General features: G+C 43.5%; 1 protein-coding gene and 1 long non-coding RNA gene across 2 annotated transcripts; one reads left to right on the forward strand and one right to left on the reverse strand.

Annotated features, from left to right (window-relative positions):
• Positions 1 to 29,747: 29,747 nt before the first annotated feature.
• On the reverse strand, positions 29,748 to 37,790 carry LOC144329003 (uncharacterized). Its single transcript, XR_013394408.1, has 2 exons — positions 37,287 to 37,790; positions 29,748 to 36,690 (listed from the first exon to the last, which is right to left on the reverse strand). It is a non-coding gene; the product is annotated as an uncharacterized LOC144329003 (long non-coding RNA).
• Positions 37,791 to 37,993: 203 nt separating this feature from the next.
• On the forward strand, positions 37,994 to 56,399 carry MTPN (myotrophin). The gene is made up of 4 exons (XM_077935081.1): positions 37,994 to 38,219; positions 47,097 to 47,210; positions 48,400 to 48,483; positions 53,347 to 56,399. The coding sequence occupies exons 1-4, from the start codon at positions 38,148 to 38,150 to the stop codon at positions 53,431 to 53,433; spliced, it is 357 nt and encodes a 118-aa protein (XP_077791207.1). The 5' UTR covers positions 37,994 to 38,147; the 3' UTR covers positions 53,434 to 56,399.
• Positions 56,400 to 72,089: the final 15,690 nt, after the last annotated feature.

The raw sequence follows: 72,089 nt of genomic DNA on the forward strand, positions 1-72,089 counted from the left end.
CACGGCAAGCGCGTGATTAGGCTTGCTTAGCTCCCCAGCAGTCATTCTGCTCTGAACACAATTGTCAATTTTACTCCAATGACCATGTTATTGCACTAGAGGAGTTATTAAGCCTTTTAGTAGCCTTGCCACTTTTTATTCCTATCCTGGCAAAAGCTTGTGTGTTATTGGCAGCAGCGTCACAGGTAGAATTTCGACAGGTAATGTTTTGTTGAAGCTTGGGGGAAATCATCTGCCAAGAATGAGAGCTAAAACCACTCAGTTTTAGGCTTCAATCTTATGCATGGAAGTGCTTAAGTGTGCATAAAAATGCATGTATTGTTAAAATAACATACACAAATTTATTACATTGGGGAAATCGGTTTGTAAAAATGTGTATATTAAGAAATAGTGCACAAAAATAAATGCATATTAGGAGAATTTATCACTAAAACACTGAAATTCTCATGAGTACTTTGAAAAAAAAGGACTTAAGGCTAGAAGAATGAGAAACACGGAGCGATGGAAATGGACAGATCTAAATACTATATTGCGCTTCAGATATGGCAAGTAAATGTCCCAAAGCTGAAATGGAAGAGAATCCTGGGTCCCTGTGAACTCAATGAAGTGTTAGCCAAATTTGGATTACCTAGACTCTGGAATTAATGGCATCAAACCAGCTAGTCTTAATGTTTTCAGGATCAGTTAATGTTCATCCTCCCCCAAAAACGATAGTAAAATACCCCTGTTTTGCTTGCAGAGCTAGTATTCAGGATGGTTTAACAACCAATGCCTCTTCCCAGGGAAATTGAGGAATTGTAACTCTATGAGGGGGATAGGGTTCTCCTAAAAACTCTTAGCACCTTAACAAACTACATTTCCCAGGATTCTTTGGGGGAAGCCATGACTGTTCAAAGTGGTGTAATAGTGCTTCAAATGTATAGCACAGATGAGGCCTTTATTGGGAAATGAGCTGTGGGTTGTTGTCTCTCCAAGATGTCACCCTTCTCATTATAGGTGCTTACAGACTGTTGCTGTTTTCAGGTGGGACTCAACTGCATGCCACATATTTAAGCTTGTGTGAGTGCAGTGGCCTGCGTCTCCAAGAGATCAGACTTTTTGTGATAAGGAAAGTGATGGGGAAATGTGTGAGATAACACTAGCTATGATGCAAAGTCATCTAATCTCCTTGCAAACAAATCATGATGAATGCTCAACACACAGGCCACCTAGAAGTCACCTATATTCCTAGTGATGCTGTGCATTCTTGCTCCTTTTCATTTCTCTCCCCACCTCCATTCTTTTCCTCATCCTCTAAAACAACACAATGATATTTAAATTGAAATCCCCAGCTACAATGGATTTTGTTGATTAGAAATGGAATCCTTCCGATGCAGTACCTTAATCTTCTTTGAAAATACACCTGGTGCTCTGTGCAGCTGTAAAACGGCAACATACGCACACAAAAGCAACAGAAACCTAATGTAGAACTCCTTCAAGCACAGCACTAAGGATTTTATGCTATAACACGCTACATTTGAACAGGAAAGTACAAATGTGTGATTTAAATAAATTACTTTGCTTCTTCCTCCTGGAGATTTGGGCTTTTATTTCTCTCCACTTAAATAAGAGAGAATCAAACACCAAAATAATTCTTACGGGCATGTAAACAAAGGCTGTGCACGCACCCTTTAAAGCACATCCACCCATGTCAAAGAATTGTGGGAACTGTAGGTCTCACAGAGCTACAATGTCTAGCACCCCCTAACAAACTACAGCTCTCAAGATTCTTTGCTGGTGGTGCTGAAATGTGATTTAAAGGTATGGTATGTGCACTGCACAGCCAGAAGGAAAGTAATGTGCAATGCGCAATATTGTGATGTGCAACGATTTCTAGATGCTTAAACCCAAAATACTGAAATCTTTAATAATCACAGCGAGAGAACAAAGAACACATCTCCAAGAAATAGTGGTGCTCCCATTAAGAGACACTCCCCCCTCCACTCCTATTAATCTATGTCACTCCTACATCTTGTAATCTGAGTTTGTAGCCTCTGTGCTTTCTGTTCTGACACTTTCTGAGCTCTCTGTGACTTTGGGGAAGGGGGGTGGGTGCTATCCAGAGACTATGAATCTGTTAACTCTCTCTTTTCTAGTGTTTCTTCTGCCAGCTGTTCGCCATCCAGTATTTCCCAGCTTCTGCCTTCTGAACTATGCCCCTCTGCAAACCACTGTTCCAAATCTATGCTGTCCTCCTGCTCCTGGGAAGATTCAGGTAAACTCCGGCTGCATTCACACAGCAGTGCATTCTTGTTTTCCCAATGGTTCCGAAATTATTAATTTCCCAATTATATTTGAATTGTCACTTCCATGCTTCCACTGTCAAATAAAGCACAAGAAAGGTGGGGAAATGGAATAAACTATTGTGCAAATGGCACCTCACTGAAGGAGCGGGGTCCATGGAATGGGGTCTTCTCAAGAGACTTCCAAAGCGTAGCACCAGCATGGAATACCATTTTAGCAAGTACAGTGGTACCTCAGGTTACAAACACCTCGGGTTACAGACTCCGCTAACCCGGAAGTAGTACCTCGAGTTAAGAACTTTACCTCAGGATGAGAACGGAAATCGCGCCGTGGCGGCAGTGGGAGACCCCATTAGCTAAAGTGATACTTCAGGTTAAGAACAGTTTCAGGTTAAGAATGGACCTCCAGAACGAATTAAGTTCATAACCACAAGTACCACTGTACAGAAAGGAAATGGCTGGGGGGGGGGTGGGTACTCCTTGGTGTCATTACAAAATGCTGCTTCATCTCAGGCTTGGTTCCAAGGCCACCTCTTTGCCCATTTTGAGAGGAACAGCATGAGAGGCAGAGTGGATCCATCGCCCCAAGCAGCAAAGGCTCCTGCTCTTCACATCTGCTCAATTCCTGGGGGACAACCAAGCAGGCAGGCTCTCTGAACCTCTGTTGTTCAGCCTTCCCCTGCTGTGTGTTCATGTTACACAAAGGAGAGCTTTTGTCTTCCATTCCTTTTGAGAAAGGGAGGCAGAGACAAAGGTAGCATTGAGTAGAATGCCACCTTTGTTTTGTTTTTTGGCCCAGAATGCTTGTGCATTATTTAAACAGTCCACAAAATGGGGACACAAGGCAAAAAAAGACTGCACAGAAAAAAATGTCTTATACTGTCTTTTATTAAAAAAAAAAGTTTCAGATCACTAAAAGTTTGAACAAATTCTTTCTTTTTAAGGAATGGGTGCGTTTTCTCATGTGCTAAGGCTGCACTTATTGATTATGCTGTTTATATTTATGTTGTGGAAATGAAGTAAGAACATTTCTGAAAAAAAGAAAGACGACAACATTGGTGCTGTCATGGAGCAACAGGGGATGTGCATGAATAGTACTTGTTAAGGAAAGGAAAGCAACAATTAGGGAATGATCAGGGCCGGATTTAGGTTTGATGAGGCCCTAAGCTACTGAAGGTAATGGGGCCCTTTATATGTCCAGCTGTCCTTTGTCAACAACAAATTGCTGCTGTTTTTTTGGGTTGAATATATGCTATATGGTAATTTATGGACCTAATAGGTATCTAAAGCCATCTGCATATGCAGAATGTAGGCACCCTATATATAGAAATGAGCAAACCAGTGATATTTTAGGGAGCAGGCTAGCAGGCGGGGCCCATTACTTACGTCATAGGAGCCTACACAACACAAAACACTGTTGCTGTATGTAGGTTTTATTTTATTTGTTCTTTATCTTATATTTTGGAAGTGTACATCCAGTTTTTTTCCTTTAATTTTTTTGGAGGCCCCCCAAGAGAGTGGGGCCCTAAGCTATAGCTTGTTTAGCTTATATGTAAATAGGGCACAAGGAACGAAGTTGGGTTGTATCCAACAAAGTAATTCTGCTTATGGAAGGACCTCCACTCATGCAATGGACTTTCTTCTCCCCTCCCTCTGTGTGCCCAAGCAACTAAAATGGCTCTGAGGTTTCTTTAGCATGTTCTCACTAAAGGAGAGCACGTGTTGCAGATGGGGCCAGGCAAAGCACCCCGTAGTTGCCAGGCAGGATAGATTGAAGGGGCCTGGCTTGGATTGGTGGTTGGTGTTGCTGGGGTAAATTTGATGTTGCCAATTTGGGGGTGGGAATAGAAGTTATTTAAACAAGGTTCACAGCAAGCTGCTTTCTCTTTCCCTGTGGGAACCGGATCACCCGCCCGCCCTCCCTTTTGAGCTTGTGCTTTGACCTTGCTATGCCTGTCATGGGCTCGTCCGCCTTGGTGCGGGGGCCTGGTAGGAATTTTTCCATTTGGCTGATTAGTGTGTGCCATTTGGTTTTTGCCTACTGCGTAGCAAATCGTCACAACTTGTAATGTTGGCGGTTAGGCATTGGTTTAAATTGGTTGGTGGAGGGGTATGGATTGGCTGTGCCTGCCCCTCCAATGCTGCTGCTGCACGGGAATTCTGTTAAAGGAATTCAGGGGCTTACCATCCTCTCGTCCAAACCCCTGGAATCGGGTGCGGGCCACGTAAGCTCCTGGGAGCATGCGGGGAGAAGCTGAGGGTCTGTGGCGCAGCTCCAGTTATCCCTAATCTTGTTCCTCCACACTGGCTCTCGCTGGAATCCGGGAGTCAGTGCTGTCCCCCAAGGCGGGGGGGACAGATAGTCATAACCAATGCCTAAGCAACCACTCACAATTTGTATGTTTAATAAAGTTGTGGCCAAAATTATGCCAAAAACCTTAATCAATCAACTGATGCAGGAGATGGGAGCAACTTCTCCCTTTTTCTTTTTAAAAGGCTATGTGAATATTTGTGCTGTAAAGTGCAGAAGTGCTCCCCCTGTGACCAACAATTTGTGGGTGGGTGTTTCTCAAGTCTAATCTTTCTCTTTTTAAAAAAGTCATTTAATTGCTCATTTTTGATTCAGTGGGTATACATCTTTTAAAAGGAAAAGACAACAAAGCAAAACAAAGGCACACCACTGACAAAGGTATACAAAAGGGGGGAAATAGCGTAAAGATAAATTTTACAATACTGAATATATAAGTAAAACATATTTTTAAAAAACCCAGTGGAAGAGCTTTAACATCTAATTTTAAGGAAAAGAGTAAGGGGAGGAAGACAAACAAGGTAAGTCAAGGATGAGAAAAACAAAGAGAAAATACTAACTAAAGCTACTTCCAGATGAGTTAGGGTCTACTCTAAGCTATTATTTAATGATATATTTATAAAAGTATTTCTCTGCTGCCATATCATAAAATATCTGCCTAATGTACAATAGTTAAAAACTATGCAAATAGTAATTAAAGTGGTTAGCTAACTAATCCGAATTTTTTATTTAAAAAACCCTTCAAGAGCTCCGTGAAAGTCAGGCTATACCTTTCACTGTATTTTGATTTGAGTATATATATTCACAATGACCCATTTTCTTAGAGTATTTCTCCTCTCGAGGAATTTACAGCATGGCAATCCATTTTCGGCACTGTCGTGGCCTGAAATGCCATTTAAAGTGAAATCTGGGAATTTGGGTATTAAATATTCAGTAATTGCCAGTGCTTGCTGGAAGAAACTAAAGGTCAACTCTTTGTTGAAAGCAGACAATCACCCCAGTTAACGTAATGTAATGACATGTCGCACTCTCATTCACCACGGCTCCGGAAAACAGTGTAGCCTGTGAGCAAAACATAGAGGAGAGCAATGATAATCACTACTGTTCATTATTCACGAAGGCCTATAGGTGTAAACAGTTTACTGCTGGCAATTCAGGAAATGACAACGCCAGCTCCCAGAGAGGGACAAAAATTTTGCTCAGTCCGCCTTTTCATGCGAAACTGCCCAGTTTGCACCTCCTGAAACAATACACAAACCAAAACACAGCTATCCTTTGAAATTTGCACTTCTGGAAACTTTGCAGTGTCGTTGCCACACCCCACAAAATTGGCAAAAATGCATATACAGTATTAGAGAAATGTATGCACTATATGAATGAATGTATATATTAATGGAAATAACATACAAATACAGTATGCATTATGTTACGGAAAAATTACTTGCAAGAATGTATTTCAGGAGAAATGCACACTAAAAAGCTGACAAAATTTTAGGAGGGCTTTTCCTAAAATATCACATATCAAACTGATGTGGAAATGTAGTGATTTGCATTATGTAAAAACTGTTGTCCCGTTCAGATTCCTGCAAAGTAAGCATGGTTGGGTTCAAAACTGCATCTGTCTCTTTGGGGGGGGGGGGGTGAAGTGCACACTGTTCATTGGAATGACAGGAAACTAAGCCATGTTTGTGTAGTTTTAACCTATTCTGCTTCTTCTGTAGTGCCACTTGATTAAGCCACAATATTGATTTGCTTGTACACCGTCTTTGTAGCTCTTTAACCTCCTGACTTGCTGACACACAGTTGAACTTCCACACAATCCCCATGCTAATGGCAAACACTATTGGCCTGGAAATCCTTCTGCCTGATCCCAGATATTTGCAGCTGCTGAGGGGGGAGGGGCGAGGTTGTTAGGGGATCCCCTCAGAGAGCTAGAATTTCCAACGCCCTTAACTAATTACAGTTCCCAATATTCTTTGCGGGAAGCCATGACTGTTAAATGGGGGTAAGAGTATTTTAAGTGTACTGAGCCTCTTGGGCTTGCCAATCGGAAGGTTGGCAGTTCGAATCCCCACAACGGGGTAAGCTCCCGTTGCTCGGTCCCAGCTCCTGCCAACCTAGCAGTTCAAAAGCACACCAGTGCAAGTAGATAAAAAGGTACCACTGTGGTGGGAAGGTGAATGGTTTCTTTCATGCACTCTGGTTTCTGTCATGGTGTCCCGTTGCACCAGAAGCAGTTTACTTATGCTGGCCACATGACTCGGAAAGCTGTGGACAAATGCCGGCTCCCTTGGCCTGAAAGCGAGATGAACACCGCAACCCCATAGTCGCCTTTAACTAGACTTAATCGTCCAGGGGTTCTTTACCTTTACCTAAATTAACTCAAGGGGCTGTTGAAAGGATAAAATACAATAGCCACTAATAGAGGAAGGAAAGGATGGGAAACTGAGTAAGGCTAAAGAGGTATGACTCATCAAATCAGTTACCCAGAAAGCTGGTGGGTTCACCTTTGCTGGAGCTCTGAAAGCAAAGGTTGAATTCACATCAGCTGGGAATGCTCTGGATTTCCTCCTACATGTCCCACCAGACTCCCACCAATTCTGCGATTCTGTGAATCAAAGCAAGAAATCAAATCACCGCATGGCGCTCGAGACCAATGGGGCTTTGTTTGGGTGAACCCTGAAGATGAGGACAGACAGTTACCATGAGAAAGCAAAATTCACAACTGCAGGATCTGATGCAACCAGGAACTGCTGCAAGTAAAAACCAAGCACCAGAACCCTTTTGGCAAAGAGATCCAGAAGACTCTCCGGCCGACAGATCCATCCCCAGCTGAATGTGTTAATGGGATAGATAAAAATGACAGTCTATTTAATAAGCTATGGTTCAGTACCTTGCTTCCAAAATAATCTTCCTGTTTTCCTTTCTCCCCTTTTGCCCTTTTCTTGTTTCCACCTCTAATTGGAGATGTCTCCCTTCAGTGCAGCAGCTTCATCATTCTATCTCCAAGGATTAGCTGACAGGGAGGGGGAGAAATATAATAGGAATTTGCTAGCACTGCCCTGAAATAACATTTCATACCCAGCTTCAGATAAGCCAGCGTCTTCCTGTTCTCCCTGTTCAATAGCTTTCCTTTTTACAGGGCTGCTGCTGCTAGAGTTTAACATTTGTCCAGCTAAAATAAAAAAGGGAGAAGGTTTTCAAAGTCTCTGCAAACTCAGCATGTCCACCCAGTTGCTCTTTATGCTCCATGGATATGATTCTAAGGGCTGCCATCCTAACCCCATGTACCTTGGAGTAAGGCCCATTGAATTTAATAGGACATAAAAATTTAAGAACATAAAGAGAGCCTGCTGGGTTAGGCCAATGGCCCATCTAGTCCAGCATCTTCTCACAGTGCCCACCCAGATGGCTTTGGCAAACCGTCAGGCAGGACCTGAGCACAATAGCATCCTCTCCTCCTGTTTTTCCAGTAACTGGTACTCAGAAGCATCACTGCCTCAGACCACGGAGGCAGAACATAGCCATTGTGGTTAGTAGCTATTGACAGCCTTCTCCTCCATGAATTTGTCTATTCCTCTTTTATACCATCTTGGTTGGTGGCCATTGCTGCCTCCCATGGGAGCAAGTTCCATAGTTTAGCTAAGCACTGTGTGAAGAAATGCTTTCTTTTATCTGTCTGGAACCTTCCAACATTCAGCTTGAATGTCCCCGAATTCTCACAGAATTGTAGTGTTTGAAGGAACCCTGAGGATCATCTCATTCAACCTTCTGCAATGCATAAATATGCAGCTGTCCCATACGGGGATCAAACCTGCAACCTTGGTGTTACCAGTGCTGCATTCTAACCAACTGAGCTGTTATGAGAGGGAGAAAAGCTTTTCTATTAAGAAGACAACAACAAGAATCCGCCGACAGCATACAAATCAATCTGGCTAACCTGATTCAAATACACACACACACACACACAATCAAATCTCACTACAGCCAACCAAAGACAACCAACCACACCCTAGGCCACCCCTGCAACCTCTCTCACCGCCAAGGAAATACAACAAGTGAATAGTAAGAGAACCCACATAAGTGATGCTGACACAAAACCCCACACATACACTGAGTAGAAGAACTGAAGCATAACCACCCGACCCCACCCCACCCCACTCACCATGCCCCCCTCCTCCTTTCCCCATTTTCTTCCTAACCTAACACTGTATGTAACACTAATGTCTCACAACAAATGAAACTGATCTGTAGAAACAACTTGAAAAAAGAGACAACGCACATATTTTGTAAAGAAATCTTTAATAAAAATATTTTTTAAAAAAATATTTTATTTAAAATTTATATATTTTTAAAAAAGCTTTTCTATTCATTTTCTCCATGCCCTGCAAATTTTACAAGCTTTTATCATGTCACCTCTTACTTGTCTTTTGTCAAAACTAAAAGCGACCAAACTGCTTTTGAATACACATGGTTAGAAAGGCAACGTTACCATTTTCTGTGTCTGTCCAAAGGTTGTCCTTGCGGCAACTTCCTGGCTCATGGCAGACTCAGTTCACTGTAGATGAGGAGCCTCTCTTGCCACCTCTGCCTGATAAGAGTTTAAAGCTTAGGTTAATTGCAGATGCAAGATAGCATATCATTATACCTGTAAATGAAGGGAGAGCTAACAGTTACTCGCCATTCTCTTCCCACATGCTCAGCTGCCCTCTCGATCTTTGTCTTGAAAGTCATTTGAAAGTCAAATGAGCTTTGAGACAAAATGGGAAATGAATACCAGGACTGGCATCAGGAGTTGGCACTGTTGGACAGCGGCGACAAGAGATGAGCATCAACTTGGATGGCTTTGAAAGAGACAAATTCATGGAGAATAAGGCTATCGCAGGGGAGGGGGTGAGAGCTATTGCACTCAGGTGCTGCTTGTGGGCTTCTGGTTGGCCACTGGACCAGGTGGTCTTCTGGCCTGATCCAATCGGGCTCTTTTCTTTTTATCCTAAGGCCCCAGTGCCTTAGGAGGGTCTGCCAGAACTGATCCCTGCCAAGCTGCAACTGCCCCAATCAGCAGTGGTACAGGTTGGGTCCTGGTTCAAGTACCTGTGCTATGTCTCCACCTCCTCAACTCCCATCCATTCTACATGCAGTCCTCTCCTGTCCACAATCAGCGGGCAGACAGCAATTGCTGTTCCATCTTCGCTCGTTCAGATACCAGTCCAAAGAGCAGCAACTCCTGCCTTCTCTCTCCCTCTGGGCAATGTGAATTGGGCTTCACAGGCCTCCTCATCCTCACTGTCAGGCCTAAAAGGTGAGGACAAGCAAGGGAAAAGAAGTGTTGGCTGCCTCTGGACACCAACACTCACTCTCTGTCATGGACGGTCAAAGTCCTGGCGGAGGACATCGGGACTGAGGGCAAGATGGCGGGGTGGGAGCAGGAACGGGAGTCAGGAAGCCAGGAGTCTGGAAGCGAAGGGTCCGAGGGTCATAGAGCCGGGAGTCAAGGAATCAAGGGTCCGAGGGTCAAGAAGCAAGGGGTCAAGAAGCCAAATGCAGCAAGGCAGGAAGCATATTGCTGTGGCAAACAGCCAAAGGGAAATGCTGACCTTATATCCCTTCCTGGCTCTTGCCACCAGGTGCTGTGAGTTACCAATCGGCCTCACCTGTGCAGCCGCGCCTTGCCTCTTCAGAACAAACTTAGGAAAGCCCCAGTCCTGCAAAGCCCTACCAGTCACAGGGCCTGGCTCCTGCAAGCACACCTGACACTCTCAAGCATTAGAATGGGGGTGAGGCAGAACAGGAGCCCTCCTGAGGGCACGTCACAGTTCCTCCCAAACCTGAAACTGGGACTGGTGGATATTGAAGCACAAGGCCCCCCCCAAAAAACTATTGACATTGGGGGGGGCAGAGTTTGAAACTCTCATGGCACCAAAAATGTACTCATTTCACAGAAGGAAACCCAGCAACACTGAGTTAGATGGTCAAAGAGCATACGGCAGCTTCCGTTGATTCATAGAATTGCAGAATTGGAAAGGAGCCTGAGGATCATCTAGTCCAACCCCTTCCAACACAACTACCGTAAATCTCAATTAAAGCATCCATGACAGGTGGCCATCCAACCTCTGCTTTAAAACCTCCAAGGAAGGAGAGTCCACAACATCCTGTGGGAGTATTTTCCACTGTCAAACAGCTCTTACGGTCAGAAAGTTATTCCTGAGGTTGAGTCAGAATCTCCTTTCTTGTAACTTGAAGCCATTGGTTCCAGTCCTACCCTCTGAAGCAGGAGAAAGCAATCTTGCTGCATCTTCCATGTGACAGCCCATCAGATATTTGAAGATGGAGATCCTATCTCCTCTCAGTCTCCTCTTTTCCAGGATAAACAGACCCAGCCTTCAACCACTCCTCATAAGGCTTGGTTCCACACATTCATATCTATCTTAAGCATATCCCCATTCTTGCTGTCCAAGCAAGCAGAGATTGCATGTATAGACAGACATCCACCTAGATACAAGCTAAGAGCTTAACCCACTGAGGTTGCAATTGCTAACCAGTTTCAAGGATTCAGCATAGCCCCAGTTGCTAAATCAGAAATTGGGGTTTTGTAGCCCTCCAGGTGTCATTGGACTCCAACTGTCCCATCAGCCCCAGCCAGTGGTCAGGGATGATGGGAGTTGTGGTCCACCAACATCCTGAGGGCCACCAGTTCCCCAACCTTGGTGTGCATCTTTGAGGATGATGGGAGCTGTAGTCCAAGAATTTCTGAGGACCCAAGATTGAAGAACACTGGTGTAGAGACCTTGTTTTGTGCAGAAGTCTCTCTCTCTCTCTCTCTCTCTCTCTCTCTCTCTCTCTTTAGGGGATTATACTCTTGCACACCATCTCTAAACAAGGGTAGGGGGGAGGAAAGAGTGAATAATGATTCAGCAATCGTTTTCCCCTTCTGCCTCAAAGGATCTAATTCTCTCCCCCTGCCTCCCTGAAGCATAGCTTTAAGAAGCTCCAAAATAACATTACAGCAGAATAATATACAGAAGCAACTTACAGAAGCTTATGTGAAACCAGATAACCTTTCAAATCCATTTATCAAAGCAGCTGCATTTTTTTTATATCAAGGCAAGTGACAAGATAATAAATATTGATCAAAGGAAGTTAGTCTGTATCTATAACATTATATTACATTTAGAGTGAAAAAACACCACAAAAATACCAGAATACATTTATAGGAAATGGACAGGGTATATTAATATTATTATTTAGAAGCTACAGTTTGGGTAGAAATTTGCACTTGTTTGACTGTGCATTGGACATTATACAGCCATTACAGTCCAATCCCATGCATTTTTATTCCCAGAAAAGTTCATCATAATATTTATAAAGCACCGAAAACTGCTAGATTAAACATTAAGAACGGGCCTTTTTCACAGGCTTACAGTCTAATTATAAGTTAAGTGAGGTCCCAGCCTTCAAATTTGCAAGTTTGCTGTCTGATTACTGGGAATGGGTTTGCTTTGAATGGTTCTTATCACTAAGGTTTTTGCCTTAAAGCAATGCCTGACTCCAGCCTGGGACTTGACAAAATGATGTTAATGTCTCTCGATGGCTGTAGATGGTCCCCTGAATAAGCAATTCACCTGCAGGGCTGCTTTTGGAAAGGAATGCTTAGCAGACTGTGTATAAGAAGGAGCAGATGGCAGTTTTGCTTTAGCTTTGCTGAGGCATGGCTTTCCCGCAGTTAGAGATGGGAGCTCCACACATCACTTAGCATAGCACTATATGATCCAACAATACCCTTCTTCTTGGCTAAAATTCTTCTGAAATGCTTTCTCACAAGTAAGTCCCATTGCCAATTGTTGTTGTTGTTTAGTCATTTAGTCGTGTCCGACTCTTCATGACCCCATGGACCAGAGCACGCCAGGCACTTCTGTCTTCCACTGCCTCCTGCAGTTTGGTCAAACTCATGCTGGTAGCTTGGAGAACACTATCCAACCATCTCGTCCTCTGTCGTCCCCTTCTCCTTGTGCCCTCCATCTTTCTCAACATCAGGGTCTTTTCCAGGGAGTCTTCTCTTCTCACGAGGTGGCCAAAGTATTGGAGCCTAAGCTTCAGGATCTGTCCTTCCAGTGAGCACTCAGGGCTGATTTCCTTCAGAATGGATAGGTTTGGTCTTCTTGCAGTCCATGGGACTCTCAAGAGTCTCCTCTAGCACCATAATTCAAAAGCATCAATTCTTCGGCGATCAGCCTTCTTTATGTTCCAGCTCTCACTTCCATACAACATTGCCAATGGTGTCCTGCAAACTCCCATTTTGCACAGTTTCTCCTACCCTTTTGCAGGGGCAGAGGAGGGTGAGGGTGGTCTGACCCGGGTGTCACCACTGAGGGGGTAACAAAATACTGGACGGCACTAACCACGGGGCCTGCAGCGCGCCCGAGCTGGGAGTGACACAGTGGCTTGAGCACCCACAGGCTCTGCGCTGCCCCAAACGGTCTGCCCGCCTCCTCCCCCTCAGCTGTAGGGCGGCTGAGTGGGAGGAGGCAAGCAGACTCCTCAGAGGCCCTGCGGAGTCTTGCCCTGGCTCTCCCCGCCCCGTGGGCTGCTGGCCCCGCCCCTGGGCACAGGGCATGCGTGCCATCCCAGGCACCCAATTGGCTTGCTCCGCCGCTGCCCTTTGGTGATCATTGTTTCCCAGTCTATACTTGTTTGTAGCTATTTTGTTAACTTCAACAAGGTTTCTTTTTCCACATTCACCAAGTGATCACAACCAGTTTGGGTTACGCAGTAACTATGAGGGTTTGTCTACATGATGATGTCAGGGAAGGCAAACCAATCACATTGCCCTCTCTGTGAAGCCCTGCTTTGGCCATGGCAGAATGCACACTGAAATAGATCTTTGGATAGACATTTGAATGTGCATTCAAGCACACATCCCATATGAAAAAGTCTGCATTCAGCTGGAGATCCTTCCAGCTTATCATTCATTATACCCATTCTTTTAATTTTTCTTGAGTTGGTTAGATGTTAGATAACAACAAAATAACATTTAAATGTGATTTCTTTTTCTTTGCATGGAGACAAGGTAGGACAGTTCATAAAAACAGCATGTGAAGTTACTTCTGTAGCTGACAATTTCAGCATCCCCCCCTTTTTTTTGTTTCCAGCGAAATTGATTTAATGTTTCCTTGTTTTCCTGTTACACCCCACAGATCTGAGCACAGACAAACTCATTTGTTTGAAATGTCCCAGTATTTAAGGCTTTCAAAATTTATTTTTTAGTTGGGGGGAGAGAGAGAAAGAAATCATGGTAAGCTATCATTTATTTGATATCCTATTTCCACAGCATTTGCCTCACATTACATCATCAAATCCCATAACCTTGTAATAAGTCAGTGGAGCTGTCTTGTGCCTTTACAAATCGATGATGTCAACATGAAATAGTTGGGGTAATTGTGTAAGCTTATCCCGTATCTCCAATATTGCTATAAAACATAGATTAAAAATTAAACAGATGAAAAAGTTTTATGTCCGCAGTCAAAGTACCATGATAATACTACAAATGGTACTGTAATTCAACTTTGTTCTCTAGTACACCATGAAATATTGCGGGTAATATTTAGCCATTGGACACGGATGAGATCTACAACAAAATGTTATAGGCTACTCACCTCTAAATAGGTTACCAGCCAATCAGCAATGCCCTCCATCCAGTTTTTTTAATTTTTATCTTCCAACTCACAGTGAATGGTCCAACACTAACAAGCATACTCAGTCTTCATTGTGCTGATTTTTGATTATTCAATTAGGTCTGGAGGTAGATTTTTATGAACTGCAAACCTTGAAGGCCTCCTTTCCTTGTGGATACCTGCCTCTTGTTTCTCAGTTAATGCTCACCACCTGAGTTCACTATTAGTAGAAGTGATAACAGGAAAGAAAAGAGGGTATGTAAAGCTACGTCTATCAATGGCAGCCACTGGGCTCCCAGTTCCATGATTAGTGTGTGAACTCCCTTTCCATGCCATCTTCCTGGCGAGCTACTAAGATATATTAAACACAGCTGTTCAACAAAGGTAAGCTGGCAATCGGGCACATGAAGAAAGAATTTGGTGTTAATGCAAGGGGCAGGGCCTTTCCAGTGGTGGTGCCAATGCTGTGGAACTCCCTTGCCAAGGAAGCCCACCTGGCCCCATCCCTAAACTCATTCTGTTGTCAAATCAAGTTTTGTCTTATGGGTAGTGGTGGCTGTTTCCACTGCTGCTATCATTTTCTATTGGTTGGCTGCTATTTTGTAAACAGCGCTGAGGTTTTATTACAATCAATTTGTGTGTAAATTTTGTGAAATATATAAAATATTTGTTTTATTTTGCTTTTGTACTTTCTCTGTACTGTAATTCATATGCAGTCTCTCCTTATTTGAAACAAACGAATTCTGCTCCCTTTCTGTTTGGGTTCTGTTTCAAATGTATTTTATTTCATTTTCAGCTGCATTGATTTAAAAGCTTAAATTTTAAAATCTTATTTATTTAAATAAATGAATTATTATATGGTTAACAAGATACAAAAGCACCATATTATATGGTTATCAAGATACAAAAAAGAAGAAGAAGAAATCAGTTAAAGCTCCCTATTCAAATGGGGGATATTTAAAATAACTGCTGAAATTTAAGATGTTTTCACAAGGTGCTGGAAATTCAATTTAAATCAGGGGGTGGGGAGAGGTCTGTCTGATCTCATGGGGGGGGCAGAGTACCCCAGCATTGGGCCCACAATATGGAATGCATGGCTCCTGATGATTACAATCAATATATCCAAGCCACTGATTGATTGATTGATTGATTGATTGATTGATTGATTGAAGTAGGCAATATTTTTTAATAAACGAATTGCCAAAAACACAAGGATCAAAACCAAACACACCTTCAACTAGGACAAAAGAAGGAAACTAGTTAGGGAGACATTTGGACAATTAGAAGACAGAAAAGTGTAAGGATTTCTAAAGGATTAAAAAGGTTTCAGGAAGGCTGAATGAATTCTTTGCATCTGTCTTCACTGCAGAAGACATTAGACAGATACCGCTGCCTGAACCAATCTTCTCAGGAGGAACAATCTGACAAAGCGAGTCAAGTAGAAGTGATAAGAGATGACGTCCCAGGGTTTATTGACAAATTAAAAATTAACAAGTCACCAACTCTGGATGGCATCCACCCAAGACGACTCATATGTGAAATTGCTTCTTCTCAGAAAAGATGCAGCTTGTCACTAAAACCAGCTTCTGTGCTGGAGGATTGGAAAGTAGCCAATGCGATGCTGATCTCTTAACGTGATGCTGATTTCTTTATATGGGTATTCAGGGAAGTGTGGCGTCAAGAATGTAGGGGGTCACTTAGCTTAACATCAGTTACGTTTAAATCAGTGGACATTATCATTATTAAATTCATCAAACGTAGAAGAACAAGCTGTGCTGAGGAATGCTCAGCATGGCTTCCACAAATTCTGGCTTATGGGCTTCATTGGATGTGTCAACAGATATGTGGATAAGGATGTTTTGATAGATGAGGAGTAGGGAGTCTTTGGCCCTTCAGATATTGCTGGACTACAACTCCCATCAATCCTAGCAAGCATGGCCAGTAGCCAGGGATGAGAGGAGTTCTGGCTCAGCAACATCTGGAAGGCCAAAGGTTTCCCATATCTGTGGTAGATAATATATACTTAAGAATTCCCAACAAAGTCCCTCACCTGAGTGGGTAAACACAGCAATTTAAACTTGGTGCCTGCATAAAGTTAGCAATCGTGGAGCAAGAAGAAAAGTAATAATAATAATAATAATAATAATAATAATAATAATAATAATACCCAACCCATCTGACTGCATTCCCCAACCACTCTGGGTGGCTTACAGCATATATAAAACATAATAAAACATCAAACATTAAAAACTTCAAAATACACGGCTGCCTTCAGATGTCTTCTAAAAATTATGTAGTTCTTTATCTCCTTGACATCTGAAGGGAAGGTGCTCCACTACCAAGAAGGCGTTCTGCCTGGATTAGAAACTAGATACAGGAAGCAGAGTGTAGGATATTTGGACAATTTTCACAATGAGGAGAAGGGATTTCCATTTTTATATATTGGGACCAGAGATGAAGCAACCTATTGATTTGCTTGTACACTGTCCTTGTAGCTCTTTAACCTCCTGACTTGCTGACACACGGTTGATCTTCCACACAATCCCCATGCTAATGACAAACACTATTGACCTGAAAATCCTTCTGCCTGATCCCAGATATTTGCAGCTGCTGAGCGGCGAGTTTGTTAGGGGATCCCCTCAGAGAGCTAGAATTTCAAACGCCCTTAACCAATTACAGTTCCCAAGATTCTTTGGGGGGGAGCCATGACTGTTAAATGGGGGGGGTAAGAGTATTTTAAGTGTACTGAGCCTCTTGGGCTTGCCAATCGGAAGGTTAGCGGTTCGAATCCCCACAACGGGGTAAGCTCCCATTGCTCGGTCCCAGCTCCTGCCAACCTAGCAGTTCGAAAGCATGTTAAAGTGAAAGTAGATAAATAGGTACCGCTCCAGCGGGAATGTAAACGGCATTTCTGTGCGCTGCTCTGGTTTCATCAGAAGCGGCTTAGTCATGCTGGCCACATGACCCGAAAAAACTGTCTGCGGACAAATGTCGGCTCCCTCGGCCAGTAAAGCGAGATGAGTGCTGCAACCCTGAATCGTTCATGACTGGACTTAACTGTCAGGGGTCCTTTACCTTTACCTTTACCTTTACAGGAAACAAGAGACTCACACTTAAAATGCTTTGCCTGTGCTGGTGTTATTGATGTCTTGGCTACAGAGCATTTGTGATGCACGGTGTGAAATCTAAGCTAGCAATTGAAAATATCAAAGATCAAAACCATATACAAAATACTGCACAGGAATTGTAGAACCTGTCAAATCCAAAGGGCTTTATGCAAATAGCTCTTCCTTAAAAGCCTTGGCATTTCCCACACTCATCTGAAATGCTCGGCCATTCTTCTGTTGTGAAAGCATGCCTTCCAGCCACAATTCATGAAATCACGAAGGAAAAGCACTCTGAAATATAAAATTCAGCAAGGCAGTTTTGTGTCGGAGTAATTAATGTGGTACCTTCCAGATGTCGTTGGACTACAGTGCCAATCATCTCTGACCATTGGCCATGCTGGCTTGGCCTGATGGAAATTGGAGTTCAGCAACCTGCAGAGGGCACTGCATTGATTATCCCATTACAGAATCATGAGAGAAGCAAGAAATAAAGATTCTTGAGATCTAACCTTTATTTATGCAGGTTAACAGCATTTGGGAAAATATTTATTCACCCTAATTTCTCATTTCACCTCACCATGAGCTGAGTCTGTGAGTTCAAGGTATAGTTTTGAACTTCTACATCTCCCTCTCCGGAAGAGCGAAGGATATTGAACATCATTGTCTAGCTTCTGGCAATCATTCATTGAGAAACATCATATTATTCCTACTCGTAGCTCAAATTCATTCCATACCTGCCTCCCAAAAGCAGGTACATTCTCCAGTAAGCTGAAAGTATTTTAAACGTATCCCAATAGACAAAAGGAGATGTGCTTACAAAGTAGTCAATGTTTTTCCTAGAAGGAATACTGATAAAGGGATTAGTATCCAGAAACTATGGACGCTTAGCAATTTGGTACTCAAATTGTGGAAGCTCATAAATATAAGCAGCAGATTTTGGGGAAAGCAAGAGTGTTCAGATTTGCACTCAGGCAATGGACCTTGCACCAGCTACTTATTAACTGACTATGAAGAGTTACCTGGGAAACCGAGACAGCAATAATAATAGCAATCCTCATTTAAGGGCCTGTGGCACAGCTTCCTCAAGAGCTAGGCCATTAATTTGGCAAGACATCGCCTGATCTACCAAGATCTAATTCACAGTTTTGTTCGTTTCGTAGCACATTGTGGTTTCTAATGAGAAGACTGTATTTTAACACTTATTTCTATTGGCAAGTCTGAAAGCATAGTTCCTTTTCTCCAAGGCTATGCTCCCGAGCAACCTATTTTTGGCAGACAGCTCAAACTTGACGAGCAGGAAAATTGAAATGTACCCATGCTTAGTCTGTGGGCAAGGATGGAGAGCCTGTGGCTCTCCAAAAATTACACTGTCTCCTATGACTGACCAAGCTGACCAAGGGTGTCATGACCCTTGAGTCCAGCATGGAGTCAGAGGCTGAAGAGCCACCAGCTTAGGGAGTCAGACCAGGTTCAGACCTCTAAGCCTGCTGCTGAAGTTCAGAAGACCCCTGGGCCTGCCAGTTGACAGATAAGCCACAGGACAACCTCCTATAGAACCAAACTATAGGAGTCCTCATAACCCTCACAGAAGTTTCCCTCTGACTCTGAAGAACCTAGGGCTTTCCACATCATCTCACCAGTTCAGTGGTGCAGGGCAGGAGGCCACAGAGTGTAGGAGACATGTAGGGCTTCATCCCAGGGAGTCAGCCCTTTAAAGATCTAATTGTTCCATAAGAGTGTAAAACCTGGAGAGGATGTGTGGGGAGTTGAGGCTTTAAAAGGTCCAGTCTGCTTTCAAGTTCTGTCAGAGGCAGTTGCTTCCTCGAGGCTTTGCAACTCCTGGCCTGCCTTGCCCTGTAAGATCTGACATCAGACAATAAATCAGAGCTTACAGGGATGGAAGTCCAGCATCGCGAGAGCCACTAGTTCCCCATCCCTAATCATATAGATGACACACAAAATAGAAGTAGACTCCCCCCAACCAGAACAATTTATTGATCTTATCAAATCTCTTGGCTTCCTTTGAAAATTCTTCTTCTCCAAGAGGCATATTATCTTAGTTTCTTTCCCATTTCAGTTTAGGTGAAACCTGCTGGCAAACCTAGGAATGCATGAAATCTATTAAAACATTTTAATATTTATGAAATGTTCATTTCATAATCATAAAAAATGAGGGGTGCATTCAAATATATCAGGTGTTTTGCCAGAAGAAGGGACCTCACATTCATTTTTACTTTTGAATGGCAACTCTAGTTTCATTTAAATCTAAATAAAAGCTTCATTTATTTGTCTCAACAGTTTGTATGCCACTTAAAGTTGTCACAGAGAGGCTTTACAATCAATCCTTCTTCACGGTGAACTCTGGGAATTGTAGCCCTGTGAGGAGAACAGGGGTCTCCAAATAACTCTTTGCATCCTTAACAAACTAGAGTTCCCAGGATTCTTTTGTGGAAGCCATTGAAAGTGGTATCACAGTACTTTAAATGTATGGAGTTATTGTGACCATGGCTGGAATTCTTTCAAGCAGAGGAACCCATTTGGCCAATGGGTTGGATCTTTACCTTCCCTGCAGGTTGTGTGATAGATGGCTGGGCCATCCAACTGTTAATTCCCCCAATGCCACAATGACATCAGGTGACTGCCAAGTGTGAGACTTCCTGATAGTCAGAAGGGTTATGACGCCAAGACTAGTCAGAAGTGCAAGATGGTAAGGTCCAAGGCCAGGCCAGTTGCAGGTAGTTCCAAGGGTAGAACGGGTGGTACAGGGGTATACTGTGTGTATGACATCTGTATGGTTGTTGCAGTTACACTGATGACTGCAACACAGTGCGTGAATTGGGGGAGGATGTTGGAGATTCATTCCCTGTGTCTGCAGTCTTGGGATTGTTGCCTATCACATGACGGTGTATGTTTTCATTCCACAGTGTGGGAAGTGATGGAGACAGGATGTTTGTGTTACTGTGTTCTGTGAAATGGGATTGTTGTCCTTTGTTCTCTCTCTTTGCTGTCTGATGAGAAAGAGAAAGGAGCTAAGTCAGAATGCTCCGAGTGTTTTATATGTAAATAAACGCAGATTAGCCAAAATGCTGAGTTGCTGAGGTCTGTTACACAAACTGGAACACTCTGCGGACCCCTGAGTGTGCTGATGTCTGTTGGCATCAGCCGCTGTGATGTTCGGGCAAAAGAAAGCTTTTGAAGCTCCCGAACTATCGACTGGGAGGGAGAGAACATGCCAGTTGGGCATGTGTCTCTGCCAGGGTCCTACATGAGAGTAGGATGATCCTAACACTGCCTAGTGCTGTTCACAGAAGCCCCAGTGATCAGCTGTCAGGGCTTGCAAAGGCTTTCTTTGTTGTGATTGCTGCGATGCCAGCAGTGGCGTAGCGTGGGGGGTGCAGGGGGGCCGGCCGCACCGGGCACAACATCTGGGGTTAGGGCAAATCCATGGGTTAGGGGGCGAAAATCCACAGGTTAGGGGGCGCAAATCCACGGGTTAGGGGGCGCAAATTACTTGCCTTGCCCCGGGTGCTGACAACCCACGCTACGCCGCTGGATGCCAGCCAGGATGGGGCAGGAGCAGCAGCATCTGTCAGATGGAGAATAGGAGGGTTCCAAGATGTCATCAGGTGTAGCGCAGGTGGGTGTGGCTTGGCCAAAATGAAAGACTAGGTGGGCTAAGTAGGTTTAGAGGCCAGAGGTTCCCCATTGCTGCTCTTTAGGACCCAATCCAGCCCAATCCAGAAAAACCTAATGAAGACTATGTTTTCAATGTACATTTACTCCACTAAAAATGATGGCGGCACATAAACAGAAAAACAAAACAAGCATAGTGCCCTTGCACACAGGATCAGATCATTTACCCCACCTTTTCCCTAAAACTGCTCAAGACCTCTTAAAATGCAAATGAACATGAAAATGCCAGTTTGTTGGTTTGTTTTAAATCAGCTAATAACAAAGAATACAAGCAATGAAAGGTTATGTCCATTTACAAACTCACATGCCAGCAAAGGAAATAAAATCTAGCCAAATGTCTGTTGAAGGAGGAAGGCTTACATTTCCCTCCTTTGTAAAAAGGGGATATTGGATGGAGGCTTTGAAAGGTTATAGTTTGAGAAGCCATAGAGATCAGACTTTGGATTTGAGGGTTGTTCCCAATTAATGTTGCTACATTGCCCCTGCATTGCATTTAATTTTTCCAGATCAAATTTACACAAATGGGTAACAGTTATGCAGAATGATAATTTTAAGGCCATTCCGTGGTTTACTTCAAACTGCCAGCAGAGGTCAGATGAGATGGCTTCAGCGAGAAGCATTACATGGTGAACCCATCTTGCAAAGGAAGGGAATAATTAGAAGAAAAATCTTACATATTGCTCAGTTGTGAACTACGGCATCTTGCATAAAAACACCTTTTCTTTTCTTTTTTACTAACACAAAAGCATGTTATTGAGGCCTGCTATAGCATTTAATGACAAATCACACTATATCAGGTAGTGAAAAATGACTGCTGAGCAAAATTGTGGTTGCAAAGAGATTTGTCTATGTAAAACAATAGAGATTCTGGCTCTGCATTTTTCTTTCTTTCCAAAATAGCACACATTGTTAAATACCTTTCAGGGGAAATTTAGGCATTAATCTAAATGAGGTAACTAGAAAGAAAATGGAAAGTTGCAGATAGCTCTTGAACATACTTTTGTTGACCAGGTTTCATTTATTTACTATGCTGCTTAGTATAATAAAAATCTATGGGGTTCACATAATAAAAATGTTACATGTAACAAAACTTCATAAAAACTAAGATGCATCCGCACAGCACAAATAAAACTGAGTCATGTGAAAAATTAAGAATCCAGGGAACCTTGGGTAAACAGATACCGGTACATTATCCAGTGCTGGATTTTGGGTGGTGTTTTTCCACACAGGGGGGTCGAGCAATGCAAACAGAAAATAATGATGATGATGATGATGTCTATTTTTATACAGGTACCTGCTGAAAAGATCCATACAAATGGAAACTGCACCAATAGGAATCATTGTGAAAATAAATAATATTGGGGAGAGGGGTGTGTGTGCCAAATTTTGTCCTCACTCAGGGCAGTGTATTACCAAAGTCCTGCATTAGCAATAGGTGTTTAAAGGTCAATTACACAAGGGAGGGAGATCCAGAGGGTGGGTGATATCACTGAGAAGTCCTACTTCCGTATTTTCAACTAGGTAAAGATTTGCTGGCCATGGAATGACCATGCAGGGTCTCCTCTGAAGATCTTAAAGATCAGCTTTGTCTGAGGTGGTCAGCTAGCTTTCCTAGTCCCAAGTTGTTTAGATGTCTTAAATCTTAACAACAAAACTTGAAGTTGACTTAGTAGCTATAATAGCATGACAAGCATTAAGGGGGGAAACCATAACAGAATTGGAAGGAACCCCAAGAAGAGTTTGGATTTGATATCCCGCTTTATCACTACCCGAAGGAGTCTCAAAGCGGCTAACATTCCCTTCCTCCCCCACAACAAATACTGTGTGAGGTGAGTGGGGCTGAGAGACTTCAAAGAAGTGTGACTGGCCCAAGGTCACCCATCAGCTGCATGTGGAAGAGCAGAGATGTGAACCCGGTTCACCAGATTACGAGTCTACCGCTCTTAACCACTACACCATCTGGCCCAACCCTTGCAATGCAGTGGTTTGGGCCCTACCTTCTGGAGCAGAAGAAAACAAGCTTGCTTGTGACAGCCCTTTAGATATTTGAAGATGGCTATCATACTGCCTCTCAGTCTTCTCCAGGCTAAACATACCCAACGCCCTCATAAGGCTTGGTTTCCAGACCATTGATCGTCTTGGTTGCCCTCCACAGCACACGTTCCAGCTTGTCAACATCCTTCTTTAACAGTGGTACCCAGAACGGGACACTGTATTCCAGGTGTGGCCTGACTAAGGCTTGCCAGCATTCTGCTTTTTATTGCAAGCAATTTCAGAGTGGGTTACAAGTTCAAAGATAAATATGCCCACATAAAACAACAATGCCAGTAGTAGAGAGGTGGCAGCACTTAATCTGATATTAAACTCCAGCAAAGACCTGGGCAAAAAGCCAGGTCTTTAGTTGATGCAGAAAGCTCAACAGCATCAACACCACTCGAAATTCAGAGGGGATGATGTTCCAGAGCTGGGAGACTCAAAAGGCTCTCTTCCATGTTACCATTAAGCAAACCTCAGAAAACAGTGGGGCCATAGTTAGAAAGGTATATCCTGTTTTTCTTTGAAAAATAAACTCAAAGTGGTTCACACCATAAAAATTCATACATTAAAAAACCCAAGAAATCTGCAGACAGTGACTCTAAGAGCGGTTTAGAGCAATGTGAGCATGCAAGCAAAACAGAAAAAGTCTATAACTCAAACTGAATGCTAGAAATTGAAACAAAAAGTTTGAAAAAGTTTTAACAGGTCTTTTTTCTTTTGCTCATCTAAGAGAAAGAGACAGTAAAACTGAAAAGCTTCTTCATCTTATTTTTGCAGAGGGATCTCAAACAATTCAGTGTGTTCTCCACCTGGCACCCTAGGGTGAAGGGCTTTTTATTTTTGGATAAAGATGCTCCTTCTCCAAATCCCAAATCAGTGATGTCAACACTACACTCAAACTTCTAAAAACAGTAAGAAATGACCTTCAAAAAACAGTAGAAAAAGTAAAAATCCTAAAAACAATCCTAAAACTTTTAATTTCAGGGTCACCAGGTACAGATCTTTCCATCAGCAAATGCCTGGGTAGAAATGAATGTTTTCAAATTTCCCCTAAACGACAATAGTGAGGTAGACTGAGACACTTCACGAGGTTGGGCATTTTACAGATTGGGGACCAATACTGAGAAAGCCCCGTCACAGGTTTCTGCCAACTGGGCAACCCCTAGTGACAGTGCCACCAAGAGCCTCCCCTGCTGGTCGAAAGCCTGAGATAGTTGATATTGGGGAAGGTGCTTGTGGTGATCACACAGGGTCCCCGGTCTATTGATCCCTGTGCCACTACTATGATCACTTCCCCACTGCCACCAACCCGTTTCTCTCGGGTACACACTGAGTCCAGACAGTTGTTAACATTAAAACAAATAATCAGTTTATTTTATAAGCATGAACAAGTTTAAGGTTTCAGATAATTTTTCTTGCCAGTTTCTTATCCTTAGCTTCTATACCGGCCTATACCTTCCTAATACTTCTAACTGATTATCCCAACTGTCTATCTGCCTCCTCCTAACAGTTACACTCACTCTCTCACATCAAAACTCGACAAACCCACAGACTTATCCTCCCTCTTCCTTCTCCAACTTCCAACTGACTTCCCAACAACTCCAACTCTAACTCCTCCCCTTGGGTGCCCACTGGCCAATCACTTCACACTCATTTAACCCTTTCCTTATGACCCACCTAGGAGGGCAAATGCCACAGTGCTCTTTGTGGTACTTCAGTCCCAGGCCATTTAGGGCCTTGTTTGCTAATACTAGTACAGCACCTTGGCACCTGCAGGTTCACCATGGAAGTCTGGAGGATACATATGATCACACAGGGATCCCACTCACATGGGAGTGCTTAAATACCCCTCAAGGGGTGGGGGCAGTGGAACCGCTCTGCTCTACCTTAGACATGAGGATACATTATATGTGAAAGGGTTTTGCATATTAAGCAAGAGAGATATAAATATCAATCTTTCAAAGCTTTATTTAAATAAATAAAGTAATCCAGGTATGTTTTATGAGATGTGTATGAAATTTCAGTTTTCTATCAGTCACAGAACCATCCTCTTCACTTTTATTCCCTCTCCCACTTTAATGAGCGGCAAGGTGGGTGTCCTACTTCTTCTCTAGTTAGGAGCTGCCCACTTTCTTGAGCAGTAGGAAAATTTAGGAACAGCCTCTCTTCAGTTTCCTTTGTGAGGTTGGAGAACCACAGCTGTATCGCTAAGGAAGGACAAATATGTCAGTTTCAGTTTCTCCACACTTCTGCAGAAAGTTGTAGGGGTTTTGGGTGTTGCTATTTAAAGTTCATCAGTACAGTATTCTACTGTGAATTTCTTCAACAGGCACATCGTTGTACACAGGCTTGATTGAGTTACATATTTCTGCAAGTGGTTTCCCCTCGTTTAAATGCATATTTGCCATTTGCACCAACATATGCATTTTTGTGCACTCATGTCCCTGATATATGCATTCTTATACACACTGCTTGGGCTGTGCAACTGCACCACTAAATATGGGGGAAGTACAAATTGCAAGAATAGCTGTGCTTTTTTCACATATTGGTTTGAGCAGTGTGGATTGGGTAGTTTTCCATTAAAATGCAAACAAAATCGTATTTCTCCCCCATCTCCTTGCATGTGTGTGTGTGTGTGTGTGAGAGAGAGAGAGAGAGAGAGAGAGAGTGCGCGCACAGAGAGAGAGAGAGAGAGAGAGAGAGAGAGAGAGAGAGAATGGGAAAGCAGGCCAATATGTAGGCACTGCTCATCTTAAGAGGAACATTAGGTTTCCCCCAGAGGAAAGTGTTCCCTTAGATGCCCTCAGTCAGCTGCAAAAACTTCTCTCTCCTTCACATTTCCCCCAACCCAGGAGGTAAGACGTAAAACTATCTATGGGCCACCAGCCAGCAATGCTTATTGAGCAAGCATCTCCTAGTCATCTGTACCCTTTGAAAGAAAACATCTTTAGCTGTTAGCTAAACAAGGCCAGAGAAGAGGTCACCTCTTCACTTGACACAACACACACACACCCCTTTCACAGAATCAGCTCATGCACGCAGACAAATGGTTGACCAGAGTTAACACCTTCCAATGAAACAAACCGGAAAGGGGTAAAGATGATTGGCACATTCCTTGCAGAGATTGAGGCAGGTGTCAAACCCTGGCGACAAGTGAAATTTGACATTTACCTTTGTCTCTGCTGAGAAACTGTATTGAGTTTGACACAGCACTGCAGTTTCCAGTGGGAAAGGTACCTCGTGGCAAGCACAACGCTAAGTACATGCTCAGAAACTGGGCATCTGACAATTGGTGTGCTCTTAAGAACTTATTAAAATCAAGAGCAAATCATTCTCGACTCAGAGCAGCATCTGTCTCCAATATTTTGAGAGCAACTCTTTAAAAATTAACTGGGATGAGCGCCAGCGTGTTCGAGAAAGGCAAAAGACAGAAGACATGCAGTGAGACATATTGGTTAAAGGATATGCAGTAAGATATGTATATGAACACAAAATATTCAACGGGAGGTTAACACAAGAGGACGTCTGGATGACTTCTGTAGCCTTCAGGGCTGATCTACGTTTTCAACAGCACCAGTCTTAAAACATCTCTGCTGCAGCACTAGGAGATGGGGACTTGTAGGGATAATGCAGTGGGCCTTTCCCCTTGCAAAGCCCTAGTTTTGTCCCTCAAAATAACCCAGGTAGACCTCAAGCAGAGCTCAGCTGGAACAGGAAGTCCTTTATACTCTTTCTTGTCCAGGACATAACTGTACAGTACTTTATTCAGAAGTTGCCACCTGCAATGCAACTGTCCACCACATGGTGGGGTCGCTTGCAGAGCCAGTAGCTCCTTACACACTGCCTCATGCTATCAAAAACATGATCTAGAATGGGTTGTAGATGTACCTAGCCCCGGACCAGCTAAGAAATGTATCCACCTGGGACATCAGAATTATTTTTCAATGTAAGCACAGCATAAAGTCCTAGAAGTGTGGGGGTTATCAAGGGACAGCTGAAAGCCATTAAAAAACAGCAATAAAAGAAACTTATCAGAATGGTGACATTCACTTCAAAGGATGTAAACACTGAAGCAATGCATGAAGTAGCATTAGCTATTTTCTTGCAGCAACGAATTCTTTAAATACTTTCCTCCCCTAGAATGAATATGGATTCCTCCCCCTTGTCACCATGCTGAGCAATCAATATCCCTGGCTCTGCTGAGAAATTAAAACATGGCATGAATAAATCATTACAGGCATGGGAAAGTAGCATTGGATACCAATTTGCTTGGCAGGAGGAGGAAGGAGATAGCAATGATTAACAGTAAGAAGGTATCATGCACCCTGATCAAAAGAGACATTCCCCTATTTGACAATTTTCAAGGCTTAGAAAAAAAGTTAAGAAAGATAAATGACCTGATCAGGGACTCCCTTTTGGCTTTATAAGCTGACAGGACGCAAAAAGAGGCACTGTATTCTTTCAAGCACCGCAGCAAGGCAAAACCTTGTCCTTGCCCCAACCGTGCAGGGATGAGAAACGCTTAATAGGTTCCTTTCCGTGCCTTCCGGGAGGCACACGGAGGATAAGGCTATCAATGGCTGCTAGCCATGCTGGCTATGCTCTGAAACCCATGGAGTGGGGAGTGCTCTTGTGCTTGTGGGTTTCCTACCGGCATCTGGTTGGCCACTGTGAGAACAGGATGGTGGACTAGATGGGCCATTGGCCTGATCCAGCAGGCTCTTCTGGGTGGGGCAGAGGGAGAAATGTGAATTCTACCTTTCTGCAGTAGTCGTACCTTGGTTCTCGAACGGCTCAGTTGCCAAACAAATCAGCTCCCGAACACCGCAAACCCAGAAATAAGTGTTTTGGTTTGAGGAAGTTTTTCAAAAGCCGAACGTTCAGTGCGGGTTCCGCTTGAGTGCAGGAAGCTCCTGCAGCCAATCGGAAGCCACACCTTGGTTTTTCGGGACTCCCAAACGGATTAAGTTCGAGAACCAAGGTACCACTGTAGCTTGCAAATCTGATTTAGGATGTTAGCTGAACTCTAACCTGTACTAAGCCAAACCATTGCTTAGTTCCTGGCAGTGTGTGGCAGGAGGAGGAAAGGGACAAGTGTCCACAGTTTGAGTGTCATGCACCAACATGCGTGCTCTTTAAACCATAGGTAAAGGTAAAGGTACCCCTGCCCGTACGGGCCAGTCTTGACAGACTCTGGGGTTATGCGCCCATCTCACTCAAGAGGCCAGGGGCCAGCGCTGTCCGGAGACACTTCCGGGTCACGTGGCCAGCGTGACAAGCTGCATCTGGCAAGCCAGCGCAGCACACGGAACGCCGTTTACCTTCCCGCTGGTAAGTGGTCCCTATTTCTCTACTTGCACCCAGGGGTGCTTTCGAACTGCTAGGTTGGCAGGTGCTGGGACTGAGCAGCGGGAGCGCACCCCGCCGCAGGGATTCGAACCGCCGACCTTTCGATCGGCAAGCCCTAGGCGCTGAGGCTTTTACCCACAGCGCCACCCGTGTCCCTGTTAAGCTTTAATGATGGTCTAAAGCAGCGGTTCTCAACCTGTGGGTCCCCAGATGTTGTTGGTCTACAACTCCCATCATCCCTGAGCTCTGGCCTTGCTAGCTAGGGGTGATGGGAGTTGTAGTTCAACAAAATCTGGGGACCCACAGGTTGAGAAAGGCTGGTTTAAAGTGATGTGCAATTGGGGCCAGCCTATAGCGGCCAACTCAAGGCTAAAGCCGTTTTGTTTGACATGGCAGATGCTGTAGCTGTGCTTCCTTTTCTTGCCAGTCTACCTCTTTTAAATTCCTTTTTACCCATCACATCATGCACGAGCAAAGCCAGCTTTGCTGACAAACCAACACCCGACAAGGAGCCACAGACAACCCTTGCTTCCTAATGAAGGAACGAACCACAGGTTTGCAAACACAAGCTTCTGCACTTTGTATTTTCAAGTTATCTCAGGAGTCCTTGGAGTTGTTATTGCTGCTGCTGCTTGTCACTTCTAGGACAATGTTGTGGTGGTGGTTCCTCTTCACATTCCCTCCAGGCTCCTGCAAGCAGCCCAGATTCTCTGACTACCTTTCCGCAATTAAGCTAGTAGCGGGGGGTGGGGGGTGTTTGGGAATTGCTTATCTCATTCCGTTGCAAAGTGACTTATCTCCCCAGCACAACTATTCAATAACTGCTTCACCATGTAGTCTGCTAAAATCACACACAATGAACATGTATATTTTTTCTTTCATTCACTCTGGACGCCCAGGCACTTTGTTCTACAGAAACGATAGATTGTGAAGAAGTCACCCAGGATCATTTGTTGGATGCTCTCAACCAGGAACTTTGCATGGAAGATGTATAGAACTCCCAGCATCCATCTCCGTGTAGTCTTGGGATCTAACAGTGGTGGGTTCTATTGACTAAGGATTCAGTATAAGACAGGGTATAAGACATTGCTGAACTCCATGTCCCATCAGCCCTCATTGCCAGACATGCTGGCTGAAACCAGTTGCTCTTGGGCCAGAACCATATGGCCTTGTCAGATAATACACTGTACTAGTTTGGATTTCAGAATGCTGGACTGATGTCACAAATGTGGAACTTGCCTGTGTGCTTGTTTCTGCACAACCTTTACATTCTGGAAAATCACTGCAAAGACAATGGTCATCTGACTCCAGTGGCAATGCTTTTTATTATTATTTGAAAAATATTTACTGTGTAGTTAGTCCATTGAGCTCTTCAATCCTTTTCAAGAATCTGCAGGGTCTATAAGATTATACAGAGACCTACCCTTATGATTTCAGTGAAGATGAGCCTTAACTGTTGTTTCCATACAGAAAAGGCAAGCTCCTCATCAGGATAAATTGCAGTCCCGGGGAGACTGGCGAGCTAAACTGCTGCAGCAGCAAATCTCATAAGTGAAAGGAGGGCAGCTATGCAACTGACCAGCAGCCGAAGTCATTAGCAATCACAGTAAGGCACCTCTTCACATTGCCGCCCCACATGAATTCACATTATTTGGGAGGCACAGCGGGTGTAATTAAGGCTGCGATATCTGGCTGCAGCATAGCAAGGCTTTCGCAGGGAAAGAGCAGAGCAATGCAACACTCCCCCCATCTGGATCCGAGTCGAGCTTCTCATCAGACACAATGCAGGAAGCTGCACAAAGCATATTAGGGAAACCAAGATGCACACACTGGGGGTGGAGTGAGATGTACCCTGCTTTGAAACATGGGGGAGGAAAACACAGCCCATGCCACACATATATGTATAAATAGCTGTCACTGAAAGGATTGCACCGGCTCGGGCTCTGCATTCAGGGGAAGCAACGAGTTGCCGCATTAATTATCAAGTAATTTAGAAGCTGCTCAAATAAGGAATAGAGCAAAAACATACCCCAAAAAGAGATAAAAATAACAAGGCTAACATATGAAGCAATGCAAAGCCGCTGATTAAAACCTACCACCTGCCACCTAGAGTGGCACCTGGTATTGAGGGGGACCAGAATAGAAGCCTCGTGCTCAGTGTAATAAATGTCACAGCAACGCGCTTGCTCCCACCGCCTGTCTGGGTTATGTAAGACCTGTGGCACATGTGAACTGAAGCAGTTTCTGAATATATATATGAGAGAATATGGAGGTTTGGGTGAAAACATCACCCTGAAATTTAAAAAAAACAACTGTGCTAGATTAAACAAAACACGGCAATCTAACAAGAGTCCAATGCTGAAATGAAATACGTTATCAATGCAGAAATGGAGACAGCCACTCTGCACATGTGGAGAGTATAGGAGCTGGGCTTTCCTCAGGGGCAGCAGCAAAGGAACACAGGAAGCTGCCTTATGCCAGGTCAAGCTATTTGCGTGTTTGGCCCAATATTGCCTACACTAGTAGTGGGGAAACTATTTCAGCCTGAGGGCCACATTTTTTCCTGGATGACCTTCCAGGGGCCACACACCAGTAGTGGACAGGGCCAGAAGCAAAAGTGGCAGAGCAACTTTTGTACCTTTGTGCAACGCTACATTCCAGCCAAGTCATATTTGAGAGAGGGAAACACACACAAAAACACACAAGCACTTGAGGAAGATATGGTGAGATTTACACTTTCAGCATCAAGAAAGTCAGAGAACGAGAGGAAAAGCAATCAAGCATGGGCTAGATTCTTCTCTCCTTTTCTTTCATAGTGTTCCTACTTCAAACTAGTAGTTTAAATGTTGTTTTTGCAAGCCTAGTTGTTTTTTTGCAAGCCTATTTGCATTTCTAACGGAAAACTAAAGGTTGCAATTCAGCAGGCTGAAGAGCTTTTGTTAACCTTCCACCTGTTGTACATCTCAAACCTGTACAGTCAGAGGAAGCACTGAGTTCAATGGAGCTTACTCCCCAATACTTGATGAACAAAAGCACAGACAATGAATCTAATTAAACTGGGTATAATGCTGTATACTGCTGCTCTGTTTATGTGTGTTTTAATGGATCAGCGCATCTGCCTGAATTTTTGGACTTTTGGGCATGGTTAAGGACTTTAGGGGCTACAATGATGAGTTCTTGTACTTCAAAATTTACTCCATGATTACAGTATTCAATACAAAGGTACTATCTTCTTTTTCTCCCAGCATGAGCTCTAGAAAATGTGTTCCACAAATTGGCAGCATGATTCATTCTTAACCAAAGAAAAGCTGGTTATAAAGGGCACTGGTTGGCTATTCCATTACATCATCTACAATCCCCAAGAGCATCTTTTTAAAACGTTTGTGGGTTTGTTCTTTACTAAGATGAAGGATGAAAGTATAAATGAATAAATCTTCACGTGCCTGACTGAAGCAAGTGGTGCGGGTTAAACCCAGTGGCTGAACCATTGTACTGGCACATATGCTTCTTATGCAAATTTTGCAGAGGGTCTCATGCAAGGGTGAAGAATCCGCTGTGACCGCTCCTTAAATATTGCATCTGTCTTCACTAGTACAAAAAAGGATTAGAAAAAGTCATGGCGGATAGGTCTATCAAGGGCTATTAGTCATGACAGTTAAGTGTGACAAATGGATTAATGAAACAAAACAAAGATGACGAAGGAGGGACAAGAAAGAGGGTTTATAAATTTATGAACTGTGTGGAGAGAGAAACGGCTTCTCTCTCTCTCTCTCTCTCTCTCTCACACACACACACACACACACACAATAGAAGTCAGTGAAAGTAATCAGCAGTAGTTTCTGGACAGAAAAGAAAATTCTTCACAAAATGTACAATAACCTTACAGGACGTATTACAAGATGTAGGGATGACACAGATGTGCAGTTAAACAACTGTAGACTCCTGCTTGTATCCAGCTACCTACTACTCAGAGGTAGACCCATTGAAGTTAATGCATCTACGTTAGCCATGTGAATTAACTTCAATATGTCTACTCTTGACTAATATTGCATACAACCCTCTAAATATAATGGGGGGAGAGCAAATGTGTATTACTTCAAAATGTGGTAAGTCAACCCTGCTGCATTTCCCTGCTCCAAAGACCTGCCATTAACAGCCTTCCTAACGATTTGGATTACAAGTTTCATCATCCCTGACCATGGGTCATAGTGACTAGGGCTGATGAGGGATGCAGTCCAACAACATCTGGCAGGCATCAGGTTGGGGAAGGTTGCTATATGGGAATATTTTAAAGACAATCCTTCTATGGGATTTTATTTTTTTTAATGAAAGCATGTAAGTACAGCCCAACGAAAGATGCAAATAACAATGCATCCAAGTTATTTAGTTGTGAATTTACATGATTTTTAGGGGTTGGATCCAAAACTGAGCTCACTTCCATTCCTTAATGGCACTGGGCCCGATGAAACTTCCTACCCACCTTCTGCCCTGGCTACGATCTCTGGCCAAGTTGCAGATGTGGAAGTCACCCCTGTACTCCATAAAGCCCCGCTGGGCTGGGTGGATGGCAGTCATGATTGCTCCCTTCTTTATTTGGAAGATTTTTTTACCTTGCTTTTTAGCTCAAAAAAATTCCAGAGCAGCTTACAAAAATCAGAAGTGAAACAGATTCAGATATCTTGTACAGTTTTTGACAGATCCTACTCAGAAGAAAAACATCTGCTACTTCCTGTCTCAATTCTTCTGCAAGTGGACAAGCCCCGTTTGCTCACTGGCAAAAGATTTTGCCGCTGTCAGCACAGTCAAAGTCAGTAATGGTATGAAAGTGCACACTGGATTTGAGTCAGAGCTATTCAGCAGCAGAAGCAGCATCCAAGTTGAGATTGCCCTGGCGCTTATCAACTGCACTGCAAACATAGCAATATTAATACATTAGACAGGCACCTTAGCTGCATTGTGTTTGATGCTTGCTAAAAAGTTTTGTTAGACAACCCTGTACCCAGGCCAGTAATTTTATTCTATTTCATTGTTTTTAGAACTGTTGATTTTATTGGTAAATTGTTATGAAAGTTCTAGGTTATTTTATGCAAATCGCTGAGCGGATTCTTTTTAATTATGCAGTATAACATTTTGCTAAATAAAACAAATATTTCCTATCCACTGGACAGTATGTTTGTGCTGTCTTTCTGATACACAGTAGTATTCAAGGCAGCTCATGCAAAGAACCATTTTCAAACAAAAACAAGAATGACCATCACCAGATTAGGAACAATGTCTCAAAAAGAGCAATAAAACCAACACAAAAAGCTGTTCCAGCATAAGCAAACTACGCTAACAGATATGCCCTCTAAGTACAGTGGTGCCTCGCAAGACGAAAAGAATCCGTTCCGCGATTCTCTTCGTCTAGCGGTTTTTTCGTCTTGCGAAGCAACCCTATTAGCGGCTAAGCGGATTAGCACTATTAGCGGTTTAGCGGCTATTAAAGGATTAGCAGCTAAGCTGCTAAAAGGCTATTAGTGGCTTAGCGGCTTAGAAAAAGGGGGGGGGAGCGGGGGGGAAACGCAAGACTAGCAAGACGTTTCGTCTTGCGAAGCAAGCCCATAGGGAAAATCGTCTTGCGAAGCAACTCAGAAACGGAAAACCCTTTCGTCTAGCGGGTTTTCCGTCTTGCAAGGCATTCGTCTTGCGGCACCACTGTAATGCAGAACAGAATAATCAGAAAGCTTGGTTGAACAGGAGTGTTTACCTACTACTAAAGGCAGTGTTGTAGATGCTAAAAGGATCCCTGTTGGAAGGGTGTTTCATAGCAGGGGTGCAGCCACCGAGAAGGCCCTCTGTGGTTAGAACTCTTGGATGTAAGGCATTTAGAAAGAAAGCATAGCTCTTGCATAGATAACAGGATCTATCATCAGGAGGTTTTGTCCTGATTTATGTGATGGGTTAGGACAACAGGAAGTTATATAAGGCCGGAGGGCTCTAGAGGCTAAATGCAATCCTAGTGTCCTCCGCAGCCCAAATCGGGCCTATCAAGATGCTTGAAGTTGCTTAGGCCCATGGCAAAATTGGTTGTGCCTCCTCCTTGCACAAGTCACCTCTGCTTGCAAAGCACCATTGAAGGGAAACATTAGAACTCAGGGAAGGAGCACTACCTCCTATTTCCTGAGTGTTCTGACCTCCTAGCAATGGGAGATGTGCTGGAAACTGAAAATACCCCCCTTTTAAGCTCGGTTTTGATTCTATTGCCACTTTTATGTATCAATGATACTTCACTGTGTTTGCATGGCTCTTTGATCTTTTGCATTTTGGCTATTGGGTCTGTTTGCTTCTATATTTGTAAGCCGCTTTGGGTGATCCTACATCAAGGGGGAAAATGGCATGTTATTTTTTTATTTTTTTATTTAAAAATCAGTATTATTCCAATGCCTCTGGGATATTTGTAGGTTGATAAGCATATACAAATATATAGGATCAGGGTGCCAGACTCAAACATTAACCATTTTTGAGAGGTTATGCCTCATACCTTTTTAAAAAAAAAAAAAAAAATCTTAAGCGAAAAAGGGGTAAGACTGCAGAAAAATATTGTATTGCTCACCTCTCCATTTACTAGTGAAATCAGTCATTATTCAGACCAAAATGTTCCCAGATTTTTGTTTTCTTGGAAGCAACCTCCTTTGCTAGTCCTATTAATTTTAATGAGCACTTAACCCCTGTCAGGAGTTTTTGTTTCAAAAATTCTTGAAGCTCTTTACATTTTCAAGGTTCAGCAGTACAAAGGCGAAAGGAGAAAGTCACTGAAATAAAACCCAAGGATCCTCTAACATGCTTACCTTCCATTAATGAGGCATCGCTGGCAGGTCTCTCTATATTAATGGTGCCTTTTCATAATCATGCAGCTGTACCAAACTGTATTAATTTTTGAGATTCATAATAGGTCACACAGCTTCAATAATATTTAAAATCTAATACTTTCATTTTACTTTCCTTGGAAGGTGGAAAGTATACTTTTTTTGGTTGTCATGGAACAGCACCACTTAAATGAAAGTGACGCCCCACTGTTTGCTGCTACAAACTGTTAAAAATGATGCCACAAAAGACCGAAAAGTGGGGGAAAATGTTCAGCACTATACAACTCCGACTTCCCATAAGCATCTGGTTGGCCACTGTAAGATTAGAATGGAGGAATAGAATAGATGGACCAGTAGACTGATCCAGCAAGGCTCTTATTATACTCTGATGACTAAACTTGGCTCCAATTCCTGCTGCCCTAGCTTTAAGTTCTTTGCTGGCACTCCTCCAGAAACTTTCCTTCGTTCACCTACTCACAAAACATTTTGTTTCCTACCACTGTTACTTAGAAGACACTGTACAGAGGTTATATATCCTAGAGATAACTCACCTTTTATACAACACCAATACCGTATGTAGCAAACCAGCTAGCAGATCCCTGGTAGATGTTTCAAGGAGACTCTGCTGATTGATTGTCACTTGATGACAACGGGGAAGCAGACCTTCTTGGTGACAGCACCAACCTATGGAATGCCCTTAAGCAATTTGTAAGGCGGAGACAGTAATCACCTTTAATTGCCGCTTAGAAACATTTATGTCTACCAAATATTTCCTAGACTGACACGTAATTTTCAGTGCTGTTCAGCTTTCTTTGTGCTATATAGATTTGTTTCCATCTCAATTTAAAGGAAACATTATTGAAAATTGTTGAATTTTTATTGCTTTTATGCACACTGCTTGGGTGTTGCAATATATAAATTTATAAATCAGCAACGTACTTGAAGGCTTCTGTGAGCAGAGGCTGTCCTGTCCAATGGTAACAAATGTACTACATGCACACAATAAATTATAGCAACATTATCAACCGACTCATGTGCCTCCTCCCTCTCCAACCCTTATTCCTTTTGTGTCATGCCTGTTAAGACTGTAAACTTTTTTTGTTTGGTACTGACCTGTTAAGATACAGGGAGCCTGTTTGGATGAAAAGCGGGGTCCTGTTGATTTCAATGAGACTTAAACCCAAGTAAGTGAACACACGAATTATTTTATTACATTTATATCTTACCTTTCCTCCAACAAACTGGCAATGGCATACGTCCCGCTCCCTATTTTATCCTCACAATAATCCAGTGAGGTAGGCTAAGCTGAAAGATGCTGACTGGTCCAAGGTCACCCAGTGAGCTTCATGCCTGAGTGGGTATTTGAACCCTGGACTTTAAAAATATTTGCTGACTACCCTTCACGAGGGAAAAAAAATCAGACAAAGCTTGAATACGAACTAATTCATGCAAAACACAGGTACAATTTAAAATCAGCCAAAAAAGGAGAGATAAAAACAAATCAAAGCCCAAACAACTAAAGAATAAACTAGAACCAACAGCAATCTTCCCAAAATGGAAAATGTTAAAATGCCTGGAAGAACAGAGGGAACTCTACCTGGTGCCAACTGTGTTTCCTTAGGAGGAAATTCCAGACTCAGGTAAAAGAAGAAACTAAACGCACCTTTACTAAAGAGGGTAACAGGAGCAGAAATGTTAAGAAAATATTCCCACCTCCTATTTTCCTTGAAGTTTTGGCATTTGTTCTACGATCTGAAGAGCTATTACGGTAATTCAACAGCGTGATTACACCTCAGCAGCCTTGTATAGGATTGTCCTGTCACAGCATGTCTACTCAAAAGTCTGTCCCACTGAGTGTCAGAGTACGGCTGTAACCCTAACCCCACTTTCCCGAGAGTAACCCCCATTGAACTCAACAGGCCCTACTTCTGAGCAGGCATGGTTAGGTCTGAGCTACTGGCGTGCACAGGGTTGCAGCCTAAAGCTGCACTTACCTGAGAGTAAGCCTTGCTGAACTCAATGGGACCTAGTTCTAAGTAGGACCTGCACGTATACTTAGGGGAGCAAGCCCTGTTGAAATCTGGGGGGTGTTACTTCAGAGTAAACCCTGAGAGCATCGAGCTGCTTTCGAGACCTTAAATTACAGTATTGGTGAATCGGAAAGCCTCACCACCCATCACAGCCAAAACCATCTACGCATGCGCGAACACGAAAGCTACCCAACGATTTAGCCGGTTTAACTTTGAACGAGCTAACCTGGAGGGAATAAGACGCATGCGCACTGCTTTTTTTTTATCCACCGGTCCATTCTCGTTTCCATGAGCGACTTGGACGCTCCTTCCTCCTTGCGCATGCGCATGCTCCGCAGCCCGTCCCTTCCTTACGGCGCAGAAGGCAGAGGGGAAAAAGGCGGCTAAAGCGGCTGAGGACCGGATACCGCCCCCATGGCGCATGCGCGCTTCCGCGGGCTTGTCTCACTTTTTTCTGTGGGGGCGGGGCGAGCGAGCGAAAGCGGTGTGGGGAGAGATGCGAAAGGCGGTTTTTTTGGGGGGTTATTGTTATTTTAAAAGCACACTTCGTTTAAAGTATAAACGACTAGAAACGTTAATGGCGGACCCAAAGTTTCACCCTCTGCCGGCTTCTCCGTAAGGCGCGCGCAGCGAGCGCCGTTGGCGTGGCAACGGCCGTCACCGCCGCGAGAGGCAGCAGTCCAACCGCCGCCGCCGCCGCCACCAACGCCGCGCCCGCTTCCGGTCCAGCCCCGCCCATCTCCTCCTCTTCCTCTTCCCCCGCCCCTCGTCGCGCGAACGCTGCCAGGCCCTCTCGCCGTGTCCCCTGTCAGGGCGGCAGCCGCTATGTCCGACAAGGAGTTCATGTGGGCCCTCAAGAACGGAGACCTGGACGAGGTGAAGGACTACGTGGCCAAGGTAAGGCCGCCGGGGGTGCGAGGGTGGGCGGGGAGGCAGGGAGAGCCTGGGCGCCGCTTCCTGGCCTTGAGGCGGGGTTCCCCTTCTTCCTCACAGGACCCGCCGTCATCTGCTTCGCAAACTGAAGGTGCCGGGGCTCAGGCCCGAGCTCTTCCCCTACTACTCTCTGGAGGCTGTGTGTGTCGATGTCGCAATCCACACATGCTCAGGGGTGCTCTTGCCTCACTCCAGGGCACCGGAAATGATTTGGATGGTGGGTGATCCCCTCCCCGCCCGCCCCCCTTCGTCGTGGAGCTACGGTACATCTTTCCTGACGCCGTGATGGAAGCTGAAGGGAAGGCTTTGCCTCTTCCTCCTGCTAGAGGCCTAGTCCCCGCCCACCCTTCTGCTTGAGCTTGCTTGTGGAGAGCGTGCCATCGTTCCTCGTCAGTTTTATAGATGTTCAAGCATCCTCCCTCTTTCCCCAGATCGCTCTTTCTGAACCCTTCCCCCCCCCAAAGGGTTAGAGGGCAGAATTGCCCCACTCCCAAATTATATTGGGTGAATTGTATGCTGCAAACGTAAAGCCACACCCTTTCTTTCTCCAATGTGTGGTCCTTACCTGCTATATCTGTACTTGTATTTTATTTAGCATGGAACAAAATATAATCGCTGCATGATAAGAGTGTGAAGGAAATGAGATTGGTGTCCCGACATCCTGCTGGGTTTTTAATTGAGCAAATGGTGATGAACTAAAATAGCAATGGAAACATTGAATGGAAGACCTTAGTACCCACTAGGTTTTTATTGAGCCAAAGGTGATAAAATAAAGTAGCATTGGAAAAAACTAAGTGGGGAGGATTAAGACCTTAGTATTTTTAGCCAGTCCGGTTGAGAGTGTATAACAAGTTGTGTTAAGAACTAATTAATTCATCTCATAAGAACTGGAGAAGCATGCATGAGATGCACCTTTTGCCATTCAGTTATATATTCTCTCTTATTCAAACATTTATTAAAAAGTGGGCATGACAGCCTCTTGTGCTGTTCTGTGCAAGGGTAGAAGTAAGAGCTGGTCAGCAAAAGGATTTCATTGTCTACTTTCATGTTTCTGGTGGCCAAATAAACAAATAGCTGATCTGCAGAGCCTTCTGCCTCCAGGGCTAGTGGTATAACTGATATCAGAAATAGGGTAGGCAGATTTATAAGAGAGCCAGTTTGGTTTAGTGGTTGGTGTTAAACCAGTGCCTGAGAGACCAGGGTTAAAATCATTGCTCAGCCATGAAACTAAGTGAGTGATGCTGGTCAGTCACAGTCTCTTAGCCTAGCCTGCCTCACAGGGTTGTTGTGAGGATAAAATGGAGGTAAAGAGAACCATGTACACCAAATTGAGCTTCTTGGAATAAAGATGGGACAGAAATGGTGGCTTTCAACTACCAAAGCCTGGCTGTAAAATTGGGTGTCCTTGGACAAGGTGCAGTTTCCTGGAAATGGAAGGCAGTGGAGTTTTGGTAGAAGTTGGGTCCAAAAATGATGTTAGGGCAATTTCACATTTAATAATGTAGAAAGAAGTGAGGACACTGAAGCCCCCTGGGGCTCTTGTGTTCAGGCATTTTTGGCAGCTGAGGCTACTTAAAGGTAAAGGGACCACTGACCATTAGGTCCAGTCGTGACCGACTCTGGGGCTGCTGCGCTCATCTCGCTTTATTGGCCAAGGGAGCCAGCATACAGCTTCTGGGTCATGTGGCCAGCATGACTAAGCCACTTCTGGCGAACCAGAGCAGCGCACGGAAACGCCGTTTACCTTCCCGCTGGAGCGGTACCAATTTATCTACTTGCACTTTGATGTGCTTCCAAACTGCTAGGTTGGCAGGAGCAGGGACCAGGCAACGGAAGCTCTCCTCGTCGTGGGGATTCGAACCGCCAACCTTCTGATCGGCAAGTCCTAGGCTCTGTGGTTTAACCCACAGCACCAGGAGGAAACCACTTGAGGATAGAAGCTGCAGGCAGGAAAGTTCTGCCCTCTTCATCAGTGTTCCCCTTTTGCTTTTAAATTACATAGACTTGCCCAACTCATTCACTAAATAGTTGGGACACTTCAATATTTAAATCCATGAAACTACTGCCTTCCTGTGTAACAACTTTGGAAAGTACCCAAGTATGGTTGCTTTCAAAGTATGCTGTTTAGCTGGGTAGACCTTTGGTCTGATTAGTGTTGTTGTTTTATATACTATAGAAGTAGGCTATTCTTCACAAAAGTCTTATAGGATGAAGGGATGTAGGTTTCATAAAACCTGAATGTCGGGGAAGAGGGAAAGTAAGTGTATCTATAACAAAATCACTTCACCCAGCTTGTAGCTATAGATTTGTGTAGGCTCTGGCAAACAATTTTGGACAAGGTGCCTGCTGTAGACTGATAGCTGTACTGAAGAATACTTGGTGAAGAATTTAGGCAGTCTATGTAGGACATTTGTAAATGATGTACAAATTCCAGGATAGACATATATCACTTTAAAAATTAGATTTGTATACAATATCTTTATTGTGTTAGGGTTTGGTGGTGGTCATGTTAATCAATTTATATATTAACAACACGAAAGGGTTTTCCATTTTGGAGGCGCTTCGCAAAACGAATTTCCCTATGGGCTTGCTTCGCAAGACGACAGCCCATAGGGAAATCTCCGGGACAGCGGGGAAGCGCAGCGCGTCTTCCCCGCTGTCCTTGGACCTCCTCCGAAGCCTGGTGGCGGGGCAGGGACACCTCCTCCCGCCGCCGGGCTTCGGAACGATGCCCCGATGCCGGGGGGGAACGCCTCCGCCGCCGCCCGCCATCGGGATGATGCCCCGATCCCGGGCGGCGGGGGGGGAACGCCTCCTCCGCCACCCGCCATCGGGACGATGCGGGCGGTGGGGGGGGGACGCCTCCGCCTCCGGGAACGCCTCCCCCCACCGCCCGCCATCGGGACGATGCCCCGATCCCGGGCGGCGGGGGGGAACGCCTCCCCCCGCCGCCCGCCATCGGGACGATGCCCCGATCCCGGGCGGCGGGGGGGGGACGCCTCCTCCGCCGCCCGCCATCGGGACGATGCCCCGATCCCGGGCGGCGGGGGGGAACGCCTCCTCCGCCACCCGCCATCGGGACGATGCCCCGATGCCGGGCGGCGGGGCGGGAAGCCTGGGCGCGCTGATCTCAGCGCGCGCAGGCTTCGGCATGTTGGCACCTGTCCGCAAGCAGCGGCAGCGCTGCCGCTGCTTGCGGAGAGGTCCGCGAAGCCTGGGCCGGACAGCTTTTGAAGGCAGGCGGGGGGAGCAAAGACTTTCGCCCCCCGCCAGCTTTCAGAAGAGGTCCGGGACCTCTTCTGAAGGCTGGCGGGGGGCGAAAGTCTTTGCTCCCCCCCCCCCCCCGCCTGCCTTCAAAAGCCCTCCGGGACAGCGGAGAAACGCGCTTCCTCTTCTGAAGGCTGGCGGGGGCGAAAGTCTTTGTCCCCCCTGCCTGCCTTCCCAGGGCCTTTAAAATCGCCCCGGACAGCGGAGAAGTTCTCCGCTGTCCCGGGTGATTTTAAAATGCTGGGGGTGGGAAGAAAAGCCCTTGTCCCCCCCCCCCCAGCCTTCAGAAGAGGTCGGGGGACAGACTGTCCCCGGACCTGGTCTGAAGTCGGTTTCCCTAGGAACGCATTAATTGATTTTCAATGCATTCCTATGGGAAACCGTGCATCGCAAGACGAAAAACTCGCAAGACGAAGAGACTTGCGGAACGAATTAATTTCGTCTTGCGAGGCACCACTGTATTAAATACTGTACTAAATAACAATAGCAATAGCTACAACTGTGGGGTTCTTTCCAGCTTGAAATAGCATGCAAACAGAGAGTTAAGAGAGATGCACTCAACTACTTTTCCATCCTCCTCCTCTATGCTAATAAAAGAAAGAAAGCTGCCTTCCCTAGGGTGCAATTAGTAATATGGAATGTGTCTTTGTCTGATCCTATGGTGTATATGGTACAACAGGACATTATAGTGGTGATCATATTTGTGTGAAGTAGTCATAAACATATGTTCAGCCTCTTCTATTGAGTTCTGAAGGTATGAATCTGCTGGTTCTAGGTTCCATTTTTTTGCATTTGAATTGCACAGATGTCTACTTAGCACATTACTTAACTTCAGGAATAACTTTCTGACTTAAGAGCTGTTTGACAGTGGAACAGACTGCCTCAGGAGGTTCTTAAACAGGTTTTTAAACAGAGGTTGGATGGCCATCTGTCTTGGATGCTTTAGTTGAAATTCCTTTGGGGTCCCTTCCAACTCTGTGATTCTATGATAAACCTATGTGACAAGAGAAGCTAATCAGCTTGCCATGCATGTACAGTTGACTGCAGTTAGGCACAAATACTTTAAAAATGTGAATGGGCTTATAATGGGGTTTGATTTGACAGGTCTTGATTCATAATAAATTAATCAATAGTCAGACTTCATCTTGAGTACTGTTTCAAATTCCTGGGTGCTGCACTATCAGAAGAATGTGAACAAGTTCAAACAAGGTTCAGAGGAGAGCAACAAAGATGGTCACTGGTATGAAAAACAAGTCCTGTGAAGAAAGTTTGAAGGAACCAGGTTTGTTGAGCTTGAACAGGAGAAGTTTAAGAAGGGGCACTTTTCAAATATTTGGAACGCTGTTGTGTAGAAAGGGACAAAGCCTTGTTCTCTGTTGCCTGGAGGCAGTAATGAGTGTAATAGTATGACAATGGAGCCAGTTACCTAGGGTTTTGATGAGCTCCTCCCTGGAATTCTTCAAGCATAGGATGGATAGCCATCTGTTAGGGATGCTCTAGCTCTGGATTCACTGCAACAAATGGGTAGGTCTAGACTAGAGCACAACTCAGGTCAAGTAGGATTCTATGAAAACCTATTGGCTGAACTCAATTTTCTCAGTGTGAAAGTCTCATCAGTTCTAATTGAGTCATGAGTATATTCAACTAGCCCAATAAATAGTACTATCCCTCTGTGTCTTGTAGCCCATTCATTTCTGGTGCTATCTGCTGTACTCAAAGATGTGTTGGACTGCACTACAGTAGATCCTTTCTGTTTCTGCTTGATCTGTGTCAGCTCCTGATAGCAGCCGCTGCTGGTTTCATGTTCAAATTTTTCTAGTGCCCACTTTAAACATTTCTCTTTCAACTGTCCCTTTCTCCTCCACCCCAAACATTATTTCCAGACTTCCTGTTAGAGACTTGGTTAGACCAGGGATAGGAAACCTGTGGTCCTTCAGGTGTTGGACTACAACATTCATCCTTGGCCATTGGCTATGCTGGCTGGGACAGATAGGGCTAGATGTTCAACAATATGTAGAAGGCCACATTTTATATTATGTTTTTGTTAACAAGATTTATATGCTGCTTGATTGTAGCAAAGCCTAAGCAGTTTATAAGAAATATTACCATTATAAATAAAACAGTTAAAAATAGGTAATTCAAACATTTGTTTAAAAAGCAATTACAATCAGCAGTAAACACATTAACATCTACTTGTCTGAATAGCTTCCCTACACAAAAATATTTTAAGTAGGTGCCAAAAAGAATACAGTGGTACCTCTAGTTATGAACTTAATTCGTTCTGGAGGTCCGTTCTTAACTAGAAGCGTGCTTTCGCTAATGGGGCCTCTTGCTGCCGCTGCGCCGCCAGCACACTATTTCTGTTTTCATCCTGGGGCAAAGTTCTCAATTCAAGGTAACTCTTCCAGGTTAGCAGAGTTTGTAACCTGAAGTGTTTGTAACCTGAGGCGTTTGTAACTTGAGGTACCACTGTACAATAAAAGAGCCTGATGCCAGTTCAATAGACAGGGAGACTTTTGTTTTTGCCTTCTGATATAGCACATCAGCTTCCTGTTTTTCTGGCAGATTTGACAAAGAGATTAAGGGTTGGAGAGTCTGAAGCAAAGAACCAAAAAACTCTAATTAAAACCAAGGCCCAATTCAGACAACTCTTCTCCCTTCTATTGGGCCTGTACTTGTGTTGGATTAATGTACCTGTTTGCTGTGAACATTTCAGTATCAAAATGATTATATCGTGGTTCTACATACAGAAAGGAGCGCACTGACATACAGAAAGGCTCAACCATGTCGCCAGCTATTCCTGGATGAGATGTTCTTGCTTCCAGAACTAAGGAGGCCTGGTCCAGAGTTCACATTTCCTCATTTGCTGCCTCTCTTGTTTAAAAAGCTAGACGGGGCAGTATACACAACACTTAATCAGTTCTCCCTTGTTTACCACTCACCACAGGAATGCAGCAAATTTGATGTCCTAGATCTTAAATTTGCCTTAAATCAGATAATTTGTCAGTTTCATCAAGGTAACCACAGTTCTTGGGTTGATTTCTATTAACTTCTACCAGCACATTTAATTTTAAACATTGTAACATTCCCCGAGTCTTCGAAGCTTTGAAAAGACTCAAATCTATGTCTTGTATTTCTCTGGGCAAATTTATGCTTCTCACCTGATAATTTGGTTGCTCTTTTCTCCACTTTCTGTGGTTTCTTTTCTTTGACATAAAGAAAATGGAGCAAATAGGTGTTCTAAAAATCAGCCTGCTGTAGATCAGAGTGGGCAATCTTTTTCCTTCTTTCTTTTTCTGTTGAGGCCTGCATTCTTTCGGGAGTAATGTCTTGGGCACATGCCAATTGTGAGAAGGGCTGACTTGAAGGATTGGACTGGGACAGAGCCAAAAGAAGACCCCCCTTTCTCTCTCTCTCTCTCTCTCTCTCTTTCTCCTTCCCTCCTGCTTTCTACCCAGCAGGAGCAGATCACTTGCAGAGGACTTTTGAAATTTGTCTTGAGTTCTGTGTGTGATATGAGGACTTTAGATTTATATTTTATAGGGGTTTGTTACTTTGTGTCTTCTCAGTTCCTTTCCGAATAATGTTGGTCTTAAGAAAGCCAAGTTGCTGACTTCTTGAGAGCTTGCTGCTTTCATCTTCAAGATCTTTTTCCTAAGTAACTGCAGCCAACCCAGAACCTTTTAGTGTGTGAGAGAATTATTCCACTATCTGATGGTTTACATTCACCGTGAAGAAATATAAGACTTCTGGGATATGTTTTCAGTCTTGAGACACTTCAAAAACTTTAATTGGAATCTAGACTTCCATTTTTACTTCTTCTTGAAGGGATATACTATAAGAATCCTTTTCTTAGAATGAATAAATAGGTTTTCTTATACTGACACATATTTCCCTTAGGTTATGCATTACATGTATGAATAGAGGAGGTAATATTGACCTGAAAAGAGCCTTTAAGTGCTTATTAGTTAGAAGCTGAGAAGAAGGTACATGAAGTGGATTTTTATATTGCTGTTCAGGATAGGAGTTGGTATTATCAGAACAAGAGGTGCATTCATTGGTCTCAAGTGATTAGGGCATTAGTGCTGATGAGCATTCTGTAACAGTTTGACTGAATTCAGTATTCAAAGAAATAATCTTTTAGTGTAACAAAAGGGAAATGCAAAAGACAGGCAAAAGCAAAGATAGTTGGCTTGGCTTAATAATCAGAAGGAAAAGCAATGAACATTTTAAATTATAAACTTAGAGTTGCACAATTAAAAGATTTATCACTAAATTTATTCATTGTGCTTTTTAAATGTTCTGATGTCATGGTGCATCAAATGAGTAAAGACAATAAAAATTTAATTCAGTCTTATAATTTGAGATGCAAATGAATGGAGGAATTTAAATGATTAGACTTTATCAAGAGTCTTATTCAGAGCTGGAAGCACAGTATCTATATGGTCTGGAAGCCTTTGAGTTCTAATAAATGAAAGGGACATTCAGCATAAAATTCTGAACCATAAAAGAAAAGTCGCTACTAGTACTTTAGAAATACTGTTGTTGTTCCAGAAGTATGCCAAAAAGTATATTGTGACAGAGTAAATTGCTACATTCTTGGAAACTGCTAATTATTTGAGTTAAGGAATTTATTGGGTCATTGAACTTGGGACATGCTGCAATCTTTTAAGATATTTGTGGTGTGTGGATCCTTCAGAATTTTCATACAGTGCTTGCTATAAGGACTCTATATAACACTTGAAAGTATAACAAACAAAAGACATGGACAGTATACAGAATTTGGTAGTAGCTTTTAATCTAATCAAGAAAAACATTAATTTTTGTGGATATTATGTCTGTTAATAGTTGTGTAGAACCTCTAGGTTCAGAATCACTATACTGTACCAGGGAATACCAGTTGCCTTTATGGACTTCTTGGTTGCTTCACAAAGCATCTTGTGGCCTATGGAAGAAACATGATGTAGAACAGGGGTCAAAAAACTTTTTCTGCAGGGGGCCGGTCCGCTGTCCCTCAGACCTTGTGGGGGGCCGGACTATACAGTGGTACCTCTGGATGCAAATGGGATCCGTTCTGGAGCCCCATTCGCATCCTGAAGCGAACGCAACCCGTGTCTGTGCGTGTGCAGGTTGCAATTCGCTGTGTCTGCGCATGCTACTAAGAGGTCATGCTTCCAAAATATCTACTTCTTAAATAACTTCTAATAGTATTAGTAAGATTTCACAGCTACATTAATACCACCTGCTGTACATTTATTAGTCCTAATAATAATGGTGAACCTTCAAGCTATGAACAGATCAAAGTTTGGGAAAGTTAAAAGAGGTGTTGAGGGATGACTGGAACAGGAAAAACAAATTGCTTTGCAACAAGCACTATGGATATAAATTTTGACACTCCTGGTTCTTGAAATGAGGCATTGCTTTGCAGACTACCTCCCCCATATTGCTGTAATGTCTTGAGCAAGAGTTTTAAGCAAGTGTTGTCTGCTATGTTTGAGTAATGACCATAGTTAGATCTCAGAGCTAAATTTGATGTAGAATTATATAAAATTAATAACTTTTTTAATTCTGAAGGGTGAAGATGTTAATCGGACACTGGAAGGTGGGAGGAAACCTCTTCACTATGCTGCAGACTGTGGACAGCTTGAGATCCTGGAGTTCCTTCTACTAAAAGGAGCTGATATGAATGTATGTATGTTGATTAAAACTCTGTCTAGTTCTGGTTTAGTTCTGTCTTTGACTGAAGACAAATGATAGTTTTCTGTGCATTTCAAAACAATGATGTAGAGGCATAGTTGTCCTTGGATGTATGAGCATATTATTAGTAGTAGTAGTAGCAGCAGCAGCAATGTTTGCTCCACCGTTGCCTCTTGTTCAAACAGGTTTTGCATGTATTTTAAACAATACAAAAACAGACAAAAACAGACTATTCATTAGAAGGGATCATGAGATGCGTCCATAAGTAAAATGCCTCTTATGCTACATTCAGCTCTGTGAAAGCTAATATGTCTCCAGTCTTCAGTAACTGGCCGATAATTAAAAATAACTAATCTGGTTAATCTGAATGGCTCAGACATTTGAATGATTCAACAGTTCACTACACAATTTGTATGAAGTGAGTTTTTACACTTCCATTTTATTTGATACAATGCAATTTCTGTCTGGTTCATATTAGACCTATGAGAGGATAAATCTGCTTCATTATTAGTATTCTAGTACGATAATAGTAGTTGGTATTATCTTAGAAACTGCTGTCTGCAGTAACTGTCTTCTATTCAGGTTAAAGTCTGCCAGTTTTCTAATGTGTTTTGTATACTAAGTTTTTATGTAAATATTTTCACCCCGTTCTTCAACCAAAAAATATCCTAGATGAATCAATAACAAACAGGGCAACATCTACCCTTAGGCTTGCAGTCTAAAGGCCATGATACAAAAGGGGGAAAGAGTCTATAGGAAAGAGGAAATCAAGAAAATCCATGCCCAAATTCTTAAATGTATGAAGTTCCTATGATGACTAGCTGATATGAAACACTTCAGGGAGAATAGGAGACTAAAGGAGCTGCTCTTTTGGAATGGCCTTGCCTCCCATCCTTCCCTCTGCTGTAGCCTGATGTAATTCCATTTGGTAACCAATTCCAATAATTAACAGCTTTTATAAACCATTTTAGGAAAATTAGGGACATGCTTTTGCAGAAGTAAAATGTAGGTCTGGACTTGCTTTCATTTAGCAACATTGCAGGTGGCTAAATATGTTCTGTGTGCAACAGTACCATTTTTGGCAGATACCCACCTGCCAAGAATGTGATATCTGAGCATTATTAGATATAGTATATTGTAGATGGAATTTATTGTGTAACTTCATTTCTCTTTCTTACAGGCTCCAGACAAACACAATATCACTCCACTCCTTTCAGCAGTTTATGAAGGCCATGTGTCTTGTGTGAAGTTACTCCTGTCAAAGGTAAGAAACGGAGACCTGCCTGGTGGTTTGTTAATCATTCAGCAACTTAACAAATTCCACACTGCCTTCAAGCATTTCATCATTTTTATTTTTTTAAAAGCCTAATATTCATTGGGTGGAATCCAGCTAAGTCATGCTGAGAGTAGACACATTGAAATCAATGGACTTACATTGGTTATGACTTAGCAGGTGAGAGGTAAGGATGTTTAACCTTTCCTGTGTCTACTATTTCTCCCCCTGCAATTTTCTCTTCTCTGTTAAGTTGCTTATTGATCTCAGTGGCCCTTTCCTATTACTTAGTCAGTATTACCCAGTGGGCACTATACAAAAATGGAAAAATGGAAATCCGTGCCCATAGGCTTACAATATTAAAATAGACAAGAGACAGAAGAAGAGAAGCTAAGGACAAGGCTTTTGACATAACTTGGGAAAATCTATGCGTACAGTCAACAGTGTCTTCTTTTTGCTATGATTTAGTCTTGAAAGTCCCCTTAGGTAGCTATCTTCTGAGCTGTTCTGATGTTATAGAATGCTAAATGCAACTGCAGTGAGAAGGATAGTCAGATTCAATGTGACTACAAAGTAGAGGCTAGTCAAGCAAGGAGAGAAACTTCCTACAGGAAGTTTTAGAAGAGCCACATATTTAGTAGATAAAAGCTTGTTCTAAGTGAGAGCTTGTCACACCATTGTACTGCACAAAACAGGCGAATCTGATTGGTGACTGGCTCTTCATGGTTTCTTTCCCAATGCTGCTACCTGAAATTACATAGATGAAGATGCTGGTGAGTCAGCCTTCAGCCTCCTGCATACGAAGGATGTGCTCTGTTACAAAGTTTGGGCTACATGTTTTCTAGCACACTGGATAGACAATCTGGAATGTGGCCAAATTTGGCTGAAACAATTTCACAGACCGCACACTTCACCTCTGGTCAGAATCAGAACCCTGCTTTGGAAAATCTGAAACTTGGTGCCCCCAGTGACTACAATGGGGAAATCAACAAATAGCTATAGTTGTTCTGCTCTCTGACATAATGAGATAAAACTTGTAGACATAATAGTCTCTTCTATAGGACGAAATTTGCCATATTTCACGCTGACAGGTGTAATGAGGAGTTGTGTTGGGCAGCCTAACAGTTTATATATAACTATATAACCCTACCTGCTTGTAAAGCCCCCAGAGATCCACCAAAATCCTTTTCTTTCAGACAAAGAGGGTGTATGTGTGTGTCCTCTTTTCTCTGTTTCAGAACTTGGAAGCCCAGATCTCATCACTGGCTCTATAGTAAGAGCATCTGTGCATCTAAAGCTCTTCCTGCACACATCCCTCCCCATATTATTTCAAGAGGGGAGGGGAGTATCCTCCTTTTGGGGGGGATGGGAGCCATGCTCATCACTTGCATTTTTATTATAAACAGTGACAAAGTAGGCAGCAGAGGTGACAAGGGCAGCTATCTCCCAGCATCTCCACAAACTCTGGTACCTATATCTTTTTACCCATCATAAGCTTCTTGCAGGCTTATGATGGTGCCAGAAAATGGTGCCTTGCCCTCCTTGTATCAGCAGCCAGGGAGAAAGCACAGGGAGAGCTTGACTCAGGTTATGGGGACTCAGTGGGACTTCATGTTCCTGTCTGCCTTGGAGACTGGGTGTGAACCATGAATTATTCGTGCTTCTCAGTCCATTATTTGAAGCCTTCAGTACTGCTGCTACTTGACACACAGTCACAAAAAGCAGTGGAAAAACACTGGAAGACTTTCTGGTAAGTTCCACCTTGGGTACTGACGGGAAGTTAAAAAAAAAGAGCCCTGTAAAATCCTCTGGTTGAGAGCTACAGCTGTCAGTCACAAAAGTACACCCCCACTTCCCTGGTATTTTCTTTACAGGGAGAGCATCTAGGGGTACGAGAGTACGAATTTTCAGTGTTTGTGCATTTGAATAGGTTCTGAAATGTTGGAAACAGACAGAGTTGCCTTGGAACAGTTCAGAAGGAAATTGCTTTGCTTTGGCTGACTCCCAAATATATGAAATGTCCCACTTTGGTTCTGGATTTGGAATTTGTCTGAAGCAAATGCACACAGCCTTAGTATTTGGTTGACTTTAACATTCTCAAACTAAGGAAAATAAAGCCAATTTATTCTGAGAGCTTTTCCCCTTTGGAGGACACATACCATCTCATGATAACAAAATACTGTGGTTCTCTTGAGTTAAAATTGTGTGTTTACTTGCTGTTTGTCTGAAAAATATAGAGAGATCTTGCTAGGATTCACTCATACTAAAACTTCAAGCCAGCAGAAGTAGGTTATGAATTGTATTCTTTGTCCTTAAAGTACTTGTGGAGTCAAAAGTCTGTAGATTCATCTTTTGACTTTAAAATAAAGGCTTGGAAGCTAGTTAGTGTCACTTTGTGCTTTTTCAACTCTGGTACTGAGTATATGGGAAGGATATAAAAAGAACAAAGGGAAAATTTGGAGAAGACCTTCAAGATTCTTTTTTTTGTCAATGCCAGTAGTTTCTGCCTTTGATTCAGAAAGTATATTTGATCACGTCAGTATGAGTTTGCTCTATCACAAATGAGTTGATAGTGTGGATTACTTTAAAAAAAGAAGAAGAAAAAGCAAAGCAATTACAATGTTTAGATCTCAGTGGATCCTGGATCACTGAAATGTGGCGGTGGCTTGCTGTGTTAAAACTCCCCTCACCTGCTGATCACTTCCATAAGTTTGCTGCCAAATGTTTTGTTGCTTTAGATCGACCTGCCTTGATTACCCTACACTGAATTGATGGCATCGGTGCATATGCATGATTGTATTTCTCCCCCATTTTAACAATCTTTTTAGTCCTATAGTTGAAACATTGTTTGTATATGATATTTATTTATTTTTAAGTACTGTTGGTTTCCTTTCTATACTTTCCCTTGTATCTTGACAAAACCTCTTGAGTTTCTAGTTTGAGGAGGAAACATTCCTCAACCCTTTACCCAAAAAGCAAGACACATTATTTCAATCTGCAGGCTGGTTGAAAAGAAATTAAATCTATGCTAGCTTCATAATGCAACATAGATGTTTACTAATCTTGTGGAACATTAAGACCCCTGTAGGATCTTCAGCAAAGAAAACATTTGTTCCTTAATTTTCCCACTTCTGCAAGTAGTACAGGAGCACTCAAGCCAAACGTCATTTCTTGCCCTCTTCCCCTTTTGTGTTCTTTTCTCATGCCATTTTCCTCAAATGTACTCCAAATAATGTGGAGACTGACATGCTCAAATTGATTTATTATTTTACCTCAAACTAAGGTGTACTTGGAAAATTTTCGAGTGTGGCGATTTCAAGTGAATGAGTGTTCCCAGACATAGCTGACATACTAATCATAGTGATTGGCTATAGTCTATTACAGCCTTGACTTTGACAGAGTGAAGTCATTAAGTATCTTTGGGCCATACTTCTGTGCTTGCGGTACTTCAGACCCACCTGACATCTTCTTTAAAAGACAGACAAACCCATGGAAAGTTGACAGTCTAACTTGAAGGACAACATCAACCTTTCTTCTAGGCCAATGTCTGCAATAATTAAAGTGCTTTTAACTACCATTTTTACTCAAATGTAATGCTCACCTTTTTTGGCCAAATTACGTTGCAAAAATTAAGGTGTGCATTAGATTCAATGGCACTTTTACATTCAGCAGCAAATACTTCATTTGGTTTCAAGGTTCTGAAAATTGAGGTGCACATTAGATTCAGTGGTGCATTAGACGCAAGGAAATATGGTAGGTTTTTAACTAGACAGAGTTTCAATCCTTTTATCTCTGAAATGACTGCATCTAGGAATAGTAACTGTTGTAGAGCTTAACCTTTCCCAACATTTTGTAGAGGTGCATGTGGGTGTGGAGGAAATGCTCTGCAAGTCTGATATTTATATTCCACTGTACACCTACATATATGTACGCCTACATGTATATATATATATATACCTGTACGCCTATATATAAAGCTCCGGGAGAAGGTTACTTGTAGGCGTACAGGTCAGTGTCATCTAGAGTTCTTTAATTTCCTTTTCCTTCAAAAGTTGCAACACTTGGGACCAGATTCAACTAAATTGTTGCACTAGCAGGAACCATCACGAGTCCTGCTAATACAACAGGGCTACCCATCCTCCTCCTCTCACCCAAAACTACTTGGGGGGGGAGGTATCAGGGGGGGAAACCCCAGACCACCACGTGTGGGGAAGAGAGAGAAGACCAGTCTATCAGGCAAGCAGAAATGTTTGCACTGACAGAACAATCACTTTGAATTCCACCCTGGAGCTGTGAGAGGTCTTTAGCAGAATGGATCCCAGGCCACTAAAGGTGTATGGTAAAACTCCAGTGTATATGCAAAGCCAGTAAAGGCTTTGGAACAGGATTGAGGCTGTGGCTGTGGCTCTGTATCAGAAGTGGAGTCAAGTAGGCAAGGTTTGGGAACCATGGTTTCACCTGGATTTAATTGGCATTTTGTCTTAAGATAACTAGAACTGAGTCTTTTGATTGAAAACTTTAATGTATATTAATACTTTGAAAATACTATTATTCAAGTGGGCCCAAGAGGCTGAGGTGTCTACATGGGAGCATGAAGCTTTCTATAACTTAAATGTGCTATTTGGATTGTGATATTACTTAAAGCCTGTCTTTTTAATGGTGAATGAATTGAAAATGATCTCTCTTGTTTAATGCACACACCCTAGTCAAGCCAATGTGACTCTAGTTGAAGAAATTATATAGACTGTAAAGTAAGAAAACAAACGTACCAGGACCCTCTCACGAGAAACTGCTTCTGGTACATGTAATTCCACCTTTTCTCTAAAAGTGACAGCTCTTCTCATCTCTTTACAGGGTGCTGATAAGACTGTGAGAGGGCCAGATGGTCTAACTGCCTTTGAAGCCACTGACAATCAGGCAATCAAAGCTCTTCTCCAGTGACGGATGGACTGAGATCTAATGTCTCTCCTGTGGCCTCACACTGCTGCCTGTCTGTCACTCTTTGTATCTTCCAGCTTCTTCAGCTAAATATTGGGGAGGGAGGGAAAAAAATCACAGTAAATCAGACTAGTTAGGTACCTCTATCAAAAAGACAACCTGCTTGGAGAAAGTAGAAATCCATATAATTGGTTTCTCCTTAGGACTTTGTTCAGGGTACAATTTTTCCCCCATTTCTAGCAAAATTGAACCTCTGCTGGAGAAGGGGCGAAGAATGGAGTCTGAAATTTAGTCTGCAAACTTTTCTTGTTCTTTTGAGACTTGCTGGAAGTTTGTCAGACAGAAGCTCCATCCCTGTACTTTCTAACTTGTAAAGGCAGTAGCAGCCCTGTGCTGCTATGCTGTCATCTCCCAGTCAAGGCACTGGGATAACTGTATCCCTGTGCCTTACGTAGGTTGTGCAATGCTGAAGGCTTTGGTTTATCATTCCCCGGTATTTAACAGTTGAATGCCACACTAATTTTGGCTGCCTATTTTAACATGGAATATACAGTGATAGCAGGAATGCATCTCAAAACGGGGTGCCAAGGGATGATCAAAATCGTGTGGGGTTTTTTCCACCATCCAAACATTTTGTGAAGAACCAGCCAGATGATAGACAGTGCTTAGTTCTGGGTAAGAGTTGTTCTTCAAAGACTTCCAGTTGGAACTTCCTCACCCCAGCACATCATAATATTAACTGGAAGAAAGTGACAGCTCCAGACCTATTGGTGCTAGAGGATGATGACTTTGCCCTTCAAGATTTAGTCTCAAAGTATCTTAATTACTAAAGAAGGAATGGCTCTCAGTTTAAGTTAATTTCATTCTTTTAAAGAAGGCAGGAGCTTCCTTTGCCCTAGTTTCATCCTCAACACATTGATCTTGTAAAATGCATATGTCTCTGAAATAAGATTTGAGTCACTGCTGTGGCATTGTCTATGAAAAATGTAATTTGACAGATTAAATAGTCATGTTTCCAAAGGAAACCCTGCCTTTATTGCTGCCCAATAAAGGATGCTTCTTTCTACGTGACATTTCACAAATACTCTTCAAGATGACATTTTTAAAGAACATTCAGGCATAAGGTTTTGTAATATGCTAATGTGTTGATTAGAAGATGCTGGGGCAAATAGCACTTGGATATTCTTCCTCAGAAACTATGGATAAATTTTGTATCATGTTAAAAATTTCCCACTGAGGCTTCTACTGACTTTGCATCAAGATGTGCAATACAATGTCTTCATTGTCATCCAGGTAACTGGCGTGTGCTTTTGTATACACATTTCATAGTATTGAATGTACCTTCTCAATTTTGAAAGCATTTCATTTAAATGGGAAAACCCTCTGTATACCCTAGTAAAACAGAATTAGGAATACGGCCTCTATAGACAATGCAAAATTGCAGGCTAGCATTACATCTTAAATTGCCACTTATTTGTCCCTTATTAGCACTGATACCACCCCCAACATTCAAATATTCAGCACAAAGGGGGGAAGAAACTAGATTCTTTAAAGGCTTTCTTAAAAGTAGAACCATGTTAATCTGGTTTTGTTTTTTGTTTTTTTTTGTATTGGTGCAGGAATGTGATATAGAAATAGCAAGCTTTGCATGCAGAGTCTGTGTAGTCACATGTTCACCTTCCTATGCGACACGAAAGGCATTGCTTATGAAGATGCTAATTCAGTAAATGAACATGTTCAGATTAATTTTAAATCAAATGTTCTTAGTCATAGTAAGCATGATCCACTTAATATCTCCTGAAGTCAAATGAAAGATCTGATGGATCAAGTGAAGGAGAAATTGAAATTGTGCTTCATGACTGGCTATTTCATAACCCTGTGTCCATTCGCCTTCAATCCTCCTTAGATAGTATTAGATCACTTTGAGCCTCTTTCGTGCAGTTCGTTGCCCAAACATTTGAGGCTCTGCTTGCTTGCCTTTTCTTTAAAAACTATCATGTTGGCGTTTTGCACAGTTCTTTTTTTCTGGCGCATCTTTATTCGCAACTAGAGATGGACTCTGATGTGTGGCTATAATAAAGTATATTCTAGCCACTTGGGTCAGAATACGTAAGTGTTTGCTCTAAGCCAAACCAATGTTTCTGAATTTTCTATGGCATAAAAGGTCCACCCACTGTTTTCTGTCTTAGAAATTAAGAAATCAAACCCAACTTTAGATCTTGGTGTGAACAGATCATGTGCTATTCATATCATATCCTGCTTTTCAGAAGAAAAATGATGGCTACCAATGTCTCATGCTAGCTCTTAGATAGTGAAAACTCTTGGAGTAAATTTTTTTTCCAGGTAGGAAACTTAAGAGACATCAAAGCTAGCACTCTAGAAATCAAATTCTAGCACCAATATCTTTCCTTTCATTTCAGATTTCAATTTAAAATAATGACTTGCGGTCTTAAAGTTTTCTGCTCCCCTTTGTATAGGCATTGCTTTCTTAACTTAGTTCTTTAATGCAGTACTAAATGGGTTAATTGATGGATAGAAGAAGCTGGTAAGAGTGGAATGTCCTAGTTGAGCAGTTGCAGTGTTGCATGCTAAATCTCAAACTGAACAGTCTTATATTTTATAAATGGGGAAAACAATCACATCTTTCTACCCAATTGATGGAAGAAAAATAGTGCTTTGTGCATTTTGATATTTGACCTTTTTCCACAATGTAACTATTTTGACACAGTTTGGTTTATCATTATCATGGTTCATAGACATTGGATTGCTAAATGATACTGTGTTAAGTTTGTGTTGCAAGAATGAATGGAATAAACTTGAATTGTGCTATAGAAAAATCTGAAGCTTTATCTGCCTCTGTATACTTCCCACGCTGTTCTCCCTCGACTGCCAACCTTATAGAATTATAGCTCTACAATAATCCTCTGCATCTACCACTTTGCAACTTCATTAAAATCCTTTAAAAAATCCGTTTTGTGTACCCCACTCTTACTCTGATATTAAGGTAGTTAAAATGGCAAACCTCATATTTTGGGAAAGGCCTATCTTGATTAAGTACTTTGAAGCTCCCAGCTCAAAATTATAATCCTGCTGCCTCTGATTTTATGTTCGATTCTTCTCTCATAGTTAGATGAGGATGCAGAACATGTCCCTTAACACACATTACCTAGATCAGCAAACCTACAATTTTGGAGGATGCTCAGAACTCTACATTACAACTCTTAATTTTCTGAAAAGAAACATTCCGATATTAAAGGGATGTGTGAATACAGAATACATGCATGCATATGCCTCACTTAAATTGCAATTACTTGATTGCCTGGGCAGGTTCAGGCATTCAACCCAGCAATAAATTTCTGTTTTTGAAGAGTATTCCTGAGCACTGAGGATTAATGCATCTGGTGTTGAGTTGAGTGTAGTTATTTGCATATATGAATGTATCTGCAATTAACCTGACTCCCATGATTCTCTTGTCACACACACCCCACGCAAAAAAAGAAGAAGAAATGATGGCTTTAGCAAGTGGTGAAGTTAGGCAGTGTTCTTGTTGTAAACATAAACCAGCCCCTACTCTAAAAGAAATTCCAGGGCCCAGAGCTCCCTCTCTTAAGAGTAGCTGGGAAACATACAGGGCTCCTTTTGGTCTGTGAATTATAATAGCTTTTTCATAGTTTTTCCAGTTAAGCTACCATAGCCTCCATCTCTGCAGTGTATAATGATTCACAGCAGGGCCTTTAAAAAGACATGTTGCACTGTGTCCAGTTTTCCTTCTAAATTATTTCCTTCTAAATTATTTCACTGACAGAACTGAGATTTCCCATATTATTTACACACATCATTTGAAAAGCATAGATTTTACACTCTGTTCTAGCTACCCCTTTACAGGAAACTCCCATCAGCAACCCGTGAAGCTCACCATAAGTAGCTCTTATGAAGGGTTGTGCCTCTAAAAATGGTACAGTATAGCTCACTGAAGAGTACAAGATGTGGCTCTAACTTGGTGACTTACCTGAGTCTGTGGGAAAGTGCAGCTTCCAGAGAATTGCACGTTTTATTGATTAGTATGCAGCAGAATTCAAAAACCAATGTGCATTTGAGAAGTTGTACCAAATGGTTGCTCCTGGAAGTGTGGTTTGGTGGGGATACAGAATGTGAAGTTGGCCATAATGCAGCTCCCCCAGGATATCGCCACTTATTTTTCAAAAAAAAGGTTTCTAGTCCACATGGCTGCAAAGTCACACTGAAGAGAGTGTGGGCAATACCTTCTCTGGTAAGAGGGGCAGTGAAATGTCTCGAGTGGTTGGTGTGCTGGGTGTCAGCATCCTGAACTTGTCTCTTCTCATGATTTGTGTAGCCCAAACGAATCGTGCAAAGCAGCAAATTGCAAATTCAATTGTGCAAATGTGCATAATTTATACAAAAATTAAAGAATTCTGTTTTTTTGTGCAGTGTTTTTTTTTATGAAGAAGAAAAACGTGTGGCACACCTGCAGCCCTGCCTTTTGAATAAAGTAATGGGAGTGGTCTGTAAACACTTTAGGAAGGGTAGAGTTGAGACCGGAAGAGAGATGAGGTTCCGAGGACCACAAGCTTGTGCAAAGGGGATTTTCCTGAATCCTTCCCACTGCAACATCTTTACACTCCCAGAAAAGCAGTTCCTGAGAGCTGAGGGCCCTCTTCAGATGACAGGTATGGGGAGATTAGCTGAAATTGGGGAGATAGGCACACGGCTCTTGCATTGTTAGCAAATGGCTTTGTGGATCCATTCAAATCAGGACTTGGAAAAAACACTTGTGTGATGTTTGTGGAGAAATTTAATTGGAGTGATTCATAACAAGCACCAACATTAGCATATGGTTGCCAATATTGCATTTAGACTTGTACCAACAGAACTCTTGAGTTTTAATGAAATTTGGACCGAGGGGTGGGGATTTTTCCAAACCAAGTTTCTTATCATTCACCCAGCTTACATTTAATACCCCTGCCCTTCTGTGAGAAAAGACAGCTCACTCTTAATTCACAGTGCAGAGATATGACAAAGCTATGGCACATGGCGGGTTTTGTACCTTTACCTTGTAATGGAGAGTAGAAGGTATATCATTATGTCCTTTTGTAATAGGCTGATGAGTTCCCTTGTAATTAACCCAACTTGCCCTCAAGCACATGCAGGAACAATGGCACTGATTTCTCTCGTTATGACCCTTAGCACTTCGCTGCAGGGAAGCTTGTTTTTAATCTTTTGTTGGCCGTATTGTCCCCAAAAAACAATGGAAGAGGATACAAAAGTCTTTTAATAATGATTTCACAATTGGTATTTCCAGTTGAAATGAGTGTTCGGAGTGAACACATCTAGGGCTTTTATAATGTAGGAAAGATGGTGATGTACAGGGAAGTTGGCAAGGGTCAGAGGAAAACAGTAGTTTTGGGGAATAACGATGCCCTTAGCACAACCCCAGATACCACCCCAAATTTCACTTTGGGTGGTAGCACCCTTGAGTGTTGCTTTGAAGTTCACTTTAAAGGCATTTATACCTTGCCCTTTAGCAAAGAAAAGGCTCTCAGAGCAGCTTATGAAAAGCAGTAATGAGTCAGTCCCTGCCCTTAGGCGCACATGACACACAAGGAAAAAGAGAATGGGAGGGAGGAGGCGAAAGCAACCTTAGGAACAAGTTCTTGAAGGTATAGTTCAGGGTCAGCAAACTTTTTCAGCAGGGGGGCAGTCCACTGTCCCTCAGACCTTGTTGGGGTCCGGACTATATGTTGCCATGATTATGACCCGCATTTTTGACAAAAACCCTTATTGGGACCAACCCCAACATTGCCCAAATGTGATTTTTTTTGGGGGGGGGGGTTCCCCTCATACACCCACGCTGCTTCCTTTGTGTTTTACGCATTGACAGTTATTATTTCTCTTGTAAGGTGGGGTGGGGGTGGGGGTCTGAGGTAAGTGCGCCATTCCTGTCAGCCCTGGAGAGCATGTGTGCATGTGTGAGTGAAGGGAAAAGCCGTTGGCCACGCTAAGTCAGGCCGGCGCCGCTCAAGCAAAAACGTTTTTTTTCCGTGTGAGAAAAGACGACGTGGCAGCAGCTATTTACCTTTCCATGGCTCGCACTGTGTAACTAATGAGTGGCCTCCCCAGCAGAGCGCAGAACTACTTCGGAGTGCAGCCGCCCAGGCGCTCTCCACTTCCTCTGGTGGGGAGCGCCACAGACACAGTCGGTCATCGCTCCCGAGGCACCTCCATGCCGCTGCCACCACAACTGCCCTTCCTGAGGTCAGTCACCGGCAGCTCCATGGTGGAAATCCAAACTGTGGCTCCTTTTCCCTCTTCCCCACCCCCCACCCTGGAAGAAAAGATTGCTGTGCACGCGCGTGACAGATGGAGAAGGGGCTTGTCTTGGGCCTCACTTTTGACCCTCAAGCTTGGCTGAGTCGCAAAAACTATTGCATGCCTGCGCTATGCCGGCTGCCTGGATTCCCGGACTGTCAGCGGGCTGGATCTAAAAGGCAATTGGGCCTGATCCAGCCTGCAGGCCTTAGTTTGCCGACCCATGGTATAGTTCTTATAACGCAGTTATAGAGTTCTGTCTGTGCAGATTCTGGCCTTCTAAAATAGCAGCAACTCATCACCAATGTCCATGGTGGATTGGGCTGTTGAAACAACCATCTTTTTCCAGAAGCATTTACCCTTGCTCCCCTGATCAGATCCAGGAGCAGAGCTTATGACCAAGTCCAAACCAGGAAGCCAGAGCAGCTCCTGCCACACAGTTCTTCCATCAGACAGGTGTCTTGGCGGCTGTTAGAATCCTCATTGAAAGGTGCTTGATCGAGCTCTTCATCCTTGTTGCCATTGTCAGTGACTGACCTGGTTCTCCATTTCAGAAAGCCTGGCCAGAGGCTTTCTCTTTTGGGTTGACTCTCCCCTTAGGACTCTGCAGAAGACAGCTGGGTATTTTTGAACTTGCCTGTTGAATGAGAAGTCCTAGCTGCAGATAAATTGCTGACATGGCTTCTGGAAAGGTAAGTCCCGCCTCGCTAACCTTTTCAAGTTCTTCAAAAGTGTCAACAAGCATTTGGTAAGGATATTGCAACAGGCATGATATACTTGGGCATTTGAAAATCTCTGAACAAAGGTTTGTGAGGAAACAGCCATCATAGGATAAGAGAACAGATCTCTTACAGCAGAGTTGGAGAACCTCAGGGCCATGGTACCCTTCTAGCCTCCTCTGTCTGGCCTTCAAAAGTCAAGACTACGTACCTAACCGGTCATTAATATTTTTGTCTAGCTGGAATATGGTGTTGAATTTTGATAATGCCTCTTGCTTGCCTGTGTGGAGGGTAGAGAGGAATGGATGAGGATGTGTACATTCATTGCTCCATTAAGTCCAGAGTCTAAGATTACCTAACCACCCCTGCTTCAAGATCAGGGATGGGTTATCTGTGGCCTTCCATATGTTCTTGGATCGCAACTCCCATCAGCCCCAGTCAGCATGGGATAGTCCAGCTACATCTGAAGGGGCCACAGATTCCACTTACCCTTGCTCTAGAAAATCTCAGAAGTGGTCTCCAATTTAGCTGACTGTGGGAAGTGGCTAGAGGCTTCATATTTATATCTCTATTACATCACAATCTTGAGATCAGCAGCAAGCCTGCGGTGGAGAACTCTCCAGCTGCTTGGCCTGTATAAATAATGAGGATTTGCCAAACAGTTGGCTCACAAATTGGTTCTTCTCTCTTGTCTATTAAGGAAATTCAGCGCTCACTTAACAGACAGTTGCTTGGGGAGCAGGGAGCTCTCTCGTTCCCGCTTTGCAGAGCTCAAAAGGTTTTTCTGTCAGAGGTGCTTCGCCAGAAGAGGGGCAGGTAGCACAATGCACTGCAAATTAATGTCAAAGATTTCCCTGTGCGCTTCCCAGAGATGAGATTCTGTCAACTGCATCCTTTCTCTGCATTCCTGGGTTGACCTGTAGTGTTCACACTGTTCCTCACTTGCCGCTGCCTCCTCCCTCTTTTTCATTTCTGCAGCATTCAAAACTTTACTTTATCCCATCTGGGGTTTTTTCCTTCCCTTTCTAGAGAGGTTGAAAAACAGCTGCCTTTGGAAGTTATTGTTAGTATGCAAAGCTATTGCGTTGTACCTGCTGTGAACAACTATCCCGCTACAATCTGCGTCTCACCTGGAAGCGGGTCGGGAGATTCTTTGACTTAAATGGAGGAGAAAAGAGGTTTCTGAGAACAAAAGGAATTGCATTAGATACACAGAATGCAGTTCCGTTATCTTTTGACACAGTGACAGATTGCAGCCTGGCTTGTTTTTTGTTTTTGTTTTTTAAAAAACCAACCACAAGCCTGAAGTGACAATCATAAAATCAAAGAATCTGGAGAAAGAGAGAGATGTTTATGATCTTTGGTGGTTGTCAAAGGCAGCTTATGGAGATTTCTCTTGAAATGCAATTCTTCTAATGCTTTTGATTAGTGTTGCTCTCCGGAGCCATGGTCTCTGTCCCAAATGTCTATAGGACTTGATTTTTTAAGAATTTGTTTGTCCTCTGAGGTAAAGGTAAAGGTACCCCTGCCCATACGGGCCAGTCTTGACAGACTCTAGGGTTGTGCGCCCATCTCACTTAAGAGGCCGGGGGCTAGCGCTGTCCGGAGACACTTCTGGGTCACGTGGCCAGCGTGACAAAGCTGCATCTGGCGAGCCAGTGCAGCACACGGAACGCCGTTTACCTTCCCGCCAGTAAGCGGTCCCTATTTATCTACTTGCACCCAGGGGTGCTTTCGAACTGCTAGGTTGGCAGGCGCTGGGACCGAGCAACGGGAGCGCACCCCGCCGCGGGGATTTGAACCGCCGACCTTTCGATCAGCAAGCCCTAGGCGCTGAGGCTTTTACCCACAGCACCACCTGCGTCCCTTGTCCTCTGAGGTACTGTACTGCAATGGTCCCAGAGGGTGACAAATACTCAATCTAGCTAGAGAGATATTGCCTTTCTTTTTCTCCTGGTAGGAGGACCACTTATACAGCACCCAAAAAGAGGAAATGCACTGCCCAAAAGGAGGGCAAAAGAGGGTGGAGATTTGCATAATATTTAAATGTGCTAATGTGTATGCTTAGATGGAAAGTTAGATGGGAGTCAGTGTACTTTTAAATAGAATACATCTCACCATCGTGGGGAAGACTGTGATCAGGTGGTCTGTGTCACATGCTCAACCTGTTATCCAGGCCCTAACTATAGATTGATCATTTCAATGGTTCTGTTGCTCTCCCTCCTTGAACTTCTTTAGCTTTGGACCAGACAGCCCTTTAAAGAGAAACTTTCAAATAGAGGACGCTGTAAAGTACAATACACGGCCACCAACATCCAGTCTTACACTTGCGCGAGAAGGCCAGAGGTGCAGTGATTTTCACTCATATAATAATAATAATAATAATAATAATAATAATAATAATAATAATAATTTATTACTTATGCCCTGCCCATCTGGCCACTCTGGGTTGCTCCCAACAGAATATTAAAAACATGATAAAACATCAAACATTAAAAGCTTCCCTAAACAGGGCTGCCTTCAGATGTCTTCTAAAAGTCAGATAGTTGCCTATTTACTTGACATCTGATGGCAGGGTGTTCCACAGGGCAGGCGCCACTACTGAGAAGGCCCTCTGTCTGGTTCCCTGTAACTTCGCTTCTCACAGGGAGGGAACCACCTGACAGCCCTAGGAGCTGGACCCTCAGTGTCCGGGCTGAAAGATGCGGGTGGAGATGCTCCTTCAGGTATACAGCACGGATATCAGGCATCTGTTTGGCCACTGCGAGAACAGGATGCTGGTCCAGATGGAGCACTGGCCAGAAGAAGAAGAAGAAGAAGAAGAAGAAGAAGAAGAAGAAGAAGAAGAAGAAGAAGAGGAGGAGGAGGAGGAGGAGGAGGAGGAGGAGGAGGAGGAGTAGTAGTTTGGATTTGATATCCTGCTTTATCACTACCCGAAGGAGTCTCAAAGTGGCTAACAATCTCCTTTTCCCTTCCTCCCCCACAACAAACACTCTGTGAGGTGAGTGAGGCTGAGAGACTTCAAAGAAATGTGACCAACCCAAGGTCACCCAGCAGCTGCATGTGAAGGAGCGGGGAAGCGAACCCGGTTCACCAGATTACGAGTCCACCGCTCTTAACCACTACACCACACTGGCCTGATCCAGGAGGCTTTTCTTTCATTGTTAGGTTCTTAGTCCTGTCCCCATCTCCCTTCCTTCTGTTTTCTACAAGCAGGGGTGAAGCATGTGGGTTGCCAGGGGGGCCGTGACCTCAGGTGCACAATTTTTGAATGGCAGCAAACCAAGCACCCTCACAGAGGTGCCCCCAGCGCAGCCTGACCTAGTGTTCCTCTCTGCCAACCAAGGGCCACGTCTGCCTGCCAGGCTCCTCCCTCCCTGTGTTGGGCAAGCAGACAGCTCAGTGCAGGCCCACTTTGCTCCAGTTGGGGTGAGGTCCCTCCAGCCTCAGCAGGGGCTGGGCTAGAGTCCTGCCCCCCAGTGTGTGCGCCCCCTCTGCTTGTGCAACCACCTGCCCAACAACTGATGCTATACAGCTGTCTACAAGGGCAAAAGAAATAAAAAAAATTGTCCAGTAGCACCTTAGAGCCCAAATAAATTTGTTCTGTGGGACGTGGGTGGCACTGTAGGTTAAACCACAGAGCCTAGGGCTTGCCGATCAGTAGGTCGGCTGTTCAAATCCCCATGACGGGTGAGCTCCCATTGCTCGGTCCCTGCTCCTGCCAACCTAGCAGTTCAAAAGCACGTCAAAGTGCAAGTAGATAAATAGGTATCACTCCAGTGGGAAGGTAAACGGCGTTTCTGTGCACTGCTCTGGTTCGCCAGAAGAGGCTTAGTCATGCTGGCCACTTGACCCGGAAGCTGTACGCCGGCTCCCTCGTCCAGTAAAGCAAGATGAGCGCCGCAACCCCAGAGTCGTCCGCGACTGGATCAAATGGTTAGGGGTCCCTTTACCATTTACCTTTATGTTTGTTCTTGGTATGAGCTTTCGTGTGCAAGAACAAACTTAGTTGGTCTCTAAGGTGCTACTGGACATTTTTTTCATTTTTTTATATATTTCTACTGCGTCAGACCAACACGGCTACCTACCTGAATCTAGATACAAGGGCAAAAGTGAGGCTTAAAGGAAGCTGACAGCCAGGCCCCCACCCACGGGACTCGTGAGTATGAAGGCAGGGTGGATGGGGGCAGGCTGAGGTTTGTGGGTCTGTGCACCATTTGCCCTGACGGACCTGCCTCCCCTGGACTGGCTCAATATAAAAGAGAGGGCTTTTTGTAATGCAAGTTTACTTTTCAGTATACAACAAACTCTGCAAACTTGGAAACCATGGACAGAGGTACCAGTTTCGCAGCTGCTGCAAAGCACCTGCTGCTCAGGTGGAACAAAGGCCCGGAGATCTTCTTTCCACTCTTTCCCTGAACAAAAGAGGATGTCATTCCTCTAGCAGCGATGGAGTCATCACTTGTCAGCTTCTTTTCACAATCAACTTTAATGTCACATTAAAACAGATTGAGTCTGCTGGAAAGCCTGTCCTGTCCCCCCTCTTTTTTTCCTTTTTTTTCCCTTTTGCTTTTTAATTGACATCCTGCACTGGAACGTAGTGCAGGTGTAAAACGAAGTTTGCACTTCCACGCTGATGTCTCCAGGGGCAGCTGTCGATAAGGAAACTTTGCAGAGAAGTGCAAAGGAAAACCTTTGGAGGAAGGGGGGGAAATCCAATCCGCTCCCATGCATAATGACTGGACCTTTCATTGTGGCGTTTTTATATTTCATATTACATTTATAGACAGCCTCAGATAAATTGCTCACAAGGTCATTTGATGCTCTGATACGACCCAATAACATACCCTCCAACATTTCTGCAATGAAAATAGGAATGTCCTATTCATTTATTATTATTATTATTATTATTATTATTATTATTATTATTATTCCCCTCCCATCTGACTGGGTTGCCCCAGCCACTCTGGGTGGCTTCCAATGTATATTAAAACATAATAAAACGTTAAACATTAAAAAAAAACTTCCCTATACAGGGCTGCCTTCAGATGTCTTCTGAAGGCTGTATAGGTACTTATCTCCTTGGCTCAGGAGTTGCAAAACTCCATACCCTCCAACATTTCTCCAAAGAGGATAAGGACTTCCCAAGGAAAACTGGGACATTCTGGGATCAAATCAGAAACCAGAAAGGCTTCTGTAAATCTGGGACTGTTCTTGGAAAATAGGGACACTTGGAGGGTCTGCAATATGGACATGAATGAATGTGAAGTGCCTGACATTGTGTGGAATACCAATGTTTCTAAATTCCCAGTTGCTGGAAATGACCGGAAGGGAGAGTGGTCTTGTGCTTGGGTCTTGCTTGCTGCTTTCCCAGAAGCATCTGAGTGGTCACTGTGAGAAAAGGGTGCTGCATTAGATGGGCCATTGGCCTGATTCAATAGCCTCTTGTTATATTCTTAAGTGGGGACATGGGTGGCGCTGTGGGTTAAACCACAGAGCCTAGGACTTGCCGATCAGAAGGTCGGTGGTTTGAATCCCCGTGACGGGGTGAGCTCCCGTTGCTCAGTCCCTGCTCCTGCCAACCTAGCAGTTCAAAAGCACGTCAAAGTGCAAGTAGATAAATAGGTACCACTCCGGCAGTAAGGTAAACGGCGTTTCTGTGTGCTGCTCTGGTTCGCCAGAAGCAGCTTAGTCATGCTGGCCACATGACCCAGAAGCTGTATGCCGGCTCCCTCGGCCAGTAAAGAGAGATGAGCGCCGCAACCCCAGAGTCAGCCACGACTGGACCTAATGGTCAGGGCTCTCTTTACCTTTACCTATATTCTTAAGTGAGACTTTGATGTTTAGATGCTAAGTTATATAAGTAAAAAGAACTGCTCCTTTTCCTTTATGGGGTACCCAAGAACCCATATAGTGTCCTTTTGTAGGTTTTCTACCAGTAGGAGAAAATAACAGAAACCAACCAGAGAATATTGAGAAGCAAAGCTACTAGTAAGCCTGATCTTTATTAACTGTTGAAACAGGGTGCTCACAACCACATGCAGGAGGGAGGAGGAGGACCCTGAGCCATGCGTGCCAGCCCTCATATAGACATTTTAAATTGCCCACCCAAGTCCAGGACCACCCCCAGAAACATCATACATACATTACAGAAGGGATGTAGCCCAAGACCACCCCCCAGATACATCATACCTACATCACAGAAAAGGCGGTCTACAACAGAAATCTGAGTGCATTGTTTATCTCCTGTCTGGCAAGTTACCTGATTGTATTATCTGGGTTTGGGCCACTCTTTTGTTATTATAACTACATAATTCCTGAATCTAGGTCACAGTGGGACACAGGCCCACACGCTGTTCATATCTTGACTGTGCCCTTAAGACAGGATTTGTGAGGACAGGATTTTTGAGGAAAGAGACAATGGGGAGGTTTCCCACTTTGACCTTGAAATTCTTATAACATAAGCAATCCTAATCGCTTTTCAAACTATGGAGTACAGTCGTACCCTGGAAGTTGAACGGAATCCGTTCTGGAAGTCCGTTTGACTTCCAAAGCATTTGAAAACCAAATCAAAGCTTCTGATTGGCTGATTGGAAGCTCCTGCAGCCAATCAGAAGCCACAGAAGCCCTGTCGGACATTCGAGTTCCAAAAGACCGTTCACAAACCGGAACAATCACTTCTGGGTTTGCAGCATTTGGGAGCCAAAATGTCCAAGTTCCAGGGCGTTTGGGTATGACTGTACTTTAGTTCGTGCACATACCTGAGTGCATGAGCACCAATCATGGAATTCGTTTCTTGCAAACTTTCCGAAGAAATTGGGAGGTCCCTATAAATTCTGAGGTGGCTGTTGTGGGCTGAGTGTCTCTCCTGCAGAGGACAGCTATGTGACAGAATGTAAATTTCCAGATGGCATTTTTCCCAGGAGCAGCGGTGAGAACCAATTAATAATTTCATGGTCATTTAGGCAGAAAACCATCACCTAAAAAATCCAGCAACCACGCACAACTTGGTGGTTCTTCGCTTCAGAGAGTTGTGGCTTACAGGGTGAGCAAATACCATCTAGAAAGAATTCAGCAAAGCTTGAAATAGAGAGTGCAGAGAAAAACAATGTTAGATCTTCTTCCGAGGAAATTCTCCTGAGCACCGAAAGGTTATGCGCAATGTGTCACAAAGCTCGACAGCTCTTTCTCTGCATGGCTAGTCTGTTTTTCCTCTCTGACTTCATCTTTATACGTGTGTGTGGTTAACCATCGCAGCTGCTGGATGTGAATTTAATCCAGTCAATTTAATGATACAAATCTGAGCAGTTCAACTTTTTTCTTTCCTTTAGAGTACAAGCACAATGCTCCAGGGTTCCCAAAACGTGGTCTGCACATCACCAGTGGTCTACATGTGGCCCATGCTGTGCCTGTAGATTTGTGGTTGAAGATAGGAGATGATACCTTCATTGCATTAAATAGTCAAACTGATTTTTAATTTTTAATTTGTTTGCCTCTTTTGTTTCGCACATTGAATTTTGTTGCATTACAGTTTGAATTCAAACTGCAGTACAGTAAAATACGAAATATAAGAAAGCAGCATCTAGCACAGTGCATTACAATGGCTACAACAGGCGGAAAAATAATTAAGCAGTCTGCCAAGACGCTCAGCGATTTTCAAGTCGTCTGGGAGGGGCGGGGGGGGGGGGGGAACACTGACAGAGCTGTTCTTAATGTAATTTCCAGTGGCAGATCTGTGCTCAGTCCAGTCCTCTGGGTTTACTCAAAAGTAAACCCCACTGAGTTCAATGCTCTCAAGCAAGCATGTAAGATTACAGTCACAGGGATGTCATTTAACTGTGAAATGTGTTCTGGAAATGTGAAAAAAGTTAATGCAACTTACCTCAGGGGTAGGCAACCCATGGCCCTTGAACTAATTTTATACAAGTGGGGGTAGCCCAAAGGGGAGAAAGGGGGAGGAAAAAACAGATGGAACAATTAATAATAATAATAATAATAATAATAATAATAAATTTTATTTATTCCCCACCGTTCCCGGTTTAAAAACCGGGCTCAGGGCGGATAACAGCAAATATAAAACATTGATTAAAATGTGACTTAAAAACAGCATAAAATACAACATAAAATGCAGCATCTATATCAATAAAATTCAAAAATTCAGGGATCATTTCAGGGTGGGGGGGCCCAGTCAGTAGACATCAAATGATCACAAGGGCTAAACTGGCCAAGTTGGTCCTACTAGGGCCAGCAAGGAGACCAGGGAAGAATTTAAATGTGGGGTCCCAGAAAGGGTTTCTTCATAGAAGAGGAAAGAGAAAAAAAGAATAGAGGATCAGGCTATTTCAAATTGAAAGCCAGGCAGAATACCTCTGTCTTACAGGCCCTGCAGGAGGGAAGTCGATCACGTTTGAGCAAACTGTCCCTCCCCTTGCAGCCAATTGGGTGGGGAGGAAGAGAGAGAAAGGGATATCAGAAAGAGAGAAAATAGAGTAGCAGTGCCTACTTTGGGCTCTGGTCCCACCTACCACAGAGAGCCAGTGTGGTGTTGTGGTTAAGAGTGGTGGACTCGTAATCTGGTGAACTGGGTTCGCTTCCCCGCTCCTCCACATGCAGCTGCTGAGTGCCCTTGGGCTAGTCACACTTCTTTGAAGTCTCTCAGCCCCACTCACCTCACAGAGTGTTTGTTATGGGGGAGGAAGGGAAAGGAGAATGTTAGCCGCTTTGAGACTCCTTCGGGTAGTGATAAAGCGGGATATCAAATCCAAACTCTTCTTCTTCAGGTTGCCCCTGAGTTAATGCAGCAGTCAGCCAAAACAGGAAGATTCTGCTGCATCAGGCCATTGGCCCATCTAATTTAGCATCCTTCTTCTCACAGTGGCCATCCAGTGGCCTGGGGGAAATCCACAAGCAGCATTTGAGCACTCTGTTATCCTGTGTTTCCAACCGGGTAGTATTCAGAAGCTTTGCTGCCTTGCAGGCAGAGCATAGCCCCCCCGTGGCTAGGAGCCATGGAAAGCTCTCTCCTCCATGAATTTGTCTACCGGTAATTCTCTTTTAAAGCCATCCAAGTTGGCGGCCACCTCCTGAGTTGTATAGTTTGATTATGTGCTGCAGGAAGAAGTACGATTGGCTGGATCCAGCAGGGCTCTGTCGTTCTCGCATTCCTCCACAAAGCAGCTGATAATCATTGGTGAAAACATGCATATAAAATGACAGAATGTGGAACAGCTAAACAATGAATCGGCCTAAAAAGTAGGGTACGGAAACAGAATATATGACACAATGCAGATATTGAAATAGTATAAGAACCAACAAGAATTGAAATTAAACAGACTGGTTTGGAAAGGCTTGGGAGGGAGGGAAAGTATGTCAAAAACAGAACTAAGCTGAGACTCGCTTCACTTCTATGCAGACACAATTCCAGAGAACTGGTGCCCCAATGCTGAGTTCACAGCAGGCTCAGTTCACAGCACAGGGGTGTGTGGCCGATCGACAAATCTTCACCCACAGTGGTGGGATGTAAAGGGAGAGGTGACTTCTCAGAAACCCTGACCCAGAACCATACAGAGCTTTATGATACCAGTAGCAAAAACCTTGTATCCAGTTTTGTAGCAGCCACTGGCAGCCACTTTCAAACAGAGTGGTCTCCTGTTGCTGATAAGTGGCCCCAGGAGATCAACCATGCCGCTGGAATCTCCCACCGATACCACTTCAGCTTCCAGATCAAGTTCAAGGGCAACCCCACATGAAGCATGTTGCAGTGGTCAAGTCTAGAGGTTACCAATGGATGGATCACAGCACGTTAGAGCACAACCACTTCTGGGGGACCACAGGTTCTCCATCTCTGATGTAGACAATATTGAATTAGGTGGACCACTAGCCCGACTCAGTATGTTCCCATATTCCTATAGTACTGTAGTACCCCTTCATGGATCACTGCCTTGCCGTGGCAAAGGGGCTTGAATAACTCAGAGAAGCTATGAGCTATGCCGTGCAGGGCCACCCAAGATGCACAGGTCATAGTGGAGAGTTTTGACCAAATGTGATCCACCTGGAGCAGGAACCGGCAAGCCACTCCAGTATCCCTGCCAAGAAAACTCCATGGACAAAGACAACAGGCCCGAGTGCTCACTGGAAGGACAGATCGTGAAGCTGAGGCTCCAATACTTCGGCCACCTCATGAGAAGAGAAGATTCCCTGGAAAAGACCCTGATGTTGGGAAAGATGGAGGGCACAAGGAGAAGGGGACAACAGAGGACGAGATGGTTGGACAGTGTTCTCGAAGCTACCAGCATGAGTTTGACCAAACTGCGGGAGGCAGTGGAAGACAGGAGTGCCTGGCATGCTCTGGTCCATGGGGTCACGAAAAGTTGGACACGACTAAATGACTAAACAACAACAACAACAACAACTGTAGTACCCACTAGCTCCTCTCCCCCCCCCTCCCGAGATCAGGTTTAAATTCTGATTGCAATAAGCCTTTCCACCAAAGGGTTTTTGCCATCTTCTGCTCCGTCTCAGCTCACAGACCCAGATCAGCCTTTAATATAAGCGCTGCAGTTCATTATAGCAAAATGATTGCCGTATGGCCCAATGATCCATCCATACAGTGCTAATATTCTGTGTGTTTACAGGAGGGGGCAGGCTGGAGAGGGGGAAATCATAAAGCTCTAGCGATATTGAATTGATAACAATTAAGCTGCTGTAAAAAGGAAAGAAAGAAAGAAAGAAAGAAAGAAAGAAAGAAAGAAAGAAAGAAAGAAAGAAAGAAAGAAAAAGATTTGCAGGTTCTGCCACACTGAGAAGTTATCCATTTAACTCTTCTATTCATATATGGCACTCAACAGAAAAAGTATGTATGGAAATGGAAAGCTGAGGGGCCCCAGCGCCCTGGCTAATGAACTTCGGTTTACACTGCCAGGCAGGTTCTGCACCAAAGGACTTTAACTAGTTTGCTATAATGTGACAACTGCACTTGAGAGGCTGTTTGTGCTGCTACTCGAGAGAGACGGACAGACAAATGAGCTTATGCTCGAGAAATTTAATTAAAAAAGGAAGAAAAACCCCACAGTTTCATATTATCATTTAAGTGAACAATATTTTTCATTCGGCTTTAACACATTAATTTCTCTTACACTTGAGGTTTTGAAATGTACCAGTTAAATACTAATGTAATTTTTTTATTTTTATTTTTTTTTTAAAAAAAAAATCAAGTTCTGGAATGTGTGGCTTTGGAAAGCTTTGGCTGCAGCTTTGAGCTGCCTGTTTTCGTCTGTTCATTTTTTAATGCCTGCCTCGCATCGCACGAGATTTTAGTGGCATCTTTCAACACATCATCTTGCTGCAGGAAATGTCATCTTGGAACACTGCTGAAAGTGTGGTAGCAGTGGCAGCATTTAGCAGACACAGAGTGATGACAGACAGAACGGTTTGGTCTTTCAAGTTCATCTCGGTTTTTTAAAAAAAAGGATGGGGCATAAATTTAGTTCAGTTCCCATTTTCAGGCGAACCTGCCTAATTTGCATTTCCTGAAACCAGACGTGAGCTGAGACAGAGCTATCCTTTAAAATCCAAACCTTTCCAAATTTTGTGACGCAGTTTTCTAAACAAAAC

Source organism: Podarcis muralis, chromosome 10 (genome assembly GCF_964188315.1).
Source record: "Podarcis muralis chromosome 10, rPodMur119.hap1.1, whole genome shotgun sequence".
Taxonomy (NCBI): Eukaryota; Metazoa; Chordata; class Lepidosauria; order Squamata; family Lacertidae; genus Podarcis; species Podarcis muralis.

Coding starts and splice junctions, on each gene's coding strand:
- MTPN (XM_077935081.1), top strand. CDS start 38,148: ATGTCCGACAAGGAGTTCATGTGGGCCCTCAAGAACGGAGACCTGGAC. Junction 47,211..48,399: donor TAAAAGGAGCTGATATGAAT/GTATGTATGTTG, acceptor TCTTTCTTACAG/GCTCCAGACAAACACAATAT. Junction 48,484..53,346: donor TGAAGTTACTCCTGTCAAAG/GTAAGAAACGGA, acceptor ATCTCTTTACAG/GGTGCTGATAAGACTGTGAG.